The following is a 60948-nucleotide window of genomic DNA, read 5'->3' as shown; positions in this document are numbered from 1 at the left end:
TGCTTAGCTGCTCTATAGAGTCAAAAACAACTGTATAGCCCCCACTTTAAAGCTAGGTTAAGGAATCCAGTTGCTGGATTTAGGAGTATTCAAACAGATGAGGGAGACACTTGTCCTTTTGTATGTCAAAGGAGGCCAAAGGAAATTGTCTTTGAATTTCACCATGAACTCAGAATTTCTGTCCTGGGGAGAGTAATAAGAGGGTCAGAACACCCCTTCCCTTTGCCAGAATGGTGTTCTGAGGTTCCTTATAGGTAGCCTGGGGAGGACAAGACTATGAAGGGTCACCATTCCTCCCTCATCAATCCTGAGTGAGCAATGGCAATTCGAGGGACAGGCCAAGGGCTGGAAGCAATCCGGGGCCAGGGTGGCAGCTCCGCAATGCCTTCAGGAACCAGGCTCCATCTGACTTTCTCCCCTGCCACCCTTACTTAGCTTTTGTCCTAATGGTTGCAAGATGGCTGCTTTACTGTCTGGTTTTGTGTCTGCACTTCAGGCACAAAGAGACAAGGGAGTGAAAGGCAAAAGGCAAGGCTCATGCCAGCTAAGCCTGCTCTTTTCTATTTTTTTAATTGCGGAAAAATAAACACAACATAAAATTTATCTTCGCCACTTTTAAGTGTATAGTTCAGTAGTAAGTGCATTCATATTGTTGTGCAATCAGTCTCCAGGCTCTTTTCAGCAAAATTGAAACTCTGTACCCATTAAACAATAACTCCCCATTCTCCCTCTCCCAGTCCCTGGCAACCACCATTCTACTTTCTGTCTCCATGAATTTGACTACATTAGTACCTCATATAAGTGGAATCATACAATATTTGTCTTTCTGTGGTTGGCTTTTTTCACTTAGCATAATGTCCTCAAGGTTCATCCATGTTCTATCATGTGTCAGAATTTCCTTCCTTTTTAAGGCTGAATAATATTCCATTTTATTGATGGACACTTGCATTGCTTCCACCTTTTGGCTATTGTGAATAATGCTGCTATGAATATGGATGTACAAATATCTCTGAGACACTAATTTCAATTCTTTTGGATACACCCAGAAGTAGAATTGTTGGATCCTATGGTAGTTCTATCTTTAGTTTTTTGAGGAACCACCATGATGTTTTAGATAGTGTCAACAATCTCCTTTAACAAAGGGCTTTCCCTGAAGCCCCACCCAGTGAATTTCACTTCCATCTCATTGGCCACATTAGATCATGTGACTGCCTCTAGCTACAAAGGGAGTCTGAGGAAGACTGTATTTTCAACTAGGCATAGAACAAACATTCCCTGACCTGAGGAGATTCCTGTGTGCTGGGATGGTCTAGCTGTTTGTGTCCAGGGCCAAATGTCTGAGTCGCAGCTGAGCCTGTCGTACAGACACTCTGCCTATCCCCTGCCCACAGTGTTTGCCCTTTCTGGGGGGTATCAGCACCCTATTAAGCCACTGCTTCCAGGAATGACAGCCAGTACTTATTTCCTTCCCTCCTGACTTGATCTCTCTAGCAATTATGATAAAAGTCTTCCCCCAGCCTCTGCCATAAACTATATACTATACAGTTTATGCTATAAACTACCCTGTGCTGTTCCTTCACTGTCCATCACGGCTGAATTGTGCCTTCCCTGCCAGACTGTAAGTCCTCTGGGACAGGACCTGTGTCACCACCTTGGGGCACAAAGCATAGGACTGACTCCTGGTGGAGGAAAGGAAAGCAAATTCCTCTAGATTAGTTCTAAGTCCTGCTGTGGGGCTCCTGGATCTCTCAGCTCAGGGGCACCTCTCCCTGGGATGCTTCTCCTCCAGGTCTTGAGGCCTATTCGGGGCTACTCATACTGAGAACTGTGAGGCCAGGCCCAGGCTGGACAGGGCTGGACAGAGCAGAGAGAAGCAGTGTGGATTGGAGGGGAGGCTGATGACCTCCAAGAACTCTGGACCAGATGGCCTGGCCTTGATCCCTCCACTCTCTGCCCCATCCCTAGGAGCAGTCACACAGACACAGCCATTATCAAACTTACATTCAGAAACACATGTGCACTTAGATGCAGAGAGTTACTCACAGGTGTTCACAAATACAGACACCCATGCCTCACTGCCACACACAAACACACTATAATTAAGTTTGAATTCAGCACTTACATGCAAGAGGGCAAATCTTGGTTCCTCCACTTGATGGTTGGATATCCTTAAGTAAGTTACCTAGCTCCTTGTGTCTTAATTTCCTTATTTGTGAAAATGAGGATAATAATAGCATTACCTCATTGCATTGCTGGAAAGATGAAATGAGATAAAATGGTAAAGAGCTTAAAACAGTGGCTGACACACAGAGGTGAGCATGTATTCATGCATATTTCCTAAGCCCTCTCTCATATTGCTGCTGACACTTGGTCGTGGGTCTGGCCATAAGACAAATTGGAGTCCCTTTATCTCTCTGAGCCTCAGTTTTCTCACCTGTAAAATGGGGATAATATTATCTACATGGTTCAGCTGTTGTGAGGATTTAAAGAGGCCCCACATGGAAAGCTCTTAGTCTCTACCCTGGCCCACAGAGGACTGCTACACTTTAGCTGTTGCTGTCTGTAACTAATGGAGAACAGGTCAGAGAATAGGTGCAGGCGCCGGATGTGCCAAGGCAGAGGCCTGATCCCCATCTCTCCCCAGGCTGGAGGTTCAAGCCTGACCCCCCCATCTCCTCCCAGGCTGGAACTGGTTCCTATAAAGACAGAGCCCCAGGTCATGGGGAGGGGGTTGGGGCGGTGTCAGAGCTGCTCCCCCTTTGGGGGCCTGGGGTAGCCACTAGCCTGGCATGGGGCTGGGGGCAGGGCTGGCCGGGTGGCCGGGGGCGGAAGGAAAAGGGGAAAACCAGCTAGGTGGAAATTACCCCGCGGTTGGCTCAGGCGCCCACGACACACTGTATTTATAGAGAGCTCCCAGCAGCTCTCAATGCCTCACAGTCGAATTAACCCTTTCCAGGCCACGGTACCAGCCTGGTGGCGGAGAACACTGGACTGGGGGTCAGACAGCCAGATCCGAGCTCCGGCTCTGCTGCCAGCGGCCTGGAGGGGGAGCTGGGGTGGTCACTGACCATTCACCTGTCCCCTTAGCAGAAAATAAACTTCGGATCTTGGGAGGGTGGGACAGGGTGGGAGATGGGCAGAGATCAGACCAGCGCCCCTTTACTAGGGCCCCCGCGTGGGTCTGGACCCGGGTCAGGGGCGGGTCTCGGCCGGGTGCCCTGCCCAGCGGGCGGGCTCAGGCCTCTGCCCCAAACCTTCGCCGCGGGGCCAATCCCGCCTCTGGGGCGCACCCGGGCCGCCTTTCCGGGCCTGCAGCTTCCTCCAGACCGCCCCGCCCCTCGGACTCCCGGGGCCGCCCCCGGACCCCTTTCGCGCCCGGCCTCGCGGCGGCGGCGGCGGCGGCGGCGGCGGCAGCGACTCGGCAGCGCTCCGCCGCGTCCCCGAGTCCCGGGAGTCAGGCGCGGCGCGGTGAGTGCTTGCGTGGCGGGCTCGGCGCGCGTCCGGGCGGCCTTTGTTTGCAGCCGAGCCCTGCCCCGGGCTGCCGGGCAGCGTGCCTGCTGCAGGGCTGCTAGAGCGGGCGGTGAGCCCTCTCTCTCGCAGGGCGCCCCCACCCCAGCCCTCTCCCTGGGCCCGGGCTGGCCTCCGCGCGGGGAGCACGGTGGACCCCGGCTCTGGGTCCCGGAGGCGGCAGGGGGCTACCAGAGTCCAGCCCCGTCCCCAACCTTGCCTCCCCTCCCTGGCCGGCGGGGCCCGGGGCAGTGTGGGACCTGCCCTCTCCCGGGAAGCCGCTGGAGGAGGCTGGGCGGGTAGCTGTGATCGCGGAGGCCCTGGGTGTGCAGGGGGAATAGAGGCAGATCTGTCATTGTGTTGATTCTGGAAAGCTTCACGAAGCCGCTAGCTGGAGCTAGGAGGGAAGTAGAGTCTCGCGGAGTCCCTGCAGAGGAAAACACCCTGACCTGACCACTAGTTCTGAGGAGGGAGAGGTGCCAGGGAGAGGAGGGCGAGGGGCTGGATCGGGGAGGGGGGTCCATTCTGCCTGGCCCAGAAGGATGAAGGAGTGGGTGACTGGAGGGCTTCCACGGGCAGCAGTGGGCACGAGGGGACAGATTCTGAGAAGGACAGGCAGGGACAGCTGGCCTGGGTGAAGGGATGCATAGTTGTTGGAGGGTGGGAGGCAGAGCACGAGGGAGCAGGGGTGGGGCCATTTGGGCTTGGGAAGTCTCAGGGTGGGTGGGGTAGGATGGAGAGGGGGTGGAGGAAAGGTAGGGACCCAGGGTGGGGACACACTAGAGGGGAGGGGATTGGATTGAATCCCAGTGTCCCAGGTCCTCTATTGCTGCTTAGCTAGTGAATTGGCAGGTTTGGGGGCCTAAGGCAGTGAAATGCCAGAAAAGGGGATTTCTTTCTCAGCCAAACCTGCCCTAATGAGAAATGCGTGATGGATGACTCAGATATGGGATCTATCATCGAGGAAAACGTTAAGCAAATAGGAAGGCAAAAACCATTGGGGAGTTGGGAGGGTTTGTTTGACTTAATTGAGAAAAACTATTTACCTTCAAATTGGATGTGGATAATTGTAAATGAGGCTGATTTCATCATTAAATGAAGGCCCTAGGTCCTTTTCTTACATGCTTGTCTCTAGCAGTTAGCTTCTATGTTAGAAAGTAATGAAGCTGTTCTGTTTTTAAGAGAGTTCTTTATTTAGTTCAGCCTCCTCTCTGACTCCCTCTTGCCTCCCAGAAGTCCCTAGGAAATCTGATGCTGTGCAGCCTTCCTTGTAGTTTGGGGCCCTGCACACAGGTGGGTGCTTTTGGAGGCTGAGAGAAATTGAAGTCTAAACTTGAATTTTAACTCTAAACACGTCCAATGGGTTGGGCTGATCTGAGCGGCAGGGCTCTGAGGCTGTGGGTATGAGTGGTGGCTCATATTTCCAGCTCTTTAGGAAATGGGAATATTTTGGGCGAGTATAGATTAAGCATTAACACTTACGTTAACCATTAAGCATGGAAATCTTTCTCCGCTGTATTACACATATCACAGTTTTTGCACTAAGGACTTTTGTATAGCAAAGGGACTCTTGAGGGAGTGAGCTTTGCACTAAGTGGCTTCAGTGATGCTTGTATTGGTCCCATGACTGACTTTGGAATTCTTTTCTCTCTTCAATGACATCACTGGTGGTTTCTCCTGCCTGCTTTCAGTGAGCTTTCCAATTCATTCCAGACTCCTGTGTTCCAAGAAATCAGGCAATCCAGCTTGTTAGAGATGGGAAGCCTACATTAAAGCAAGCCCAAGGATGAGAAGGGGTTCTGGGATTTGAGGACCGCTTTTCCTTCCTGTCCTCAGCCCTCTGCACCTCTGTCTGGGCACCCAATGGAAGCAGGTTGGCTGAATGTCTGAGATACCCAGATGACTGATAGCTGGGTCAGGTGCTTGAATGTTTGTGGAAAGGACAGTTATAGAAGTGTTGTCCCTTCTGTAGAGCCTGTGTCCTTATTCTGCTGAGGTGGACTTCTGAAAGTTCCGGTGGGAATTCCTCTATCCTTAAACTGTAACCTTCTATGGAGTCGTCAGTCTTCACTTTGGAGTAGGATTTGGGTTTGATGCTGAGCTGAGCAATACTGTTTGGGGTCAGAGACCGAGTGTGATCATAGAGCCGTAAGCTGGGATTCCACAGCACCCAAAGAGACTCCTAGAAAGTGTTGTAGAACAAGTGTCTGGCTTATTGCAGGCTGCTTCTTGGTTGGACATACAGGGCTTGTGCTATGTGAAGAAAAATGACCGAAATCCAAGCAGCCTCTGAGATTAACAGAGCCTGAACCCGTGGCCCTGAGTCACGGGGTCAGGTGAGGAGGAAGAAGGGCAGGCAGGATGATGTCACTGCCCATGAGCTTATCCTCTGAGTGGGTGGCCACTTCCATTGCGGTCCTTTTCCCACACCCCCAGGGCAGGAATGACAGGGAGGTCCACTGGCAAAAGAGGGAAGGCATAGTCAGGGCCTGGGGGAGGAGGGCAAAGAGGGTGGGAACCGGTCCATGTGATCTTTGAGAAATTTCTTTTGGTCTCGTTGGCTCAGAATGGATCAGACATCTGGGAGAGGGCCACGTGTGCTTTATGTAACCCTTGCCTGCCAACCCCAGTTCTGCCACCCCTGCAGTAAGAGATTCCGGATAGGCACATGGAGTTTTCAGGTTTGGGGGATGGAGCTGTGATGGATGCAGTCCTATGAGGTAGGGTATCATTAGCTCCATTGTATAGATGGGTAAACTGAGGCCCAGAAAGAAGTCCTGTGCCCAAAGACATGCATTTGGCAAATTTTGGGGCTGGGATGCTGTCTCCCTCCAGAACTGGCTCTTTCTGCCACTCTGGAGGCAGACACAGTCTTTACCCCTCATTCTGGAGCCTGATAAGATGTGCTAAGGGTCCCCACAGCAAGGCAGAGGATTCATCTGGGGAGCTGGGGAGAGGGCAGTCCTGACCTGGGTATCCCAGACTAGTTGTCCTTGCAGCCCAGTTGGAACCATTGCTGAGAGTTCTTACTCTTCGAGAGGCCTGGTCCTCAGCACACTCATGCCTTTCAGGAGTCCCTCTTACACCCTCCAGTTCTGACCAGTGCTCCCAGCCAGCTGCCCCCATTCTTCCTCGTTCTCTTTGTGGTCCAGAGAATGAATGCCTCCTCCACACCCCTAATGCCTTTGGGCCTTTGGCCTTCCTGAGGCTCAGGGAGGGTATGTTGGAGGGAACCCGCTGGGAGTGGGGTTTGAGAAACATCTTTTGTTGGGAGCCTTGGAGCAGGGAGAGATACTACCTCTGGGAGGCAGGGCTCCCAGCTCACCCTAAATCAGTGTAGGCTCCTAGGGACTGGGCCTCCCAGGGGGGAGACACTGGAATGTGTACTTATGGGGATGGCCCTCTACTGGGGGATGTGGTGGCAGCAGGGGCAGTAGGGGCTTGAGCCCACTGGGAGGAGGAAGGGAGAGAGGACCACCAGGGATGAGCCAGACACAGAGATGGAGCTGAATTGTGATTTGCTGCTTTGGAGCTTGGGTGCTGGTGGGGTCCTAGGAGCAAAGGGGGTCAGAGAAAGAGTACTGTTCCCAGGGACCTAGATGTATAGATGTATAGCCTGACAGAGGAGGCTCAGTGCAGAGGATCCCAGGAGGACTTTTCCCCATGCCCATGGCAATAATAACAAAAGTAGTAATAATTGTTACCACTGTTTGAGTGCTAGGGGCTTTAAGTCCTCTCTGTATGTTATTTTATTCTTACAGCAGTTCTGTGGGGTAGGGATTGTTACCAGCTTTTTAGGGATGTGGAATCAAATCTCAAAGAGGTTAAGTCATTTAAACTTGATCATGTGTCTAGCAAGGCTTCCGAGTTAGAATCTGAACCTAGGCCTGCCTGCTGTACCTGAGCTCAAACTGTACCCTGGGGCAGGCAAGGCAGTCTGATGATGCCATTTAACAAGTGAGGAATTGAGGCCCAGGGGCCACTTGTGAGCAGGCCCTTAGTCACCTCTCATGGTGATTGATGACTGAGCGTGACAGCCTACACTCGTTTCTCTAGGCTCAGATTCCCATCTCTATGATGGGCATGGAAGTGGGCACTGGACAGGTGAACTCCAAGGAGCCTTCAAGCTCTAAGGACTAGTGGCGCCTGCTACACTCATGAGGAGGAATCCATGGAGATCCAGAGGGGCTGGTGCGTAGGTAGAGAGGGGTCTGCAGCATTGTTTTGCCAGGGTGAACCTCTTTCAGGGTAGAAACCTAAAGAATGTGAAGGCAGGGAGGTATTTAGGTAGAACACATCTGGGGTAAGTGGACCCTTCCTTGAGTGAAGTCTGGAAAGGCTTCTGGAAGGGATGGGGTTTCCAGACATATCTAGGTAGGCACTTAACAGGACTCAGCAGAAGTTGAGTGAATGCAGATACATGTGTCACAGGCCTGCCAGGGCTTGACCTGGGATCCGCGCTCTGATTTGGTCTTATGCTCTCTCATGCCTTCCCCTCCTCTCTCCACTCCCCTCCTTTGAATCCTTTTTTTCTGGCCAGACCTCTTCTGAGCTGAGTGTAGCTTTCACTTTTTTTTCAGGGTTCTGTGTTTCTGATGGTGTGTGTGTGTGTGTGTGTGTGTGCCTCCCGTGTGCACCCATGTGCGTGTATAGCCTCTGCACACACTTCCAGTTCTGAGATGGTGTCACACTGCCTTGTCAAGTGGCTGTTGAACCCTGGAAGATGCAAACTCATTTTGTGCTGGCCCCTCAGCCAGAAGAGGGTGTGAGAGGCAGGCCAGTTGCTGTAGCAAAAATCACTATGTTCTCAGATCTACTGAGATGTTTATGTTCTCTCTGGTTTTGCCTCCTCTGGTTCTGATGCCCTGACTTCAGTGTGGAGAGGGTGCCTCGGTGGGGATGGTCTGGCTTGGGGAGGCCAGGGGCTCTGCTCTGTCCTGTTCTCCCTCTTCTTGGTCTTCCTATAAGCCATAAGGGAAGCAAGCTGTGGATGCCAGCCCCACTCTCCTGGGCTGGCGCTGATGACACACTGCTGTCTTGACTTACACAGAAATCACTTGGAGAGGAAGAATTGATTTCTTCTCTTGGGTGAGATCGCGGGGGTGGGGAGCAGTGCCCAGTGGACAGCCTTGAACCCCAAAGGCCCAAACTGACTCATTATCAGGAAAAAGGAAGGCCAACAGGATTCCCAGGGAACTCTGGAGATCCCCTCGACTCTTTCCCCAGACTCCATTTATAGAGCACCTATACTAACTAGGACTAACTAGGACAGTTTAGATAATTTTGCTCAGTTGAGTCCTATAATCATCCTATGAGGGTGGAGTTTAAATTCCTATTGCACAAATGAGCAAACGGAGACTCAGAGAGGATGTTTTCCCAAAGTTGCGTGGCTAGGAAGTGACAGAGTCTGGATTTGAACCTATATCTCCGACTCCAGAGTCATCTTCTAAAACACCAGGGCTCACTCCTTCCATGAAGCTTCTCGTGACTACACCAGCCCAGCATGTGATCGTGGTCATAGCACAGGGAGGAGGCCAGGACCTTCCTTTGATGGTTAAGGAGATGAAGACCCTGAGAGGCAATGGGCTTGCTCTAGGGAGCCTAGCAAGTCAGTGATAGAGCCTGGTCTGAAACCCACATAAATCTTTATGTTGCTGTTTTCCTTTTTCGTTTGTTAATACAAAAGAATTACATGCTCGTTGTCAAAGTTACAGAAGTACATCAACGAGAAGGTGGAAGTAGACCTTTACCTTCATTCCCATGCCCCAGAGTTGGGTTCACTATCATACTTCCAGACCCATTTTCTATATACAAACATTCATCCATCCATCTCTCTCTAAACACACAAGCATTCATTCATTCATTCATTGAACAGTGCTTTGAACACTCATTATGTGCCAAGCCTTTGGTAGAACTAAGCATCCAATAGTAAATAAAGCAGACGTGGTTCCTGCCCAGGGAGGTCCCAGTATGACACGAGATAAACAAACTGCAACGCGGAACAGGGGCATCCTTAGAGTGGCAGACCTCCAACCCAGCTTTTCTGCCAAGGTGACCCTCGGGATGTCATCCAGGAAGAAGGAACTGTGTTTGCAAAAACCCTGTGAGGTAGGGAAGAGGGTCTCATTGTAAGAGACCCTGATGAGAGGTCAGTGGGAGGAGGTGAGGCTGGGGAGGTGGGCAGGGCTGGACCAGGCAGGGCCCTGCATGCCGTGGAGGAGCTGATTTGATATTGAAAGTGATGACATGATGCACTTCTGTTTTTACAGCAGTTTTTTCTGGTCGCTGTCTAGAGTCTAGATGGGAGTATAGTACTGGGTTGGGGGACAAGAGAGAAAGCGGGGGACCGGTGAGGAGGCTTTTGTCGTCATGCGGGCAAGAGATGATGACGACTTGGCAGACCAGAGAGAGAAGCAGAGGTGGAGGGGAATAGAGAGAGTAAAGATATATCGGGTTGCCAAACTTTTTCTGTAAAGGGCCGGAAAGTAAATAGTTTAGGCTTTGTGACTGTTGTGACTACTCAGTTCTACTGTTGTAGTGGAAAAGCAGCCACAGACAATATGTGAATGAATGAAGTGTGGCTGTGTGCCAATGAAACTTTATTTATGGATACTGAAATTTGAATTTCATGTGATTTCTATGTGTCATGAAATAGTCTTCTTCTTTTGATTTTCTAACCATTTAAAAAGGTAAACCTTGTCTTAACTGGTGAACTGAACAAAAGCACGTGGTGAGCTGGATTTGGTGCTGGGGCTGTAGTTTGCAGACCCTTGAGATATATTTTGAGGTCAGGGATGGCTGTTCTTGGCGATGGATTGTAAGGGTGTGAGAAATCAGGTTTCTGGCTTGATCAGAGGGGGTGGAAGATGGTGCCTTTACGAAGTGGGAAGGGCTGGGGAGGAACAGGTTTGGGGGAGAAATCAAGAGTTTGAAGAGGGACATGTTAAGAGGGAGATGCCTGTGAGTCATTGGAACACAGATATTTAGGAGACAGTTGGGTTTAAGTTTGGAGCTCAAATGAGAGGTGTGGACTTGGAGAAGTAAATCTGGGGAGTTGCCAGCATATAAATGATATTTAAAGCCATGGGAGTGGATGAAATCATCTAGGAAAAAATAGTAGAGAGAATTAAGGAGAGGGCCTAGGAGCAAGTTCCAGGGGCTTCAGTGCCAGAGAAGGAAGGGCCTGCACTGAAATATAGGAGATGGAGCGAGAGGTAGGTGACTAGATCTTGGACCATGGGACCATTTATTAATATAGAAATTAGGTCATATAACTCACAATATTCTTTATTCACATGACCTATGTCATGGGCTTATTTCCATGTAAGTACACCTTCTTTTGAAAGGCGGTATGCTATTCCATTATATACATGCACCATAATTAATGTACCAGTTCCCTGTTGTTTTCCATTTTTGCTGCTGCCTGGCTGTCTTTGAGAATGGAGCTAGTGTTTCTGTAAACCAGTCCCTGCCAACTATGGCCCCTGGGCCCAATCTTTTGCTGCTTGTTTTTGTATAGCCCAGAAGCTAAGAATGGTTTTTACATTTCTAATGGTTGAAAAAAAATCATGTGATTCATGAAAATTATATGCAATTCAGTTCCGAGTGTCCATAAATAAAGTTCTATTGGAACACAGCTCTGCTCACGCATTTATGCACTGTCTCTGGCTGCTTTCCTGCTGTAAGGGCAGAGTCGAGCACTTGTGACAGATATGGGAGGGCCTGCAAAGCCTAAAACATTTGCTATCTGGACCTTCACAGAAGAAATTATGCTGACCCCTGCCTGACTCGATTCTGCATCCAGAACCAGCAGTAGGTCCATACACAGGCTGAGCAGGGTATTTTGAGCATCTCAAAATGGGAGGACACGATCTAGAGAAAAAATTCTTTGATGCCCGAAATTCTGCCATCAGCTCTTATTTTGAGTAAACCATTGCCCTTTTAAAACATCATCCTTTAAAATTCAAACCTCCTCTGCAAGGTTAACATTACATATGCATCAATTAATCAAAGGTTGGGCCTACCTATGGCAACAATATTACTCCTCTACTTAAAACCCTTTCTTTCTTATCACCTACAAGCTAAATCCAAACATGACCTCCTGTTCCAGCCCTGGCTTGCCCTTTAGCTTCTCCTCCTCCTGTGACCACCATCTTACATCTCCTGTCTGCCCACATGGAAGGGCCTGCATTCCTCCAGCCTCCCATGCTGCTTCCTTCCTCACTGCCTGTGCCTGGGTTTCTCCCAGTGCCTGGAATGGCCTTTCCCAGCCTGACCACCTGGGGAGCTTCAGGTCAATTTTAAGGGCTCACCTTTAGGGTTATCGTGTCTCTGAGGTACCTCCAAGTGGTCCTCACTGTATCTTAAGTAGTACATTATACTGAACTACAGTGATTTCTGTGCACTCCCCTATTGTAATGCAGGCTCCTTGAGGACAGAGACAGTTTAGTCCTCTCTCTGTCCCCATTGCCTGCCTAACAGGCACTCAGTGAAGAGTTAAGTGAATAGCTAAATACACGAATGAACGTATATTCAAGGACTCCTTCGGTTGTAGATAATAGGAACCTGGCTCAAACTGGCTTAAGGGAAAAAAAAAGATTACTCATGTATCTGGGCAGTCTGGTGAAGCTTTGCTTCAGGCATAGGGGCTGAAATGTTGTTTTCGGGGCTCAGTATCCCTCCTGCCTTCACCTCTGCCTCTGTATTTGTTTGGATCGATTCTTTAGGTTATTGCTAGCTGATAGATTCATTGCCAACAGCCCCAGACCACATCCTTCTTAGCAACCTCAGCAAGAAAAGAGTGTTTTCTGAGAGCGCCAGCAGCAAAGCCCTGGGAGGTCTCTGATTGGGTGTGGCTTGGCTCACAGGCTCATTCCCAAGCAAATCACTGAGTGGGGGCAGGGCGGGCATTCTCCAGTAAGCTGGGTCTGGTCACACGCCGAGGCCTGAGGCTGGGGATCAGCCCCACCAGCACCAAATGGACTGGGTTCCCTGCAGGGAAGCGGAGCCCTGTTATCACAAGGAGCCAGCCTAGAACGAGAGGGGGGCACTCTCGCAGAAACGATGAGGAACAAAATAAGAGCATCAAGACTGACTAGTGAAGGTAGAGAAGGTCTGCGCAGCATCTGTTTTGCTTCTGTATCAAGGAAAGAAGGGACAGAAGCTGTTAAGGAGGAACCCAAGTTCAGGCCAGAAGGGGAGGTGATAATCTGCTTTAAATGGATTTGTCTTCTGGCCCCTAGGATTGCTGAGTGAATTTGGAGATAAGATCTCTGAGAAGCTATCAGGGATATTTCAGGACAACTGGGGTAGACAGTGGGGGCGGGGGGAGGGGGAAGGTGTGGGTCGCAGCATTCCAGTTTCCCACTGTGTACAGAATCAATCCAGGGTCCCTAACCGACCCCTGAGCACCTCCCTTGCCTCATCTCCTGACTGCCTCTCCTCGGAGTCCCCGTCTTCCCAGAATATGCTGTGGGTGCTTGCTGCTCCGTGACTTTGCCTGTGCCAGACAGCTGAAATGTCTCCTCCTCTAGGAGGTCCAACTAAACCTCCCCACTCCTCCATGAAGTGCTTGACCCTCCATTCCCGTAATACCTGCCATAAACCTGCATCATGTTTGTTGTGTGAATGGATAAATGAATGCTGGAAGACCTAAAATGGGCAAATAACCAGTTTTATGGGGAATAAGGTAGATTATGGGAAAAACAGATTGGTGACCTTAATCCCTGACAAAACCCTGGAACTAATTGTCAATTGAGCACTTGAGGAAGAGTCCATTTTCTTCAAATGAGCCTTTTTTCTGGTTCTTCTCCACTTGAGTGGTCCCCTGCCAGAAGCAGTGACACTTTGGGGATGAGAAAGATGGGCAGCTGGGTGAGTGGCAGCACAAGTAGGAAAACTTGTGACCCCAAAGCCCTGAATAGTGGATGGACGTTGATCCTGGGGCAGACCCTAGGGCTGTACGGCTTTCCTGTTCCTGTCCTCTCCCTGAGGACCTTGATGACACAAGAAACAAAGTGGGGAGAGGAGGGCAACCTTTTTAGATAAATTCATTTGTTCTCTTCTTCATCCACCAAAAAATTATTGAGCACCTTCTATGCACCAGGTACTGTCAAAACAGTACTTCAGAAATGGCATCGTTACATAACATCGTGGCATGGTTACATAACACTGTGACTGCACTTAATGCCACCAAACTGTACACTTAAAAATGGTTAAAATGGGAATTCCCTGGGGGTCAAGTTGTTAGGACTACACGCTTTCACTGCCGAGGGCCCAGGTTCGATCCCTGGTTGGGGAACTAAGATCCCACAAGCCATGGGGTGAGGCAAAAAAGAAGAAAAAAAGGTTCAAATGGTAAACTTCATGTTGTGTGTACTTTGCCATAATTAAAAAATATATATCATGGCAGCTGGAGTGAGGGACTCAGCTTAACTGAATGAAATGTAATAGTAACAAATGAAATATCCTATAAAGCTGCACCCCTTCCCTGAATTTTTCAGAAGAGGATGGCAGAGATGTGGGTCTGCAGCAATTTGAGCAAATGACTTCTGGGTGTTGGCCACAGATTTGACAGTCTATTATTCTGGGTTGTTTTGGTGAAAAATGTGGCATGGCTGCCCAACATGACCTCTACCAGGGAGAGGAAGATCCAATACTTGCAGGGCTGTTATAAGGGAGGGGGCAGACTTGTTCTGCATGGTCCAAGGGGTCGAATGAGGAACGATATGGGCTGACAGACTTTGGCTCAGTAAAAGGTAGAGCTTTCCACCAATGAGAGCTGCTCAAAAGCCAGTGGATTTCTTTGGGAGGTAGTGGGTGCCCATCCCTAGAGGGAGCAAACAGAGGTTGTGGGAGTGGCCAGAGAAAGGTTCCCCGTTTTGCGACCTGATCATTAACTTCTGCATCTTCTTCAGAATTTGTTTGGTGGCGGGGGGGGGGGGGCTCTTCTTATTCCATGAGCTCCCTCAGTGATCCCAACTTTGGATTCCATGAATAGCTCCCCCGTCCTGTTCTGAGTTCCAGCTCTGTGTGTCCAGGAATCCATCAAACATTTTGTCACGGATAATCCATTCCAAGCCCAGTCAGAATTGTTCTTCCCCCTCATTTCCAGGTCTCCCCATCTTCTGTGTGTGACACACGCACCCATCGGTTGAAGCCTTCAGTACATCTTTGGCTCTTCCAGCCCCTCGCGTGCAAACAATCCCTAAGACCAGTCATGTCTACCCTTGAAATATCTCCTAAGCTGTGCCCAGGTATCATTAAGTGACTCTGATGAGATAGCGTTCAGTTCATGTTTTGAAACACCTATTCTAGATGTGGTTTCCTTTTGCTGCTCTGAGCAGTAGCAATTTTCACGGGGTGGGAAGAGGGGGAAGAGAAGGCGGGAGAGGAAGGGAGGGATGAGTCCCTAAATTAGTCACTTCAGATGCTGTAAGAAAGACCCAAAATAACGGTGACGCTAGAACAGATGCTTATCCTCACCCAAGTGACAGTCCGGGTATGTCCAGTGCTGATACTGCAGCCGCTCAGGGGCCTTCTGTCCTGCAGTTCTGCAGTCCCCAGGGTGTTGCCTTTGGCAGTATGGTCCTAGATAGCTCACCACATCTGTGTTCCAGCCAGTGGGAAGGGGGAGGAGAAGAGAGAGGGTATGCTCCTTCTCTTTAAAGGCATGCCCCAGAAGTTGTACACATCAGTTCCTCCCACATCCTATTAACCAGAAAATGATCACATGGGCATACCCTGCTGCAAGGCAGGCTGGGATCTGTAGTCTTTAGCCAAGAGGCCCTGTGCCTAACAAAATATTCTACAGAAGAGGAGGAGAACAGATGTAAGGGGAACACTAGTGGTTTCTACCACAGTCATTTTGTACATTTCAGTGTGACCTGCATGGCAGTTAATTGGCTGGACCTTAAGGATAGAGTACATGAAGGCTTAACGTACTAATGAAGTTCCATTAGCATCCAGTAAAGCGTTTTTTCTTTTACAGATGGGAACATGGAGCTCAGAGAGGGGAAGTCACCTATTAAGACTGCACAGCAAAGTGTCAGAAGTGGGACTGGAACCCAAACTTTGGGCTTGCTTTTTACTGTTTCAAAGAGATCTGGCTGAGAGGCAGATAAGCAGTGCCAGGAAGACAGGTCTCTTGGGGCTGGGGAGAGACCACCTTTCCCAGCCTGTCTACCTGCGGAGCTGCTCATCATTTGTCAGCACTCGCCTTTAGGGTTATCACATCTCAGAGGTGCCTCCAAATCGCCCTCACTGTATCTGAAACAGCACTCTGTAGGGAACTGAGGTGATTTCTGTGCACTTCCCTATTGATGCAAGACAGACGCAGCTTAGTCCTCTGTTCCCAGTGCCTGCCTACCAGGCACTTGGTGAATAGTTAAGTGAATAACGAAATACACAAATGAATGTATATTCAAGGACTCCTTCAATTGCAGGTAATAGAAACTTAGCTCAAACTGGCCTGAGGGGGGCGGAAAATGATTGGCTCAAGTATCTGGGCAGTGTAGGTGTACAGCTTGCTTCAGGCATAGCTGGATCCAGGGGCTTAACTGTTGTTTTCAGAAGCTGTGCTTCTGTCCTATGCCGGCTAGCAAAGATTGACACCGGTTATGTGGCTTGACCCTTCTTGTCCTCTCCGTGGGAAATGTTATCCAAGCAGCCCCTGCAGGAATTGGGAAGAGGCAGGGGGTTAAGAGAATATGGGGTGCTATTGGTGGTCATGGTAGGGGCAAGGAGTTCCTCTTGGATATCCCCAGGTCCAGGGCATCTTGGTAAAGAGCCCAGCCTCAGCCCTTGATCTTTGGTTTTGGCTTTATGGGGGTACATCTTGGGTCATCTCTTGGGAGCTTCCCTGTGGCTCCACCTCTGCTGAGGTTGGATGCACTTACTGTACCCTCAGGCCAAGGGTGGCCTGGCCCCCTCACTCCTGCTCCTCTGGGAAAGCCAAGGCACCCTGGGGTCTTTCCTGGCAGGGTTCCGTGGAGTTCCCGCATTCGGCGGGGTGGGGTGGGGTGGGGAGGAAGAACCGTCTGCTGACTCACTGGGAGGGGCAGTACATTGCTGACTCCAGGGCAGGTCCTGCCTGGGGATGACAATTCCCCTTTGTAGAAAAGGTGGGCAGCGTGGTATGAATGCAGCGTGAGGTCTGTGTGTCTCCATGGGGCTCTGCGTACTAGGCAGCCCATCTGTCCCACTGGTCACAGGCCATGCTCTCATTCCCTGGCAACATCTTGTCTCTGAGATGTGTTTCTCCCTCCTGCCTTCAGCTCTGGGAGCCCAGCTATCGGGGTGGGAGTCTCTTGGTGTCCTCGGTTCTGGTGTGTCAAGGGCTTCTCCCCAGGGAAAGCACGAGAGTGGGAACTTCCCTGAGTCCAGAGTCTAGGAAGGGAGTTGAAGGGAGCAAATCCAATGCCCTGCGAACCTCTCATCCTCCCTCTGAAGGGAAGGACAGCTCGGCCCTTGGGGAACCTGATAGGTCTGGTCGGAAGAGAGGTGCTCCCTGACCTCCCCACATTCGTGGAGGTGGCAGGCAGTCCCAAGCGACCCTGGCAAGTACAACCCAGTGGCAGGAATTAGCTTGATGGATGAAGGAGAAGTCATAAGAAAGGTCTTGAGTACCAGGCAGAGGCGTGTGGGCTTACTCCCGCGGTAAATAGGGAACCATGAGAGGTGCCTGTGGGGGAAGGATGTGAGCAGATTCCTACCTCAGGTCCTAAGAGGAGACATGTAAAATGTGGGGTTGTCAGGGATGGACTGGAGGGTCCCAGGAGGATCACAGGAGTGCTGGCCGCACAGGTGAGGGTGGGAAACGGTGGGCATGGGCAGCAGTGGGAAGGGTGAGGGAGGCCCAGGAAGGACAGGCCTTGGTTCTGTCTGGGGGTGAAAGAAAGGAAGGGAGACTCGGAATCTGGGAGTTTCTTAACCTTAGTCCCTGTGATTCCTTCAGTGGGCAGGCAAGCATGGCAGGCCGCTGCCTGCCAGCACTTCCTCTGGGCCGTGGTGGCCCTTGTAGGCAGGATGTGGTGCCCGCCAAGGGTGACTTTATGAATGGAGCGTGAAGGCTGCTGACTCAGCAGGTGGCAAGGCTTTGAGGCCGCCAGGTTTGGACCGGAAGTGTCTGGGAAGGAAGTGGCTGCTCAGGGCTTCCCTGCCGCGGACAGCTGGGGGTGGAGGATGTACTGGGCAGGATGCACCCGGCTTGGCTAAGGGACTCCCTCAGCTCAGCTGCTGGGTGTGTGTGTGTGGGGGGGGGTGGGGAGTGGGGTGCTAGGCTGGGACTGGGAGGGTTGAGGCTGGGTGCCTCTGACTGGAATTGATGATAATGGCTGTTGATGACATTTGCTCCCTGAAAGGGCAGAGAGGTGTGTCAGGAGGTGGGGAACTCGAACCGTTCTCATCTGTGCTCTCTGGCAAATTACATCACACTAACGAAGCCCCCTCCCTTATCTGGGCTTTAATTGTTTTCTTCTTGCAGAATGGGACCAAGTCAGGCAGCCCGGCTCCCTGGGTGGTTTTGGAGAATGTGAAACCTTTTATATTTTTGTGAAATCGTATTGGATATCATGAATCGACCCTGGTGACGTCGTTTGGTCAGGAGGTGGCGCGAACAATCAGGCAGCAGCTGTGGGACACAGGGAGCAGGCGGACAGCTTGGTGGGGCTGGGGGCGGGCAGAAGGGCAGCCAGGACCAGGAGCGGGGCTGGACCCGGGGAGGTCTGGGCCTCCCTGGCTCAGGTCTGACGTGTAGTCACAGAAATACCTCACTCAGTCCTGACTCCGCTTGGGGGGTCAGCCCCAGTCCAGGCCTCGTCCATTTCTGATCGGTCTTGGGCACTCACTACACACAGGTTAAACTAGCCAGTGTCCTTTCCCTTCAGCCCCGTACTCATATACCAGGCTGCCTTCTAGAAGTCTCACCTGGAAGTTCCTGCACAAACACTGCTCACTGTACGTGCCCTACAACGAACCCTTCCACATTCTCTGTCTCCGTGAGTGTCCCACCTGGTCACTGGGCTCAAAACCATGGACACCCTGACTGCTCCCTCTCTCTCTCCCCTGTCCTACCATGCTGTCGCTTTCTCCCAGACCTGCTTTGTCTCGTCTGTCCAGCTTTTCTCATTTATCCTGCACAGCTGTCAGAGTAATCTTTAGGAACCGCAGCTCTGACCATATCCTTTCCTCTATTCCAGAACCTTCAGTGGCTCCCAGCTGCCTTTAGGATAAACTTTCAACCTCTTAGCCAATCTCTAAGTCTTATTCTCCCCTACCAGCTGTTGTCTTGAGCCAAACCAGTCCGTGTACATCCTTGGCCTGAGCAGACAGACTTGCCTTTACTAGCTGCCTTACCTCTCCCTCCTTTTGTTTGCATACCAACATCTTAGAAGGGGTGGGTCCCAGCTGCCCACTGCCCTGCTCCCCTGATCCAGCCTCCCCAGTGACTCACTTCCCTCCTGCCAGCATCTCTCAAAATATCCCTCAGCAGGGAGCCTTGTGCGGGTATAGGAGGGAGGACCTCCGAGCGGGCAGTTGCAGCCTTCCACCAAGCTGGTCTAGGGGAGATGAGGTGAGAGAGGGCCTGGGGAGGACGTTTTGAGACAAAGGGCTCACTTCCTCTTCCTCACAGGCAGGGGCAGCCTTCCACCACGGAGAGCCCAGCTGTCAGCTGCCTCACGGGAAGATGCTGTGTGGACCGGGCAGCACGGGTATGCGTGTGGCCACTGCCCTGGGAGTGCTGTGGTTCTGCCTCGCAGGTGAGGGGAGCAGAGTGGGGCCTGGAAGTGGGGGAGGAGGGGACCATTCCCACCAAGCCTCTCTGTCTAGCAGGGCTGGGGAGGTTTTGGCTAACCTCCTCCCAATCTCCTCTCTGCCCTGCCCACCTCATTCCTACCTCTGGGATCCAACAGGCAACTTACTTTACATTTTTTAGACTCTGTTTTCTCTTCTGTAAAATGGTAATGTGAGCACTAAATGTGATAACGCTGTTTCTCGAACAAACTGTATGTGTGCTTCCTCCCCAGGGCCTTTGCACATACTGTTCCCTCTGCCTGAAACTTTGTGCCCCCGAATGTCTGCATGACTTGATCCCTTATTTCATTCAAGCCTTTGCTCAAATGCCACCTTCCCCAGGCTTTCCTGGCTACCTTGTATAAAATAGTTCATCTTCCCTCCCTTTCCCTGACCTTACTTCATGCTTCTTCCCAACATTTATCTCCACCTGACATATTATATGTTTGCTTGCTGATTGCCTGCTCTGCTCAAAGAGCAGGATGTGTCTCCAGGGCCAAGATGGATGCCAGCCACATAGCAGGTGTGTAAATCTTCCCACACAGTTCTTGGCACAGAGTTAGCATTCAATAATGGCAGCTACTTTAATAACAACATCATCATAATTCAAATCCTAATCAGTTTCTGCTCTAAGGGAGAGTTTGCCTTCTCCCGCCAAGGGGTAGACAAAGTTGAGTGTCTGGTGCCATCTGGTGGTCGGAAAGAGGAAGCACCGCTTTACCCAGAGCTATTGATCCTTTGATTTCTTCAGACAAAGGGGTTTGTCTGGGTGATTCCTCCGGTTTCATCCCCCAAATGCCCGATACAAGGGGCACCCTGTTGGTCTCCAACTGGAGAGCTGGCCTGTGGCACCTGGCATTGTGGCAAGAGATCCAATGCCCACTTAAGACCTTTAGAGATCACTACACACTGCAAAGATGATGATACCCACTACCTGTATGTTATTCATGATGAAAATACTAACTATAAAATGCTATTTTTCTAAGTGTGAGAAACCTTTAATGAGTGCAGTATTCAGTTAGCTTTGTTTCGAGACTGTTTGATCTTCACACTTTTTTTTTTGTTTTTTTGCGGTACGCGGGCCTCTCCCATTGCGGAGCACAGGCTCCGGATGCGCAGGCTCAGTGGCCATGGCTCACAGGCCTAGCCACTCCGCGGCATGTGGGATCTTCCCGGACCGGGGCACGAACCCGTGTCCCCTGCATCGGCAGGCGGACTCTCAACCACTGCGCCACCAGGGAAGCCCTATCTTCACACTTTTTGAGTGTGCCTGCTTTGCTGGTGCCCAAAGCACACAATCTAACCATTACCCAAGAATGGCAGTGCCAGGCCAGGGGACACATCTCACCACAAGAAAAGCTATCAGGAACCCCTACTTAATTTTCCAGGGCTCTAAAAGAAGAGCTGGACTGGAGGCAGAGGTGACTGGGTGGGAGGCTGCAGGGCAGGGGTAGGAGCAAGGGAACCTGACCCACCGGGCTTTTCTCTGGTTATGTCATACTCTTTTTTCATTCCCTTTCAATCTCAGCTTAATATCTCCTTATGGAGAAAGTGGCTCACCACCATATTTAAATGCATGGGTATTCTTTCTTTCTTGCATAAAAACTAATCATGTGTATTTAGGAAAAGAAAAATGAAAAAGCACTTGTGATTCTTTCTCATCCAGAGAAAACCACTAATAACATTTTGGTGCATACTTTTTTAAGACTCCCTTTTTACAATTTATAAAGATAATATATATTTGGGAAATGCAACCAGCACAGACAGGTGTAAAATACCTGCCAGAGTTTTGAAAAGCTACCTCCTTGCTTTCTATCCATTGGCTTGCTTTCTTCCTTCATACCCCAATCATATACTAATAAGAATTTGTGTGCTAGTTTGTCCCTCTCTCCCGCTAAGACGTAAGCTCTGTAGGGGTGTTACCTTGGTGTTGTTCTCCGTGGCATTCCTAACTCTTACCCCTGGCATAGTGGGTGCTTACTATATTCCTGCTGATTGAATTAGAACCAAAGGTAATAAACTCTTAGGCCTTAAAAAAAAAAAGGGAGTGGACAGGGCCTGAAGTTAACCCGGAAGGGGAGGGGGACTAGGGAGGCCCGGAGTGTCCCGGCCCCTCCTCACCGTCCCACCCCACCAACCGCATCCCCAGGCGCCGCAGTGGAAGTCCGGATCCCTGAAGACCCCGTGGTGGCCCTCGTGGGCACTGACGCCACCCTGCGCTGCTCCTTCTTGCCTGAGCCCGGCTTCAGCGTGGCGCAGCTCAACCTCATCTGGCAGCTGACAGACACCAAACAGCTGGTGCACAGCTTCGCCGAGGGCCGCGACCAGGGCAGCGCCTATGCCAATCGCACTGCGCTCTTCCCAGACCTGCTGGCTCAGGGCAACGCGTCCCTGAGGCTGCAGCGCGTGCGCGTGGCTGATGAGGGCAGCTTCACCTGCTTTCTGAATATCCGGGACTTTGGCAGCGGCAGCGCTGCGGTCAGCCTGCAGGTGGCAGGTGAGAGCCGCGAAGGGGGTGTGTGTGCCCTCCCTTTGGCACACCCCTCATACTTCCCGCAACCCCTTTACCCACTGACCCAGGGCTGACCCGTGACCTCACAGCCCCAGGCACCTTTCCCCTCCACTGTGTCCCGCTGCCCTTGCCTTACGTTGACCTCTGCCCTCTACCCTCTGCTCCCCTCCAGCCCCCTACTCAAAGCCCAGCATGACCCTGGATCCCAACAAGGACCTGAGGCCCGGGGACACGGTGACCATCACGTGCTCCAGCTACCGGGGCTACCCCAAGGCCGAAGTGTTCTGGCAGGATGGGCAGGGTGCGCCCTTGACCGGCAACGTAACCACGTCGCAGACGGCTAAGGAGCAGGGCTTGTTCGACGTGCGCAGTGTCCTGAGGGTGGTGTTGGGCACTAATGGCACCTACAGCTGCCTGGTGCGCAACCCCGTGCTGCAGCAGGACACTCATGGCTCTGTCACCATTACACCGCATAGAAACCCCACAGGTTTTTGTTTTGTTTTCTTAAATGTCCCCCTGGGGGTGGTGGTGGTCCTGTGTGCAGGGGTCACGGTATCTGAATCTAGCTCCATACCTTCAGTCTCTCGGAACAGTGAGATGCCTAATAACAATAACGGAAAAGATAAACAGGGTGCATAGGCGGCAATCTAACCGTGGTGGGAGTGGGTGAGGGTGATGATTACAGGTCCTCTCAGCTCTCTGGGTCCCCTGATTCCAGGGCTCTGGAAACCTCTGGAGAGAATGGAGAAGCATTCAGATCTCAGAAGAGAGTGGAAGGATAGGAGAGGGAAATGGATCCTGGTGGAAAGGGGAGTTTTGCTAGGGCTGGAGGCTGCTCTAGGCCGGGTCCCCCCCTCCCCCACTCCCCCCGGGGATGGACCTTTTCAGGCCAAGGCCAAACTGCTGTGATTCTTGTCAGAAGATTAGGGAGACTCCACGTCTTGAAGTGCTGAGACTTAATCTGTTTTTAGGTCTGGGGAGAAAATGGGAAGATGGAAAGGGACCTGGGGGTTGATGGAGGAGCAGGATGCTGGGGGGTGGTAGCCCAGAGTGTCGGCGCCCCTCCTCACTGCCTGCCGCTCCAACCTCGCCCTCAGGTGCTGTGGAAGTCCAGGTTCCCGAAGACCCCGTGGTAGCCCTCGTGGGCACTGACGCCACCCTGCGCTGCTCCTTCTTGCCCGAGCCCGGCTTCAGCCTGGCACAGCTCAACCTCATCTGGCAGCTGACAGACACCAAACAGCTGGTGCACAGCTTCGCCGAGGGCCGCGACCAGGGCAGCGCCTATGCCAATCGCACTGCGCTCTTCCCAGACCTGCTGGCTCAGGGCAACGCGTCCCTGAGGCTGCAGCGCGTGCGCGTGGCTGATGAGGGCAGCTTCACCTGCTTCGTGAGCATCCGGGACTTCGGCAGCGCCGCGGTCAGCCTGCAGGTGGCAGGTGAGAGCCGCGAAGGGGAGGGGGTCCCCTCCCTTTGGCACACTCCTCATACTTCCCGCAGCCCCTTTACCCACTGACCCAGGGCTGACCCGTGTCCTCACAGCCCCAGGCACCTTTCCCCTCCACTGTGTCCCGCTGCCCTTGCCTTACGTTGACCTCTGCCCTCTACCCTCTGCTCTCTTCCAGCCCCCTACTCAAAGCCCAGCATGACCCTGGAGCCCAACAAGGACCTGCGGCCCGGGGACACGGTGACCATCACGTGCTCCAGCTACCGGGGCTACCCCGAGGCCGAAGTGCTCTGGCAGGATGGGCAGGGTGCGCCCTTGACCGGCAATGTAACCACGTCTCAGATGGCTAACGAGCAGGGCTTGTTCGACGTGCGCAGTGTCCTGAGGGTGGTGTTGGGTGCTAATGGCACCTACAGCTGCCTGGTGCGCAACCCCGTGCTGCAGCAGGACGCTCATGGCTCTGTCACCATCACAGGTAGGGGCAGACGAACAGCTGGGGAGGGATAGAGGGGGCCGTTGCCTTTTATCTGGACCCTGAGCTGGAATTTAGGTAGGCTTGGGTGGTCAGAAGACTTAAAACATTTTCATACATTTCAGGTGTTTCAGACTCTACTCCAAGAAGTCCTTAAGGGACTTGCTTTATCGAGCTGATAGGAATCATTTGTAGTGTTTGCCCTTCTAAGAGTGTCTTAGGTGGTACTTGTGCTTCTTGTGCAGGGAACTGAGCACCTGCCTGGATCTGGAGGTATGGGCGGGAGTTCTGCAGCAGCCACGAGGCATGGCTCTGGAGTGCTTTCCTACGGGAACCTCTCCAAGTGCTGGGAAGGTGTTGCTACATCACCATCTGATGCTGGGCACCATCTGACTGCAAGGCCCTGAGAGACGGCTGGGCCTCTCCAGGTGGCCATACCCCTCACCCCATCAATGTCAGCTCTCCTGATGGAGTTGAGCGGGACCCAGGCAGCCTTTGAAACAGCCGGCTCTCTCTGCTGCCCCCATGTGGTCAAACACTAGATCAACGCCGCCCCTGTGGCAGTTGCCACCATCTCTGGTTTTGGGGTCCTAGCCCAGACACACTTCCCTTCCTTTAGTGCCCACCTGAGTGGCACTCAGGTGAAGCGGGCTCAGGCCCACACTCAGGCCAGGAGAGGCAGTCTTAATCCTTGTTTGGACCTCATTCTGGCTCCTCTGTCCCTCCTCATGGGCCAACTAAGCTTTCCCAGGGGTCTCCCTGCATTCTCTGGGGTCAGGACAGCACGTTCTGTCCATCTGGTTCTCCTATTTTCTCTTCTATGACTTCCACCCGACCCACAGCCCATGCAAGTCCTAACCCCCCTGGTGGCCAGTTTCTGCATAAGCCTCTGGACTCACAGACTTATTCTATCTTCCTGTTGCCCCCACTTACATGGACATTACGTGGCCTTTACTTCTGCAAGCTCAGAGTCAGTGCCCATCACACTTGCCTTCTAGAAATTCAGGCTCATTCCTCCTTCTCTTTTAGGGTTTTCCTTCTGGCAAGGCTGTGTTCCCTCTGCCCACCCCCTCCCCAAGATTGATCCCACCCTCTTTCTGGAGACCCTCAGGTCTGTGCTTTCCGTGGAGGAGTCACTGCCCTGGGCTGTTGGATGTCCCGAGGGGTCTCTTTGACCTTTTAGAGAACAGTATATGGTCTGATGTATCCACAGGAGAGAATCAGAAATATTAGATAGAGCAGGATTGACAGAGAAGGTGAAGCTTTCAGAGAAGGGGGGCGGTGGTCAGAATGGGCTGGAGTTTCAGGAGAAGTCTCTAGGGACAGGTGGGAGTTGAGGGGACCTTGAAGGATTGGTGAACTCTGTGATAATTTGCACACTGAGCTGAACTGGATATTCGCCACACCGTGTAGAAAGGGCTTGTGAATATAAATGTGGTTGTACTCATGTACCTGAAGATGCAGGTCTGAGCCCTACTCTGTCCTTGACCGGTGGGATGAGGGCAAGGCTGACCTGTGCTCCAGGCACCAACAACAGCCTAGAGGTGGACATAGCAAGAGCCCCTCCTCCTGGGTACTTCTGTGGCTCTGCTCCATGCTTTGTTGCAGGAGCCCCACCCTGGGATCCCCAGGGGTTTCTTCAATGTGCTTCGTGGACTGGCCTCTCATGTCAGCTGCCATCCTCCTTTCCTGCACACTGGGGACATTTACCCCACCTAAGAGAAAAATCTTTATTGAAAATCTCAGTAGCTGACATTTAAAGTGCTTTCATTTCACAGATGAGGAAACTGGAATCCAGAGAGAAGAGAGAACTTTCCCAAGGCCACAGGCTAGCACAGTGGCTCTGACTCTTTCGGTGATTAGACACCTCTCTGAAAATTGGATGCATGATAATATATGCAGTCACTTGCATTTAAGTTTTGAGGGTTTGTGGCCCCTCTAAACTCAAACATGGGGGTCTGTGGACCTTGGCTCCGGCAGCCTGCCGTGAGCAGATGAACCGGAACCAGAATCCAACTTTTAGCCTCTCAGCCTAATTTTCTCTCCTCCCCACCACCCAGCCTCCTGTTTTTGTGAGAGCAAAACTGGCCTACTTTGGAGCCCTTGGCCTGTATTTTGCTTCAGGCAGCTTTGAGCCTTGTTAAACACTCTGGGATTGAGACTTTCAGTCTTCCAGCCTGGTCTCTCCCGCTCGTGGGGGTGCTGTATGTGGAGGGGGCTTTATGGAGCAAACACTGGACGTGGAACCTGGAGATGCAGGTCTGAGCCCCGCTCTGTCCTTGACTGGTGGGCTGAGGGCAAGTCTGACCTGCGCTCCAGGCACCAACACCAGCCTGAGGGTGGCCATAGCAAGAGCCCCTCCTCCTGGGTACTTCCGTGACTCTGCTTTCCTGCAGGGGCCTCACCCTGGGATTCCCAGAGGTCTCTTCCATGAGCTTCAGGGACTGACCCTCCAGGCCCCTCGTATCAGCTCCTGTCCTCCTCCCCTGCTCCTGCTCACCAGGGTGATGGGTCCCTTTGCTGCCAATGTCCAGAGCGGCAGCGTTGCCAGCCACGCCCGTTGAAAGTGACATTGGCTGCAAATCCCTGCATCTGTGCCACGGTCTCTACTGCCCAAGGGTTCATGGCGCTGCTGTCTGCTCTGACAGCACCTTCTGCAGGAGCTGCCTTCCCCCTGGCTTTTGTTAGATTTGTCGTCTCCAGGGCCTCTGCTCAGGACCCCGCGTGGGTCCTGGGACTGGGCTGGAGGATGGTGTGCTCAGAACAGCTGCTGGCCCTGACCCAGGCGAGGGTGGCTCAACTCCTTCCCTCTGCCCTCAGCGTTTCACAGAAACATTCCCCTGGCAAGTCTCTTCCTCTTGGGTAAACCCAGAGCCTTCACTCTGGCACCCTCAGTGTCCGCCCTCATCTTTACACGGGAATCTGCAAACATCTTCTGTCAAGGGCTGGATAATGTATATTTTAGGTTTTGTGGGCCACATACCGTCTTTGTTGCTACTGCTGCTGCTGCCTCTCCTTTTGTTGGTAACCCTTTACAAATGTAAAACTATTCATTAACTCAAGGGTTGTACAAAAACAGGCCACAGGCCAGATTTGGCCCACGGGCTGTAGTTTGCCAACTCCTGATCTATAACATGGGGGGGTATCACCAGGTGGGACTGGGGTAATCAGGGAGGGCCTCCCGAGGAGGAATCGTAAGCTAGATGGGGAGTTAGGGAGCAGTTTTTAGGTAGAGGAAACTGACAGCCATGGTGAGGGGGCTGGAAGGAGCCTCTGCAGAGAATGGTTAGGATACCAGTTTGGCTGGAGCAGTGGAATTACAAAGAAGAAGACTGAAGCACTATTCTCATGTCAGTAGGGAGCCATGGAAGGTTCTTGAGCATCATCAACCACAGACTCTTCAGCCCACCCAGGTTGAGGCATGTCCACGGCAGCCACGGCCGTCAGGGTTTAGAGGGTGTATGGTTGGGCAGGGAAGGGGCCCGGGAACTTAAGTAAGCTCTCTTCATGGTGTCGGGGCCCAGTGAGGGTAGGAGCCCCTGTTCACACCTTGGAGGCAGAGGGGCTGTCCTCAGGGCCACTGGGGGCCAGGCATGACAGTCTCTCTCCATTCTCCCCATCTCCCCTCCCAGGGCAGCCCATGACATTCCCCCCTGAGGCCCTGTGGGTGACCGTGGGGCTCTCTGTCTGTCTCGTCGCACTGTTGGTAGCCCTGGCCTTCGTGTGCTGGAGAAAGATCAAACAGAGCTGTGAGGAAGAGAATGCAGGTGAGTGAGAGAGGGGGGTGTGCGTGTGTGTGTCTCTGGGTATGTTAGTGTGTCTGTGACATCAACATGAGTGTCACTTTCCAGTGACAGAATGAGTGTGGGTGTGCAAATGCAGCTAGACTGTGTGTGTGTGTGATCTTGAGGCCGAACATGTGTTGTAAACAGGTGTGAGCCTGCCTGTGAGTGTGCAGACATGGCAGGATGAGTGTGGATATGAGTGTGACTGGGAGTGAGTGGTGGATGTGTGACAAGGGGATGGATGTGTCTGTGCAAACAAGCGTGACTGTGAGAGCCTATGTCACATGGGAGTGTCTGTGAGTGAAAGCACATGGAACTCGCGTAGCACAAGCGTGAATGCTTCGTGGGTTTGCGTGTCACCGTGAGAGGGTGTGTCTGCCTCCAGGTGGGGCAGAGTCTGAAGCAGCTGCTGTTTGCTTGGGCTGGGGGGTCAGTAGGAGTTGACTTTGGTGATTGGTAGGTGGTGAGTCGACATTGATAGGTAGGTGGTTTGACCTTGATAGGTAGGTGGTTTGACCTTGATAGGTAAGTTGACTCTAGTGAGTGTTGGGTGAGTGAGTGGACATTGGTGAGTGGGTGAGTTGACCCTGGTGGGTGGTATGTGGCTGAACATGAAGGTAGATGGTGAGGGGTGGGAGATGACTGGGTGTCAGGAAGGAGAGCATATATGAACGGAGAGGAGACTGGTCAGTTGGAACAGGTGGGTGGCTGCCTGTGTGGCAGGTGGCTGGGCAGGCTGCGGAAGGATGAGGAACCATAGACGGGTGGGTATGCACGTTGGAGGTGGTGGTTGACTGGGTTGGTGGGCGAGTGGACGGTGGGTGATGGGGCTGGTGGATGGTGGAGGGGCAAGTAGGTGGTCCTTGGCCAGGTGAGCGGCGGGCTCCAGGCTGGGGTCCCTTTCGTCCTGCCACAGCACTCTGCTCTGTGCCGGTCTCTGACCCTGTGTCCAGCATTTGGACCACAGACCAGGCCTGCTCAGCCCCATTTACCTGCTCCCGTGCTCCCGGGAGCAGAAGTTCAATGATGAAAGTGGGGCTGAGGAAGTTTTGGTTCACTCTTCCAGGCGCTGAGGACCAGGATGGGGATGGAGAAGGATCTAAGACGGGTAAGTCTGAGCTAAGAGCTGGCACTGAACAGGGGAGAGGACTCCAGCGTCTGGAGGGACCACGTTCACTTGAAGGTTTGAATGAAGTGTGTCCCGGGCACTGAGGCCTCCCAACCTAGGTGCGTCTGTCTTTGCTCAGTGTTAGACCTCAGGCAGGTCTCCCGGTGCTGCTTCGTGTCTCCTGCCTCTGCCTTTACCCGCCTACCAGGCTACTCAACCCTGAGGGACCTGCACTGTGGAGGCTGGTGGCTTCCTAGGGGTAGAGTGAGGGCTCAGGAGACAGGGCAGCCTGGGTTTTAGTTCCAGCTCCAGCTCATATAAGCTGAGTGGCCTTGAGCAAGTCACTTTGCCTCTCTGGGTCTCAGTCTCCTCCTAACTGCTCCCTTCATAGGTTCTGTGGGTTAAATTCAATGAGATCATGTATCTAAAGGGCCTAGTGTCATACCTGGTGCCTGTAAGGGCTCCATACTTTGCAGGCCTGTTATTAGGACGGTATTATCCGCCTGACACAGTCCCACTCTGCTTAGAGGCTGTGTGACTTTGGTCAAAGTGCTTTGTTCCTCTGGGCTTCAGTTTCTCATCTGTAAAATGTCGTCCTGCCCTGATGGCCCCAGAGGGCCATTTTGAAGCTATCTCGAGTGACTTTGCAAAGGGCATGGCACGAGCCTGGAGCCCAGCGGGGGCTGGAGGCCTCACTGCCTTCTCTTCCCTGGGCTTCTTAGCTGGGGGAGGCAGGTTCCCACTGAGCCATTTGGGATGGTGCCAGTTGACACAGCTTCCCCCCAACACCCGCAGAAGGAAGGGCAGGAAATGGACCCCTGGGGACTGCTGTAAATTATGTCAATTAATTCTCTGCCTTTGGTGTCCCCGGGTGTGGCCAGTGTGGAGACAGCCCTGGGATCAGGCCTCATTTTTCATGCTCGGAGGCAGGTATAATTGGCAGAAGGGAGGGAGTGGGGAGAAGAGGGAGGCTTAGAGAGCACTGGGTCCCAGTTCTGCACGATTCCAGGCCCACCAGGGGACACTTGCAGCCTCTTCAGTGCCTCACTTCACCCTATTTGTAGAGCCGGCTCAGCGTACTCTCACATCTCCAGCTCTTAGGAGGGCCGGGGAGTTGTTCCCATTATAGAGATGCAGAAAACTGAGGCCCGGGGGAGGAGTGACAAGCCAGAGTGGAGCTGGGACTTGGGATAGCAGCGGAGGGCCCCTTTTCTGGTGCTGTGATGTTGCCCTCACCCTCTCGACTCTCCCTCCTGCCTTCTCCCAGTTCTTCTAGCCTTTATTTCTTCCTTGGCTCCTATGCCTCTGCCCAACACCCTACCCCACCACTTTTCACGGTGCCCCCCTCACTGTGTACTCCTTCCTTTTTTTTGCAGCCCTGCGGCCTCTGAAACACTCTGAAAGCAAAGAAGGTAAAGACACGTGGTGTTTGAGATTGTGTATCTGTGTGTTTGTGAGCCTGTGTGTAGGAGGCTGGGGAGGGTTGTTGTTGTTGGGGGTGATTATCACCCTTCACTGCTGCCCTGAGGCTCCCTCCCCAGAAGAGCAGCCTCGATTCCCCCCTGTTGAAATGGCAGAGAAACCAAGGTCCCCGCTGCTCTCACAGGACGCAAATATGATAGAGGCTTAACCAGGACAGGAGTCGAGGTTGTCTTAAGGCCCCTGGTGCCCTGGAACCAACTTCCACTTACCTGGTTTCTGTCTTCTTCCACTCAAAGCTTCCAGCCCCAGGTCCGGAGTAGCTGCTGCAGCTCCCACAGCCCCTCCAGAAGTAAGGGGGAAAGAGGAGAGGGAGGGGACATTTTCTTCTAGGGCTTGACTAGAAATAGCTCCCGTCACTCCCGTTTATATCCATTTGTCAGAACCTAGTCACATGACTCCTAACTCAAGTGAGGCTAGGAAATGTGGTTTTCAGCTAGACAGCCACGTTCCTGGTCCATAGTCAGTGGTTAGTAAGTGTTAGCAATCATTATTATTTAGATTACTGTAACATCAGCAGTTACATTAGCAAGTGGTTGGTTGGAGGTTAGTTTGAGATTCTTCCTTATTAAAAGTAACCAAGAGCCACATCTACGTATGTGTGTTTGTGTATAAATATATGTGTATCTGTGTGTGTGTGTGTGTGTCTGTGTGCATGTGTATTTTGAACAAACTATTCCTTTATGCAGACTTGTCATTAAATGAGTGGCTTCCAGTTAGAAAATCAAAGGTCTTGGGACCTTAATTTTTGGCCAGAGGTTATGGAGCCTTAAATAATTTTCAGATTGCCTTGTCATCCCTGTTAGGAAATAAACTTTCACCAAGTCCCTGGAGGCTCATCCCTGCATTGAGCTTTTCTTTGGGAAGAAAGGAAGGAAGGACATAGGCCCTGTGCTCAGGAAACTCCCAGAGGTGGGGGGCAGTGGGGCCCTCAGAAACCTGTGCAGAATTCATGATAAAAGCTGGGTGAGGGGTCTTCAGAAAGGCAGCCTCATGCAGAAGACAGAGCCCCCTAGGGGAGACCTCGCTTTAAGTCTCTGCCCATAACCTTCCAGGGGGGTTCCTGTCACACCTCCCTTACGAGATGCCAAGGTGCCAAATGCAGAAGTGCTCTGTAAAGCAAGCCCTTCAGAATGCTGTAGAACGTTCCATGGCGGGAGTGGAGGCCTGTGTTGGGGTCTGGAGGGATGGAGATAAATTATCCGCCTCCCCGTTGTCCTGAACCAAATGAGGCATAGAAGGATCGAGCAGATGGAGATCAAAACGTCAGCCTGGCTGTGTGGAGCAGGGGGCCGCCTGACCCTGCTCCCCAGTGTGGCAGCCTGGCCCCCTGGTCTCTGGCCAGGCTGGACAAGCACAGAGACAGTCCCCAGAAGGGAGAGCTACTCTTCCAGGGACAGATGGAGCCCAAAGGATGGGAGAGGGAGGGGCAGGGTCACACAGGCCCCGGTCCGTCTTCTAAACTCTCCGTGCAGGTCAGGGAGTGGAGTGAGGCCAGGGGTGTGAATCTATGGGGTGAAGAAGATGGATCAAAGGACAGGGAGGGTGTGGGGGCAGAGTTGGGAAGGGAAGAGTGTGCCAGACAGAGGGCAGGGTTGTGTGCAGGGTGGGTGAACCCCTGGGGATTGAGAAAGAGGCTGGCCAGGACTGGGCAGTCTCCCCCAGGCACCCTCGTGGTCTGTCTGATGCCCAGCTGCTGTGTGTGTGTGTGTGTGTGTGTGTGTGTGTCTGAGCCTCGAGGGCAGTGCTCGATGCAGGGGGCTGCGAGTCAGACTGCTGGGCCCTGTCACACATACTCTTCCCCTTGAGTATGTGACCACATCCCTGGGGTTCTGGCACGCTCCCGACAGTAGAACTCCTGCATTTAATGCTCTCCCCGCTTTTTCTCCTTCCCATCATGAAATGCAGATGATGGACCAGAAATAGCCTGACCATGAGGACCAGGGAGCTGCTGCCCTGCCCCGGGGCTCCCACCTCCGGCTGCACTGGGGCCTCAGTGTGAGCCCTGGGCAGGGGGCTTCTCTGCCCTTAAAGGATGGCTTCTACTCTAGCGGGTCTACTCGTTCTGCAAAGGACACGATACATAGACCACCCCGCAGCCTTATTTCTCCGACGGACATGATTCCTAAGTCATCCTGCTGCCTTATTTCTCCAGTGACACGATACATAAATCATCCTGCCGCCTTATTTCTCCAATGGATATGCTACATGGACCAGCTGGCTGCCTTTTTTCTTCAAAGATGTGATACACAGTCACCGATTATCACTTCTCAGCCTTTTCTCCCACCTGCCCGTAATTCTGTCTCCTCTGACAGGGCCACTGCAGCCTTAGCATTTCCTCGAGTCTAGAAGCTTCTCCTTCTGCTCTGTCCCTAAAGTTGGCCATTCCCCTGTCCTGCTAAGTGAAGACAGGGCCCCTCCCCCAGGCATGCAGGTGCACGTGCTGGAACACGTGAGGACCTCCCCTGGCCCCGTCTCTTCCGTGGCGCCCTGGGCTGTGCCCTGTGAGCCCCACCTTCTGCCCGCCCTCCCCACGGGAAGCACGTGCTGGTCACACTGGGTCTCTGGGCGGCTGTGTGGGCCCCCTTGGGGTCAGCTTCTGTCCCTCTGCTTTTCCTGACTTCCCTTTCGTTTATCCACTCAAGTAATGTTCACTGAGCATCTGTGGGGTGTCAGCGCTATGTTAGGTGCTGGGGACCCCACGTGAGAAGACAAGCCTCTCCCTAAGGAGCTTGCCCTTCAGCTGGGAAACCCGTGAGGAAAGAGTGGTTGTGAGGGGCTCCTGCCTGGCTCGCTACTGTACTCCTGTTCTGTACCGCATTTCCCTGGATACCTCACTCCCATCCCATCCCTAATCCTTACCCAGAACAGAGGGTGGGGGCAGAAACCTGGAGAGAGGGGCAAAGCCTCTCACCACGACTGGAGAATCTGATGGTTTCCAAAGTGTCTTTCCAGGCATGAGCAGGGGGGCAGGCAGCCAAGGCCTGACAGACCCCGGGAAGCTGAGAGCCGCAGCACAGGGGAAGCCTGGGGCCTCTCCTCGCTGGCTAGAGCTTGGGGGCAGGGACAGCCCCCTCTCCCACCATGGTGCTATTCTGGGGCTGGGCAGCCACTTCCTGGCTTGTCTCTGGCCGGTCCCCAGCCTCCAGTGGAGTAAACTTCTGATGATCTGATGTCCTCCTGTTGACATCCCTCCCTTCACCAGGAATGAAAGATGTGGGGATTTCTAATTTAAATATGGGACTCTGAGGGACTTTGTTAACTGGTGGTGTATTTTGGGAAAAATAAACGCCTTTGTAGAAAGCTTTTTCTCTGCAAAATGTGTGGCAGTAGGGCGGGCAGCGGGACTTGGCAGGAAGGGTTCCCTTCTGGACGTTTGAAGCCAGAGTAGGGATACCTGGATCTCCTTTCTGTCACTGTCCTTAAGTCACGGGGTCTCCATGACCCCCTCTCTAGCCTCAGTTTCCCCCTTGGTAAAGTGATGTTGGCTGTCCAGAAAGCCAGGCCCTTTGGTCACTTTTGGGGGCTCCACCCCGAATAGCTTTATCTCAGAAGACTAATAGCTTTGTCTCAGAAGACTCAGACCTCAGGCTTGTTTAAGGGCTAATGCCCCCATTTCATGGATGGGGAAGCTGAGACCCAATAAGAAGCTGACACAGGAAAGGAGCTCTGTGTGCTGCTCTTGGCTGACCCAGTGGAATGGGCACCAGGCCCGAGTCAGAGGTCCAGGTCTAGGACCTAGTTCTACCCTGTGATCCTGAGCATTTAGCTTCTCTGGGCCTTAGTTTTCTTATATGAAAAATGGGCCTGAGGTTTTCCCCACCTTCTGGCTCCAAAGACTGGGAAGGGGGGTTGAATGCGGCAGGCAAACAGTTTCCAGAGAACCGGGTTCAGGGACCTGGGAGCCTGCAGAGTGCACAGTGCTCATTTGACCCGGGTGCCAGGGTCTCAGAACTGGCCAGCCAGTCAGTCCCCGAGTTCTGCAGGCCCTGGGGCAGCTGGAGGGGACCGGGCTGGGGGTCAGGACACTTGACATTTTTTCTCCAGCTCTGTTACTATCTTGTGACCAAGTCCTTCATCCCTCTAAGCCTTCATTTCCTTATCTATTAAGAAGGGGCGACGCGTCCTCTTCTGAAAAGTATGTGGCATTCTTTACAAACTGGGGTGCTTCTTCTAAAGTCGATGACCCTGGGGGTGAGACCTTGCTAGAAGTCCCACCCCTGGTCCTCTGGGTGGGTTTTAGAATCAAAAGCCTTGTGCTGAGGCTCTGCCTTTGCCCCTTATCTCCCCCTGTGCCCTTGAGCGTGTTCTCACCTCACCAGGCATCAACCCCACTTGTAAGGTGGGGACAATAGTAGTTCTTTTTTCATAGGATAGTTGCGAGGGTTGGACAAAGCAGGAAGAAGACACTACAAACTGTAAAGTGCTGGGCACGCGTGACGGCTTATCTTTCCCTCCCCGCAGTCGGGCTGCACACTCTTGCTCCCTCCGTGATTTTGTAGATGGAGCACAGTGACCCAGAGCAAGCTGTCTGAACCTCAGTTTGCCCATCAGTAAAACAGGCACGGTAACCGGTGCTTTTTCTCTCTGACAGGGCGGCTCAGACATGATGCTGTATCAAATACTCAAGGGAGGGATCCGGCAGGTGTGGGACTTCCCTGGGGGCTGGAGAGTGAGGAAGGTGGCCACTAAGTCCCCTGGTGACTGGTGCCCCAGAGAGCAGTACTTTTAGCTGCCTTCCTGGGCAAAACTCCAACTCCTGCGTTTTAATGGAGAAATAATTCTCACAGTGTGACAAGCTGTAGCCTGCAGGTGTCACATCCATATTAAAGAGGGGACAGAGCAAGGGTTCATTTTCCTGGCTTGAGGTGTGACCAGAAATCACCTCCAGGACCATATGTAACCAAGGCTGTGAAGACCAATTAGTGGCCCTGACTACTCAGGAGGAGGGGACTGGGTGTGTGTGTGGGGGGTGCCCTACCTTTCTCTACCTGCCTGCTTCCTCTTCAGAGCACTCTGCTTCCACTCACAGGCAGGGACGGCACCTTCCATGAGGCCTGTTCAGGGACAGGCACCTGACCTTGCTCATCCCGGGAGATGGTTGCCAAGTGGGATGCTGCTGGTACCTGTGGGCCAATGAGCAGAGACCCTGGCAGATTCTGAGCTGGGCAATGGCCAAAGATCTTGATGCAAAGCCCAAGTCTTAAACTGAGACATGAAGCCAAAGTTTGCTCCGAGGAGTCCAAAACCCAGGCCTCCAAGTGCAGGGCACTCACAGAGGGGCAGGAGCGGAGCTGCCGTGAAGTGAGCAGCCGGAACGTAGAGAGCGTGGGGGGCAGAAGCTTCAAACACCACAAACGCAAACAATACAGAAATGTATAGAGTGGTTGTGTTTACCTCCAGTCCCCCCACTCAGAGGGAAGCACTGCTAAGGGTTCGAGAGCCGTCCAGACTTTTCTCCAGGCGTACACATTTTTAAAAATGAAATCGTACATACAGTTTTGCAACTTTTTTTCTGTTTTCTTTACCATTTTCTCAAGTCAGTTCTCTTTCTTCCCTTTTTTTTTTTTTTGCGGTACGCGGGCCTCTCACTGCTGTGGCCTCTCCCGTGGCGGAGCACAGGCTCTGGACGCGCAGGCTCAGCGGCCATGGCTCACGGGCCCAGCCGCTCCGCGGCATGTGGGATCTTCCCGGACCGGGGCACGAACCCGTGTCCCCTGCATCGGCAGGCGGACTCTCAACCACTGTGCCACCAGGGAAGCCCCTGGGTTGCCTTTGTAGCCAGTCCCTGTGGCAGCAAGAACTTGTAAATGAAGAACACTTAGGGCCACTAGCAAAATGGATTCTAGACAGGGCAAAAATGGTGCTGGGAACTGCCGCCCCAGCCAGGCTCTCAGGGACTCCGCCACGGAGCCCGACTCAGCAGCAGACAGGGCCTGTGGGCCTCTCTTTCTCCCCCACCCGCCCTGCACCACCTTCCCCTTCATCACCTACCTTGTGGTGGCCCTGCCTCAGTTCCCCAGGAGCTAGCGGTCTTCGTGGTTCTGGGACCCCAGCCTTGGAGGTGAGTGCGTCTGCCTCCTGCTGGGTGGGGTGGGAGCAGCCGTCTGAGTGTGCGCTGGGCCTTGGGCTGAGCCCTGCATCCTGTACCCACCACACCTGACCACAGGAATGGGGCCACATTCATCAGCATCTCACTAGATGCAGGTGCCTCAGGGCAAGTTAAATTCCCTGCACTTGTGTCTGAGGGTGTTCATGACCTGGCCATTTGGCTCCACCAGCTCCAGGTAATTATGGTGACACTATTTCACCACTAATGAGGTGGTGCTCTTTAGAGCACAGGAAGCACTGGGTCTCATGGGGCATGCACATCCCAGCCCTCAGAGACAGAGGATCTGCGACCTTTGTCCCCAGCCTGTCCCCAGCACCTGAGAAGCAAAAGAACCCCCTCCCCTCCACTTCCCTCAGCTCATATGATTTCTTCACCCCTAGTGCCCTCCTCTGGACATGTTTCATTGTTGTCCCTTTCAGATGGAGGCCCTGCCATGGATCAAAATGTTTCAGCTTACAGTAGATCAGCCTCTCACCTCCTTGATCCTTGAGCTCCTAGCGATACAGCTCCAGATCACAGTTGTCCAATGATTCTCAACCCTGGCTGCACCCGAGAATCACCTAAGAAAGTTTTATTAAGAGTAGTGCCTGGGCCCCACCCCTAGAAGTTCTGATGCAGCTGTTTGAGATCATTGCTAAATAGTTGATGTGCGTACCCCAGGGGCTCCGGCCTAGCTTACAAGTTAATGAGAAATAGGATTCAGAGAGACAGCCCTGAGCCGAGGCTTTGGAGACCAGGCACATGAGACAAGCCAGCTGTTCTCAGTGATGACTGAATCAGACCCAAGGGTATTTGTTTTCTCACTAAAGGAATCACAGACAATACAGGTGCAAGAAAGGTTAAAGGAAGCGATCTTGTTTAGTGTGGAGAAGAGAGGGGCCCTATTCCCTGTGTTGTGGGGCCCAGAGGAGAGCAGGAACCCTGAGTTCCTACCCTTGGTCAGACCAGGCACCCAGGCTCCAGGGAAGTGAGAAAAGATGGGGTGTCAGGGATGATGACTCAGCCCCCTTCACCTGAGGACAGGAGGCTCCCTCCTCTTCCTCCCACTGCCTCCCCTTCTCCCTCCCTTGTCGCCCCCCAGGCCTCCAGATGTGCACAGTCACATGGCAGGTTCTGGCTCCCTCCCTCCCTCCAGCACCACGAAGGGAAGGACCATCTGTCCTGCTCGCTGCAGCCCAGCAGTCTGTGCGCGTGTGCCAGGCTCAAGGAAGCGCCCTTCACGCTCTTCCTGTTTTCTTTCCTCCCTGCCTCAAACTTGCTTCTGCCCCAGGATATTCTGTGGCCTCCATGGTTCTGCAGACCTGCTCTATCCAGAGTGACAAGAGTATAGCATCTTTCCTCCTCCACTGCCTTCCACTACCCTCCTGCAAGGTCTCTGGCCTCTAGTCCTTCCTCAGTCTTAAAACTTACCTATCTGGAGTCTACCTGTCTAGTTGCGTGATTCACAGACTGTCAGACTCCCAGGGTCCTAGTCTGCACCCTACCCCATTCCCTTCCTGCCTCTTGTGTTTCAATATCCTCTCCTAAGCAGTTCCTGCAGAATGTGACCCCATTCTCAGGGCGCTGGGAGTAAGGACCACCATGTGTCTCTGCCAGCCACTGAGCTGACATTTTGCCTTATTTGCTAAGATAATTCAGTGTAATTTGTTGCTAATGAATGAACGCATTACTTCTTGTTCCTATAGCTTTCATAATTACTTTGAAGTCCACGTGCTCACTGGTGACAGCTTCAGCAAACATTCTGAGAACCTGAAGCTGGCCAGGTTGCAGAGCCAGCTCAGCCTCCTTGGGTGACCACGCTGAGGGCTTTGGTGACCGGGGAGTCACGGCCAGGGTGCTGATTTCCTTGGTATCTCCATCCAGGCTGCCCTTCTGAGCGTCCGCCCGTCCACTGCAGCTGGAACGATCTGGGTCAGCCCTACAAGACAATGTGCTGGCGGCCAGGGACTCCAGATCTGGGGCATTTGTGGAGTGGGCTTGGCAATACTGGGAGAGGAGCCCATTGTGCTCTGTCTGGAGGACGGGTGATGAGGGAGAAGGGGACAGAGGTGATTGACGAAGCGGAAGAAGTTGTATGCATCATATTCAGTCCTGTTTATAAAAGCCTTTGCTCAAGCTCTTCCTCCACTGGGTCTGCCCTCTCTCTTCTCTGCCTATGGAAATCCTATGTACTCCCTCCTGTGTATCCCCCTGGATCCCTGACTGCATCTCGGTGTTTCACAGCCATAATAAAGCACTGGCTCCTTCACTGCTCTCTGGGAGTTCATATCCTCCCTAGAGCAGTTCTGGATTTCCCTCACCCAGCCCAGAGCACAGAGCAGCCCCTGTCCTCTGGTACATTGCTGGCAGGGAAGTACCCAAACCACATTAATCCAGTCTCTGAATGGAATTCAGACTGAGGCTGAAGTTTATTTCTGCACCATCCCCGAAAAAAGGATTTCCCAGCAAATGAATAATGTAAATGAGGTTGCCAACGGGTGCTTAACCTATTTAAAGGAATAATCTATTTAAAAAATCTCTTAGACAGCACCTATTTACCCAGAAACAATTGATATGGTAATTGCGAGTCATTCTCTTTTTTTATTTACCAGAGAAGCTTCCCTAAGCTTCATGTTCACCCACTCCCACGGTCTGTGTGGGGAACGGTACCGGTTAACCCTTGGGGTGCTGGGTACTCTGTGTCCTTGCAGGTCACAACTGCAAACTGAGGTCAAGAGCAGTAGCCCCCTACCCTGGTTGACTGAGATGAAGAGAGATCGCCCAAAGGACAGAGGCTTCATGGCTGTCACCTCACCTGCACTTCTGTGATGTGAATGAATAGGTCTGAACAGATGGCCTCAGGCTCAGCCCAGACCAACAGAGAGGGGATAGGCAGTCAGACAGGGTGTGGCGGGGGTGGAGGGGTGCGGGAGGACTGAGATGCGCATGGGGAGGATTGCTCATTGCTCAGCTGAAGATGGCAGTAGAAGGAGCTCCAGGCTCAAGGGGGAGGCAGCCGTGGCCCCCTGGGTACCAGCACTGCAGATCAATGTAATCCCTTGGCCTGCAGATCAATTCTGCTTTCTCAGGGTTTAATTGGCTTGTTGGCTTTGGCTTGCGGAAGAGAAAGAGGCTCTTACCCAAGGAGAGGAGCTGTGTCAGAGGCAGCCACGGCACCTCCATCCCTGCCCCACCCCCACAGAGGGATCATGGGGCAGGAGACACCACGCTTACCCCTTGCCCAGGTCCCTGAGCTGGGTCCTCCCTGCCCACTGGAGTGGGACGAGGCTAGACTGAGATGCCTGGGCTGAGGGGCTCCTGGGGATGGTTGTCTGGCTCTGTGCACCTGCTCTGGCTCTGTTGCTCCTGGTCTGATGTGGCTCTGGATGGGTATGTGCATGGGGAGAAGGGAGTAGATGCAGGAGTCGGGGGGAGGAGAGTGAAGGGTACCTGGGTACCTCAGCCTGCCCAGGAAGGGACCTCCCACCTCTTTCCCCTGTACCACTGAGTCAGAGAAGGGGAGCAGTTGCCCAGCAACTCAGAGCAGCATTCAGAGGAGGGCTCTTGCCCCAGCTCAGCGCTGGGTCCATAGGACTCTGTGATATTACCTTCTGGGGTTCAATCTGAGGACAGGAACATGGCATCAGAGCACCCACCTTCACAAGGCGGGGAGGGCAGCCCAACAACGTGGGCTTCTCCTCTTTGCAGGCCCCACAGGGCCAGCCCCTCTGAGGGAGTAGATGTTTCATTGGTGGTGGTGGCAGTGGCGGCTGAGACCTCACAAGCCATCTCTCCTCCCAGCCTCAGCAGCCTCTTCTCTGATCTTGTGGTTTTCCTAATAAACACATTTAAAATATTTATGAAGGCAACGTCAGTGAAGCAACACAACATTACTCTAAAATGATTTTCTTCTTCTAACAGGTAGCTTTGGCATGAGCGCTGATTGCTAAGCTCCTAAAGGCAGACCCCTCAGGGTGAAGCCCCAGGGTTGGCACTCACGGCTCTCCCTGAATGAGCTAAGCGGTGGTGGTCCCTCCGCTCTCTTGGGGGGCCAGGCCCGGTGGCAGATGAGGAGGTAGGATGGTTTGATAGGGCTCAGGGGCTGGACTCTGGAGGAAGGAGTCGACTGGATGAGGCTCTGGGACAACTCCCGATAGGGGAAGAGCCTGAAAACTGGAAGTGTCTCTGGAACCATGGACAGCCCCTCCAAGCTTTGCTCCTGGGGAGATGAGAAGCCCAGGGGCTGGGAGCTAGGACTCCTGGGTCCATGCCCCACTTTGTTGATAGGAAGGGCTCTGCTCTAGAAGGAAGTGATGGATGCCATGGGTTGGTAGGGAGGGGCCTGGGCTGCTTTGCCCACTGAAGAGTTGGTGGCTGAGCTCAGCTACTCCTCAGCAGTCCTGGGAAGACAGGATATGATAGCAATACCTTGTATACACAGGTTGGGGTGGCATTCGGGATTTGCAGCTGGCCCCAGATTCTTCTGTCTGGCCTTTGAAAGTCCAAGGAGTCCCCACCTGCCCTCCTTGCACAGACCCCTGCGCTGTCCTCTCATGTCAGCTAGATGCACCTTGTCCAACCCCCTCTGGTGCAGGCAGATGGGGAAATGGATGCCCCTTCTCACACCTCCACCCCTCCCCAGGCTGGAAGGAAAACCCCTGTCTATATCTATCTGGAATGCAGATGGAGGGAGGCCGTGATGGCAAAATCTGGGGAGGAGGGTTCTATCCTCACCCAGCTCAACCCCAGAAAAGCCTCTTTCTAACAAGAACTGTTTTCATCACCATAGCCTAAAGCCTGGAGCTGCTCTAATTATGTGTCAGGCTGGAATCTGACAGGAAGCATTTTAATTATTAATTTGAAGTGTGCCTAGTGTCAGAATGGAGGAAGGCTGGTTCCTTAAGCTCACTCATGCCCAGCCCTGTCTGCTGGGACCTCATTAGTGACACCCCAGGCCTCCCAGACCTCCCTCCTCAGGCAGAGCCTCTTTCCTGCCACGGTGCAGGATCTGCATCTCCCACTCCTCTGCCCTTCCTAACCCCCTACTTTGCACAGCGCTCTCTTGTTTTCCTTATTTCCCTAAACGCTTCGGCATGGAGTCTACCCTTCCCACTGTACAGATGGAAGAGATTGAGGCCCAGGGAGGGCATGGGGTCTGCCTGATGTCGCAGCACACAACAGCCACAGGCAGGACAGAACCTCTGCATTTTCTAGTTTGGACTCTTTAGTTCTTGCCTGCCAGTGGAGGTGGTCTTCTGCAGGGCTCTCTTTCTCTATCGTCCCATCTTCATGTTCACGTCATCTAAGGTGGCATGCAGAGTCTTCTTTGATGCGTTGCACGCATCTGACACTTTTAAGGAACAGTTTGCTTGCTCCATTTACACCCAGGCATGGGCATGCCCTTCTGGGTTCTGGGGCCAGACTGCTTGCCCTGTGCCAGGTGAGGTCGGGGTAAGGGCCTGCCATAGACTGAGGACATCATTTGGCCTGTTTCCTTTTCTGCCTTGTCAAGGGAGATTCAGCTTCTGCTTATTGGTTGTTTTCTAGATTTGACCCTCCGCATTCGCCTGTGGATCAGGGCCTGTCCCTTCTGTCACGTGCCATTGTTTCTGCATTTCTGAATTCAGGGCCATGAAGCCCCAGACTGGACAGCAGCCCTGGAGCTGAAAAATGTACTGTTTCATGTGTGTCCAGCTGCTGGCTTGCTTCTGTATCTGAAGATTCCTTTTGTTTTTCCTCTGAGCCCCGGGAGTTTTGCAAGGTTGAGGTGGCGTTCCTATCCCAGGCTTCCCTCCTTGTGTTGCTAGATTCCCAGGTAGCCTGGCTCCACCCTGGCTGATCCCAGTCCTTCCCAGGCCATGCCTGCCTCAGTCCACATCCAAGGCTTAATGCTTAGGAAGTTGTTCTCAGCTGATGGCCTCTGGTTCACTTCTCTATGAAGCCTTCCTTTATGTTTGATCCCGTGCTGTAGCTGGATAGAGAGGCCATGATCCCCTAGGGAGGTTTGATCTAGGAGGACCTGTGGGGTCCAGAGTAGGAAGAAGGAACCTTGGAGGAATTGGGGGAGGCTTACCAGAGATGGTGACATTTGAACTGAGACTTGAAGGATAATTGGTATTTTACTCTTGGTTGGGTGTAGGAAACAGAAGCTACTGTATTTTAAGCAGAAAGAGGTTGAACTCAGCGTCCTGGGTGTTTACAAAATCATTGGAAGGGCTGAAGGAGCAGGCTTGAGGCTGGGTCTCCAGGAATGACTCCCAGAATACTACAGAACTGACCAGCTAGGAGGCTGCTACCTTGGCCACTTTAGAAAGGCATTGTGGTAGGCTGAATAATGCACCCCCCCAATATCCCCATCCTAATTTCTGGAACCTGTGAATATTATCTTACAATGGTAAAGGAGACTTTGCAGATGTAAGTTAAGAATCTTGATCTCACCAAAGTGGGTATAGAAGGATCATATCTCAACATAATAAAAGCCATTTACAACAAACCCACAACCAACATAATACTCAACAGTGAAAAGCTGAAAGCCTTCCTACTAAATTCAGGAACAAGACAAGGATGCCCACTCTCACCACTTCTATTCAACATAGTATTGGAAGTTCTAGCCAGAGCAATCAGACAGGATAAAGAAATAAAAGGTATCTAGATCAGAAGGGAAGAAGTAAAACTGTCACTATTTGCAGATGATATAATACTCTATATAGAGAACAGTTTCCACACAAAAACCATTAGAACTAATCAATGAATTCAGCAAGGTAGCAGGATGTAAGATTAATATACAGAAATCTTTTGCATTTCTTTACACTAATAATGAAATATCAGAAAGAAAAGTAAGGAAACAATCTCATTTAAAATTGCATTAAAAAAATACCTAGGAATAAACCTAGGAATAAACTTAACCAAGGAGGTGAAAGACCTATATGCTGAAAACTATAAAACATTGATAAAGGAAATTGAAGATGACTCAAAGAAATGGAAAGATATCCATTTGCTCTTGGGTTGGAAGATTTAATATTAAAATGGCCATACTACCCAAAGCCATCTACAAATTTAATGCAAGCCCTATCAAAATACCCATGACATTTTTCACAGAAGTAGAACAAATAATCCTAAAATTTATATGAAACCACAAAAGGCCCAGAATTGCCAAAGTAATCCTGAAGGAAAAGAACAAAGCTGAAGGCACTGCTTCAGACTATGCTACAAAGCAATAGTAATCAAAACAGCATGGTACTGGCACAAAAACATATAGCTCAGTGGAACAGAATAGAGAGCCCAGAAATAAACACATGCACCTATCTATGGTCAATAACCTATGGCAAACGAGGCAAGAATATACAATGGAGAAAAGACAGTCTCTTCAACAAGTGGTGTTGGGAAAGCCAGACAGCCTCATGTTAATCAATGAAATTAGAACACTCCCTCACACTGTATACCAAAATAAACTCAAAATGGTCTAAAGACCTAAATATAAGACATGACACCTTAAAACTCCTAGAAAAGAATATAGGCCAAACATTCTCTGACATAAATGGTAGCAATATTTTCTTAGGCCAGTCTCCCAAGGCAAAAGAGATAAAATCAAAGATAAACCAACAGGGCCTAACAAAACTTAAAGGCTTTTGCACAGCAAAGGAAACCATCAACAAAGTGGAAAAACAACCTATGGAATGGGAGAAAATATCTGCAAATAATGTGACTGATACAGGGTTAATATCCAAAATATACAAACAGCACATGCAACTTAATATTGAAAAAACAAACAACCCAATCAAAAAATGGACAGAAGACAAATAGACATTTTTCCAATGAAGACATATAGATGGCGAAGAGGCGCTTGAAAAGATGTTCAACATTGCTAATTTTTAGAGAAATGCAAATCAAAACCACAAGGAGATATCACCTCACACCTGTCAGAATGACTCTCATCAAAAAATCTGCAAATAACAAATGTTGGCAAGGATGTGGAGAAAAGGGAACCCTCGTAAACTCTTGGTGGGAATGCAAATTGGTACAGCCACTATGGAAAACAGTATGGAGTTTTCTTAAAAAACTAAAAATAGAGCTAACATATGATCCAGCAATCCTACTCCTGGCTATACATCTGGAAAAAACAAAAACTCTAATTTGAAAAGATACATGCACCCCAATGTTCATAGCAGCACTATTTACAATAGCCAAGACATGGAAACAACCCAAGTGCCCATCAACAGACAACTGGCTTAAGAAGTTGTGGTGTGTGTGTGTGTGTATATATATATATATATATATATATATACACACACACGTATATGTATATAGTGGAGTATTACTCAACCATAAAAAGAATGAAATATTGCCATTTGCAGTAACATGGATAGACCTAGAGAATATTATACTTAGTGAAGTAAGTCAGAGAAAGACAAATACTATATGATATCACTTATATGTGGAATCTAAAAATATCAGTAATACAAATGAACCTATATACAAAACAGAAACAGACTCACAGACATAGAAAACAAACTTACGGCTACCAAAGGGGAGAGGGAGGGAGGGAGGGACAAATTAGGAGGATGGGATTAACAGATGCAAACAACTATACATGAAATAGATAAGCAACAAGATTTACTGTATAGCACAGGGAATTATATTGAACATCTTGTAATAACCTGTAATGGAATACAATCTGAAAAAAAACACACCTGAATCACTTTGCCATACACCTGAAACTAACACAATATTATAAATTAACTATACTTCTCTTATGTATTTATTTTTGGCCTTGCCACGCGGCTTGTGGGATCTTAGTTCCCTGACCAGGGATCAAACTCTTGCCCCCTGCAGTGGAAGCTCGGAGTCCTAACCACTGGACCGCCAGGGAATTCCCAGCTATACTTCACTTTAAAAAAAAAAGGAATCTCGAGATGGGGAGATTATCCTGGATTATCCAGGTGGGCCCCATATAACCCACGAGGGAGGTTACATAAGAGGGAGGCGGGAGGGCAGAGCCAGAAAACAAAGAAAGAAAAAGAAAGAAATTGGATGACAGAAGCAAGAGCTGACTTGAAAATGGAGGAAGGGGCCCTGACGCAAGGAATGCAAGCATCCTCTAGAAACTGGAAAAGGTAAGGAAATGGATTCTCCTCTAGAGCCTCCAGGTGGGACCCAGGCCTGCCGACCTTGATTTTAGTCCAGTGAGATTGATTTTGGACTTCTGACCTCCAGCTTTAAGAGAACAGATTTGTGTTGTTTTAAGCCTCTAAGTTCGTGGCACCTGGTTATGGCAGCAAAAAGAATATGGGATGTAGGGGAGGAATCACTGGAAGTACTGGGTTCGGGACCTTGCTGCCGTAGCCGGGCCGGGGAGCAGGGATCGTGCTATTGCCTCCTCACACCCATGAGTCGGAAGACTCAACCCTGAACTGCTGCTGCCTTTCCACACCCAGGCTTGCTGGCCTCAAACAGCCCAAAGCAGCCATAGATAGCCTCCAGATCTGCCATCCCAGTCTTGTCAAAGTGCCTCTAACTTCTGGAATGCAGCATTCACACACAGCTTCAGCTGTAAGAGGGCCTGGGAAGTGTCCTTTCTACCTCTCCAGTCACAGCAGTCTAGCAAGGCCACTAGGAAGGGGTAGGACTGGGATGCCAAGTGTTAATCAGACATAAACACAACAGGGGAATAACGAATGATTAAAATGAGTCATGTGTGTTAAAACCTGTCTGGGGACACACCCTGAAAGCCTCACCCTGGCTCATGCGCGGCTGCCTCTGTGCTTGAATGAGGCTAAGCTATTTGCCCCAAGTCCCACAGCCAGCAGGTGATAAAGCAGGGATTAAACCCAACTTTGTTCAGTTCTACAGCTGGAGCTTCTAGGCCCTACAGAGGGGGAAGCAGGGTCAGTCCCACGAAGGCAAATGGACTTGAGAACACAGAGGCAAGAGGGAAGCAGGCACATCAGGGACTTCCAGCAGCTCATCTGCCTTGAACGAAAGGTATGTGGATGGGAGTGGCAAGGAGGGCAGGGACCAGCAGACACCAAGCTAGGAGGGTCTTAAATGTCCTGCTTTGTTTATTTGTTTGTTTGTTCTTGTTGTCATCTGGCCATGTGGCATGTGGGATCTTAGTTCCCTAACCAGGGATCGAACCAGTGCCCCCTGCAGTGGAAGCACGGAGTCTTAACCACTGAACCACCAGGGAAGTCCCTTAAATGTCCTGCTTTGTGATCCTAAAGGCCACGAGGAACCACTGACATTTTTTTCTCTTTTCTTTCTTTCATAGGAGGTTTTGAGGCAGGAGAGTGACAAGTTGTTTCGCATTTTGTATGTGAAGTACGGTTTACACTAGAGATCAGGGAGCTGAGTCAGGGAGAGCAGACTGAGCCCTGACCCTGCTCACACACGGAGCCCCTCCCTTGCCCTGACTGATCCTATCCTTGGCCTCTCCCTGAGCCCTAATTCTTAATGTAGACTCAGCCTGTCCAGCACCTGAGCCTTTCTCTTACCCAACCATCCCAGGAATGCCACTGATCACAGGGGCAATCAGGTGAAAGAGTGATTCACTCAACGCAGGCATTCTCTATCGCTTTGTCTGCAGCCCAGAGCTCACATCTTAAAAAAGTAGAGAAGCGTCAGCTTCCTCGTGAAGGATAACTGGACAGTGCTTGCCTTGCACCTGTGAATCAAGGAGGACCAGGTGGAGTAGGGGTGGGGGAGGAGAGGAAGGTGTCCTAGGACATTGAGCTCCCTTTTCCATAATGAAGGGGGCTCTCATTACAAACCTGGAGCCTCCTAGCAACCAGATGGGGGTGGGGGAGCACGTAATGAAAACCTGGAGCTACGTGTGCTCTGCTGGGCCTCCAGGAGAGAGATCTGACCCCAGGCCCTCCCACAGTCACATCCCAGCGGGGTTTTACTTAGGAGAGGGATAAGGAGACCTGGTAAGCAGGGCTAGCCAAGTCCATCCCTCACTGATATCCTCTGGGCTTTCAGAATGTACAAGCCTTATGGGGAAAAGGCACTTGATTAAGCAAAAATTCACTGAAGTGACATCTCACAGTGTCCCATCCAACACTTGAACGATGGCAATTACCTAGTGAATGAGTCGTCTCGGTGGCTGGTGCTCCAGTGGATTGATGGAATAGCTACAAGGGCTATTTGAAGATTCCTTTATTAAAAAGTATGAGTTCATCCCTCGGTCTTGCAATGATGCCTCTAGATTAAAAAAACAAAGCAAAACAAAACTGAGTGGATGCTTCCGCACTTCCAGAAGAGGTCAGCGCCTTAAGGAGGAGCAGGGTCAGGCAAAGTGCCCTTCTTGCCCCTTCGCTCCCCCAAGACCCAGAATGACATCCCCTCCTTCTGGGAAGACTTTGGGACTCATGGCCCCCACTGTGGATCTGGAGAGGGGTTTAAGTCCTGAGAGCAAAGGAGGGCTATTGAGGGCCTGAGTGAGAGGCATGTTCATTCAACGTACATTCACTGAGAACCTACTATGTGCCAACCCTGTGCCAGCTCCTGGAAGCACAGCGATTGTTCCTGCCCTCAAGGGGCTTGTGATCCACTGGAGGAGAAGCTGTGTGGGGAAAATCAACCTCAGTTTAGTAATGAGGGTGGAAGGAAGGTGTATGTTTAAGACATGCAGGGGCAGAAGGAAGGCAATGGCTCAGAGAAAGATGAATTGGGGGCAGGCTGAGGAATCAGCCTGCCTGCAGGAGGCACTGTAGATGCATGAGGGCCACTGCTGACTGTTTCCGTGTGGAATACCAGCCCAGCATTGTCAGATCTACTGATTTTTTTTTTCTTTTCTTTTCTTTTTTTTTCTTTTGGCCACGCTGTGCGGCTTGTGGGACCTTAGTTCCCTGACCGAGTGTAGCACCTGAGCCCCAGGTGGAAGCGTGGAGTCCTAACCAGTGGACCAACAGGGAATTCCCTACTAGTTTTTTTTTTAAGACAGTTTTTTAGAACAAAATTGAGGGGATTCTTTTCCCAAGAAACCTGAAATCTGTTTTTATGTAACCTCCTCTTTGAAACAAAACTATGTGTGGGAAGCAAACAAGTGTGCAGGCCACCAATTTGCAACCTCTGGATGCAACAAAGAGAAACACCCAGGGAACTGGAGGGTGAGTAGGGTCAGCGTGGCCTGAGAGGGATGTCACTGGGCTAGAGAAGTTCTCAGAACGCCCCCCTCCCCAGGGCAGGAGGACCACCTGCAGCTCCTGGACAAGCTCCCAGTCTCTGGCCTGAGCACAAAGAACCCTTCTATGAGGAAGCCAGTGGGAAGGGCATGGATTCGACCTTCCTTTGAGAAATGCAGGACCCTGTGGGAGACCCACATGCTGAGTGGGCAAGACTGGACTCCATGTCTGGGGCCCACCCTGAATGGCCTCTCCTCTTACCTTCATCAGGCCTGGAGTGAAACCCATCCTGAGAGAGTGGCACTCCATTCTCAGGCACCAGGGACACTGCAGTGTGCCCCGCCCATGAAAGCAGTGGTAGGCTGAGTGCCCTGGGCCTTGTCAGGCTGGTCTCCTGCCTCATGCTCCTGGCTCCTCTGCCAGGGACTTCCTGCCCACCCCCTTGGGGGCACAGGCTGTCCCCAGCCATCCTCACCCCAACACTGGGCTCATCACTCCTGGGACTCACCCTCTCTTGTTGGTTTTATGGATTTAACTCTCCACACTTACCCTGGGTCCCTGGGGCAAATGTGCCACCCCCTCAACACTCTCCTCCCAGGGAGTGGTCAGTCTTGGGGGCAAAGGGGAGAGATGGTGCCAGTGTTCTGCCCCTCTCCCTGCACTCCGGGGTCACCAGTGAACTCTTTTCCTTCCCCACCTCTCCAAAGTGGACGTAACCATCACTACCTCCTCTGGGAAGCCTCTCACAGTCTACTACTTGGCTCAGGGAAAATTCTCCATCCCTACCAAGATCTCCTGGAAAAGTCCTACCACTGGCCACAAGGAAACCACACAAAAATCAGGGCCCCCAGGCCTCTTTCCACAATTCCTCCACAGGCTGTGCCTTGTAGTGACCCCTGCCCTGTCTTACCTTCTTGGAGGTGGAGGCTGGGTCAGGTAGAGTGAAGGGCAGGTGAGCTGGTGTCTGCGGTGCTTCTAAGATGGCAGCAGCAGCGGTGGGAAGGGAAGGGCTCCCTGCTGGTGCTGCAGCAGGGATTGATGTCCACAGGGGGAAGCTTCCACCCTCTGCAGGGATCAGGGAGGGAGCAGCCTGAACAGGGAACTGAGAGCCGCAGGCAGGTGTGTGAGCTTGAGCGTTCCTGGCAGGGAGTCAGATATGATCAGGCACAGTGCCTGGGTGTGGACAGCACGGGCCTGAGGTTACCCGCCTCGGTCTCCTTGGCTGACATGGCTGGGGACAGGAAAGTGGGAGAGCTGGGTGGTGATGGTGGCTACGCAAACTTCTGTAGTCAGGGTTCAGGGCAGGAAGGTGGGCAGAGTCAGCTCTCATCAGGATCTTGGCTAGCTCACCTCTAATGGGGCCAGTGAGGTCCCAGCATCCCCCCACCCCACCCCCACCCCCTGCCCCATGGAGGAAAGAAAGGTTCAGTGAGAATGCGTTGCAGGAGGGGTGTTTAATCTAGTTGTGAGATACTCTGGGGAGTTAGCATATGTATTTTACTTACCATTGTGCTAATCATGTGATGTTCTTACCTATTCATTACAGTGGGTCTCTATCACGATACTCTCTTCTGGATAATGCATTACCGAGCTCCCTTCTCCCAGTCTCAGACTAGACAGGAAACCTTGATTCCTCCTCCCACGGTCAAGAAAATGGAGTGGCTCTGAAGAGGCTGTGGGACTCTCAAGTCCCTCGCTGCAGGTGCTCTCATCTTTCCCATCTTGCACCAACACGCACCCTCTGCTTCAGCTAGGCTTTTCTCTGCTGTCCCCCGAATGGCCACCCCAGCCATCTTTGTAAAGTTACACCTACCCCAGATGTCCTTCATTCCCACTTCCAAGTGTCCAAGTTCTACTCCATTGCAAATGAATTCCATTTCAAATCCTCCTCCTTCCAGCATCCTTTCCTAGATATTCCAACCCCTAACTAATGCCAGCTCAGCCCAGACCAGAAAAGGGCTGGAAATTTCTTGGGCTGAGGACAGCCTAGTCTTCCTGGCTCTGCTGGAGACATGAGAAGGGGAAGAGGACAATTTGAACCTGGGGCTGTTTTCTGCTGATTCCTAGTCCATGCCCCAGACCCACAGGGAACCAAGGGCAGGTTCTAGGAGTCTTGTTCCCAAGGGCCTGAGCCCTGGTGAGCGCTGGTTAGTTGTGCCGAGGGAAATCCATGCTCTGGCAACATCTCTACTTGCGGGGGTTCCTGGTACCCTGAAGCTAGGAGTGTGGGAAGCATGGGGAAGTCTAGATCCAGATCCTGTTTCTGCATTTAGGAGCTGGCTGTTTTGGGAAGGATACTACACCTCTCTGGGTCTCAGTTTTCTCATTTGTAAAATGGCAAGAGTCTCAGCTACGTGCAGGGTTCCTGTAAAGTAGGTAAGATAATTTATGTAAAGCGACCAATGCATCAAATAATAGGCATTCCATAAATAGTAGCTCTTATATAGTGTAAGTAATAACAGCAATGGTAAATCCCCAGCTCCACCAATTTCCTACTGTGCAACTTTGAACAAATTCCTTATTTGTTCATCAGCTCCCTCACCTGTAAAATAAGGATCCTGGTTCATCTGTTTATTTAATAAATAATTATTGAGCAACCTATTATGTGCCAGGCACAACTAAATCTGTCATTTAGTGTTAGTTAAGAGATGCAGCACAGTGCCCAGCATGTACTAGGTGGTTGATAAATGTCAGTTTTCTTACACTAGCCGCCGCTGGAGGATGGGAGGTAGGTGGGACAGAGAAAGGGAACTCAGGAGGGGCAGAGATGGAAGGTTGGGCCTGCACTGAATGCCCAGCTTCCTCCCCTGCCCTTTTTTCCTTCTCTTGACAGAGCCTCGCTTTGTCTCTAAAGGCGGGGGATGGTGCTGGGGCCTCTTTCTGCCCCTTGGTTTCATCAGACTACTTCTGTAGACTAGATCATCTGTCCCTTGCCTGTAAAATGGAGACAGTGTCTTATTCTCAGACATTGGGGCACTGCGATGTGCCCGCCCCATTCAAGTGGCATCAGGCTGAGGACCCCTGCCCCCACAAGGACATGTCCCAGAGCTGTCTCCTCACTAAGCTGGTCTCCCGCCTCAAGCTTCAAGTTCCTTTCTCAGGGATCACAGGCTGGACCCAAGGCCTGTGGGCTTCTCAGCACTGAAACCCCATACCCTTCCGTTTTGACATTGCCCAACCCCCAGACACACCAGACCAGACCCTCACAGAGCGTTGTGTGTATGTGTGTGACAAGCAAAATGAGATCTGGTATGTAGGAAGTCTGCAATAAAAGCTGATTGAATGAATGCACAATGGATCCCCTCTGCAAATGGGGCTCATTCATTCATTCAACAAACATTTATTGAACTCATAATCCGTTTGGTTCCAGGCTCTGTGTCAAGGGCTGTGACATTCAGATTAACAGCAGCCAAGCTCTCCAAAGACTGAATGGCATTCACAGGTTTCCTGCTCCTAACAGCCCCAGGCCCACCTGGCTCTTAGAGCACCAGGCCCCTCCCTCACCCCCAGAGACCAGAGCACTGACTCCACCACTGATTTTGACTGCAGCAGATGTTCCAGTGCTGAGTCATTGACTTCGAGGTCGAATCCCGGTGCCATGACCCATCCTGTGCCCTTAGGCAAATTATTTAACTTCTCAGAGCCTCAGTTGCCTCATCTGGAAAACAGGCATAAATAAAAGTGCTTATCTCATATTTGCTGTGAGGAATAAATGAGATGAGGCACACGTTTAGAGCAACACCCAGTGCATAGCACGTGCTCGATGAACGTGAGCTCTTACTACGACTCTTGTCTCACTCTTGTGTCACAGCGCTTACCTCCCTCTGTCTCCTCCACAGCACCGGCCAGCACAAGCCCGAGCACGCAGGAGGTGGTCAGTGAAATAAGACCTCTTGGAAACAGGGAGATCTGATGGGACATTCTGGGTAAGGAAACCCAGAAACCAGCAAAGGCGTGGAGGTGGGGAAGAGCCGAGAGGGACTGTGCTTGGAGGAGCAGGAAGATGGAGGGAAGGTCTCAGGGATGGCAGCGTCTGCTCAGGGATGGGAAGCTCGCTACTCAGAAGCAGCAGGTTCGGTGGCTCAACGACTCTGACCGTCCTAGTTCTTTCCCTAGGTGGCCACGCTCTGCACTTCAAGTCATAAGAAAGCCACGGGGATCACGCTCCACTGTCAGCGAGGCCTAGACTGGATGTGGCATAATTATGAAGGAAGACCAGTAATCTGGGGGGCCTTCAGAACAAATACCCACTTTCCCGTCTTCCAGGACACCCTCGCACCTTTGCCCTATTTGGGGCAAGTAGTCAGGTGGTGGAGCAGGGAACAGGTCTGGCTAACTGATGGATGTTAGCCACGACCACACGCAGTCACAGAGAGCCAGAGTGGGGGCTGGAGAGGGGGCTACCAGGAAAGGACAATGCCTTACCCAGGGCTCTGTCAGAGATCCCTGGCTCTGGGTCTGTTTCTTCCTTGGTGAAATGGATACTATTCTGTAGGTTTCTCTCCCCTGTGGTAAAGATGAAAGACGGTAAGGCTAAAACCAATCTTGCCCTTGGAAAAGAAAATCCAGGGTTGGAGGTAGAACTGGATGTCTTCCTTCAGAGCTAGGTGTGCCCATACTTGGGGTGGGGTGGGGGGCTGCCCTGGATTGCTCCCTCCTCACTGTCAGGTAGGGCAGAACCCAGCTGGCCCTGGGCCCCTGGCATTCATCCTGTGAGCCAGGGTCCCATCATTGATCAGCCCCAACTGCCTGAGAACTTCCTGGGGCTGATAGAGGAGCTCAGACCCCTGGCTCTCAGGCCTGGGCTGGGGAGAGCTAGCCACGCTCCACCACACCCCTGGATTTCCACCCTGGAGGCTGCACCTTGGCTCACATCTTTAGGGCTCTGACTTTAACCCCTAGCCCGAGGGGAGATTCCAACACTGCAAAGCATGCACCCTAGGCCTGGCCCATCTCATCCTGATAGCATCCCCAGCATCTGCTCGACTGGCCTGCACAATCTCTAGCTCCTGCACTGCTGTGGCTGGACAGCGCCTCCTCTGGCCCCTCAGGCAGGGGCAGTAGGTGCTGCCAGGTTGCCGGTCAGGCCCTCCTGGGCCCCCATGTGCAGCAGGGGGGTCCCCAAGGAGTGGTGTCCTTACCTCCCTGATCTGAGCAAGGGGCAGTGGAGCAAGCTGCCGCGATCTCCGGAACTCAAGCTGCTGTGGGGGACAAAGTGAAGCAGTGACCCAGGGACAGCTCCCATTCGACGGGAGTGGCTTCTTTGCCCACTCCACTCAGGACTCCCCACCTGGAAAACACTGGAATCTGGGTTGGGTTGCACTGACCACAATGCACGTCCAGTGCCTTGGTGCTTACCAACTGCTTTCACATTCCCCATTTTGTCACATTCCCCATAGCCCCCAATGAGGTAGGCGAAGACTACCAGACCTATTTTATAGACGAGGTAGATAGGCTCAGAGAGGCAAATGGATTCGCTCAAGGTCACACTGCTGCTAGAGAGCAGAGCCAGGTATAACCTGGAAACCACATGCTCATGGTGGGCAGAGTGGCACAGGCTCTGTGACTTTGGGCCAGTTACTTAACCTCTCTGAACCTCAGTCTTCTCATGTGAAAAATAGGGATAGTGATAGTTCCTATCTTGTTGGGTTATTGTGAAGATTAAATGAGATAATGCTGTAAAACGACCTCGGCATAGTAGTCGCATAGGGACCTACTCAATGAATGTGAGCAATGACTGTGGTTATTATCCCAAGAATACTCAGACGCTGTCCCTGTGTAGGCCACGGCCCAGATGAAGCCCTGTTGTTACCTCTAGGCTCCCATCTTGTCTCTGTTGGTGTCATTCAAGACCTGCTAAGCTGGGCTCAGGGTCCCAGTGTGGAGAAGCAGGGACAGAGTAGGGCCACTGGACTCCTCTCCAGGGCTGCCTGCCTGGTGAAGGGGGCCGGGAGCCTGTCTATGGCTCTGATTCACAGCCCCACGGCGGTGGCTGCCTGCTTTCTCATGTGGACCTCAGGTCTGCTCAGGGCCAAGCAGGGGCTGACTGAGATTCTGCCCTGAGTCTTTGATCCCTAGAGGTCAAGGCTGAGCACGGGAGCTGAAAGGATCAGGAGTGGTCTAGGCTCTCCAAACAAATCTCGGCCCAGTTCAGCCTGGCCCTCCAGGGTCTGTGGAAGCCCAGCTTCCCAGCATGGAGGCCCGCACATGGGAAGAGCTTGTTCCTTCTCTGTGTGCTGGGCAACCCTGAGACGGGAGGAGGGTGGGATTGTATATATCCAGGTAAGTTTGCCTTGGGGAAGCAGAGGCAAAAGTCAGCCTCAGAGTAAAAGGCACGGGGGTGTGAGTGATCCTGGGCCCAGCTGGAGTGACGCCACCCCCAGGCCCTCGGTCCTGCAGTCTCCTGCGAATTACACCCACCGTTAGCCCTGGGCTTGGACACTGCTGCTTGAGAGCCTGCCTCCTACTCACGAATCCCCTTCAGGACAGGGCCCAGGCCGGCGGCCGGACTCCACCCCCGTGCTCTGGGGTCTGCAAGACGAGTCCCAGGTAAGGCCTTCCCCACCTCACCTACACACTTTTGGACACCCTCTTCAGGAGCCCTGCCATGAGAAGGTAGGGAGGGTAGTTCTGGCCACACTTCCTGAGACCTAAGAGGTGAGTAGGCATCTCTGTGTCTAAGATGAGCTCTGTGAAAGCTTTGGGGCCTGTGGGGCCGGATCCTTAGCATTTTAAAATTTTATTATGACTGCGTTTGTTTAAATATATATATATTTATAGCTCTATGTGCCCACCGCCCCCCGGCTCCCTCCCCGGCCCCTAGTTTTTCCCCTTGGCTTTCTGTCTGGTGGCCATGTAGGGCAGCACCGTCTGAGTGCTCTTGTCTGACACCGTTTGGGTGCTGCTGTTTCTTGTGACCCTTCGGGTCTGCTCGGGGGCCAAGGTGGGGTCTGAGCGGCGGCCAGTCAGTGGAGAGCGCCTCGGCTTGTAGGGAGCCGGGGAGGGCTTGAGGGGGCCCGCGTGGGCCTCTGTGTGGGGAGGCTCCGGGGACAGGCCCACCTCCTCCTCGCCGTCCCCCTCCTCGTCGTCACAGCATAGAGCATGGTAGAGCACTTTGTCGCTGAATCGCACCCTCTCCCGTGTGCCCGGGGTCCGCTGGGGCAGCTGGCCCTTCACAGGGCCAGCGCTGAAGGCCTCCTCGCTGGAGGAGTCCGGGGTCTCCACCCGGGGCCCGTTGGGGATGGGCACGCTGCCATTCATGAGCCGGTAGTCAGGGCCAGCCCCTGGCCGGGTCGACTCGGGGCCGTCCACGGAGTCTGAGGGGGTGGAGATGTCCAGGAAGGAGCAGAACTCCCAGCTATCCGAGAGGATGTCAGCTGTCATAAAGTCCAGGTGGCCCAGGTCAAAGGGGCCGCCCACGCCCACCTTGTCGCTGCTGGAGGTGCTGCTAACGGTGGCTGTGGTCCAGTCATCCGGCTCCAGCTCGAAGTCAAAGTCCGAGGTTAGCTTATCGATCTGGCTCACCACCTGGCCGGGGAAGGGGAGAGGAGCGAGTGAGAGGGGCCAGGCAGCGGCCAGCACCACCTAGGTGTGAGTGTGCCCCGTCCCACCCTACTACACCCCCCGGCTGATGACCCTATGGGACACGACTGGACTTGAGGTCACCGCTTTGTTTGCCCTGTTGAGGGCCCAAACTGGACAGGGTGAACAGAGCTGGTTCCGGCCATTCCCCTGGTTCCACTCCTCAGTGCCTTTGGGGGAAGGGGGATGCCTTCCAGCCCTGCACCCCGTCCATTCACACGTCCCTCTGCCCCAAAGCCAGCTGCTCTTCTGGGGGCAGCCCTGGTGCTCAGAGCTTGATCTTCCTTTGGTTGACAGGGGGCCATTTAAAAAGAGCTGAGAGACGCCAGCAAGGCCACTGAGTGGTAGGATGAGCAGCCCACCCACCCTTGGAGAGGAAATGATACATGGTAACTGCAAAGAAGGCTCTGCCCAGGCTTTCTGAAGCATCCTGGACCAGCCCCTGCAGTGGGTCAGCGAGCGCCCCCCATGGGTCTCTACCACCCCATCCCTACATAGCCCTGGAGCCTCCTCCATCCTCCCCTTCCCTGCCTCTTGATGAGTGAAGATCAGTCCTGGTTTGATGGGGAAGGGATAAAGCAAGCATTATTTGGTAAGCGATAAGAAAACCATCCATCCTGGGCCCAGAACTGCTGGTTAAGTGCCCGCAGGGGCTACAGAGGTCACTGCACCCACCTGCCCCGCAAGAGTTGAAGCCCCGTTTCATGCAGGAGGCCCTGCCTCAGGACAACCCTTGCCTAGGCCACTGTCAGCACAGACATCAGCAATGAAGACAGTGAGGCAGAAAGAGAGACCCAGTCAGACATAGGGAGAGGACAGAGCAAGGGGAGGAGAGGAGATTCAGGCCAAAATCCAAACCAGTACAACAACAACAAAAGCAAAGCGGAGGGACCAAGAGACCCACAGACAAAGACATAGGCAGTGAGTCATCAGGCCCAGGAGCTAGCTCCCAGCCCTCTCCAGTGCTCTTTCCCTGGAGTCAGAGAGGTCAGTTAATTCATTAACTAATGAAGTCCCTAATTCAACAAACGTTTACTGAAGATGACTGCTGTCCGGGGATGTGCTAGGTGTTCAGCAAGGAGTCCGGGTGGTGAGTGCCTCAAAGTGCAAGTGGAAAGCAAGGGCAAAGATGATGGGTCAGGAGGAGTCTGGCTCGGTGAGACGTCTACTGCGTCAGGAGTTGGGAGCTCTGACGCTGGCAACCTGGTCGGTCCTTTTCCCTCTCTAGGTCTCAGTTTCTCAATCTGTAAATGGGCAGTTGGGTGACTAGTTTATCTCCAAACTTCCTTCCATCTCTGAGATTCTAGGACTCTTGTATTTAGAGGAGTGACTTGAGAAACTGTTTTGGGGTGTCAATGCCTAGGGATGCCCACTTCCCACAGCCCCCGACCAGGGATGGAAGGAACACTCAGCTGAGGCCTATGGAAGAGCTGGGGGAGTCAAGACACCTGGGCTCCTGATTCGGCTTAGACATCAAATGTTCTGTGTCTTTGAGTAACTCACATAACCTCTCTGGACTTCAATTTCACTCACCACCAAGTGGGTATGATAATCTCAGGCCTGCCAACCTCACCAGAGCTTCCTGAGGAACAACGAGAAGGCAGTAAAAGGGCTTTGTGGGGGCTCTGGTGATAAAAGTGATATCATCTCCCATCTCTGAGCACCTACTGTGTGTCAGGCTTTCCACCCACGAGATCATCATCTCCTGAATTTAGGGATGATGGACCAGAGGCACCAGTCACGGGGGACCTGAGATTCCCGCCTCTGCCGGCCCTGCAACACCGCACACGGCTGAGGTGCTGCCACGATTTCTGGGCTTGGACAGGCAATGGGGATAGGGCTCTACCCTCCGGTCTGACCACCCCAGTCCCCCACCCTAGAATGACTCCCCCACTTCAGAGAAGCTCGCATCCCCCTTAAACCCTTGCTTAACCCAAGCCCCACCTGAGAGCTGGTGGGAGCCCTGGCCTAGAGTAGGGGCTCTCAAACCCGGGTGCGCATCAACTCCCCAGAGTTTCCGATTCAGTAGGTCCCAGTGGGGCTCAAGAGGTGCATGTCTAACAAGCTTCCAGGTGATGCTGCTGCTGCCGCTGTTGGTACCAGGAACAGACTTTGAGGACCACTGGCCTAGGGGACTGGGGATTTAAGCTGGTGAAAAATAGCTCCCCAGGGCATGGCCGCCCTGGGGAGAGGCCCTGTGCCCCTGGGACAACCACACGCTCTAATTAGACTCCGCTGCCGAGAGTCTGCTGCTGTCTGAGGGTGGGAGGATGATGGTAGGAATCTGGAGTTACATGACTCGGCTGTGAACTCACAGGGTTGCCTGTAGCCAGGCCAGGCCCCGAAGCTGGGCTCCTAATCCCCTGTGAGGAAGATGCAGGGTCCACGGGGCAGGAGCCCTAGAGCCTCAGGCCTGGACACTCTTCCCGCCCAAGAAGCCCTTGCCGGCCACCTGCTCAGGAGGCCTTCACGTTCAGGCCCTTCCCCTTCTCCATTAGAATGCCCCTCTCTGTTTCCATCCTGGGAGAGTGGAGGGAAGGAAGGGAGGGAGGTCTGGACTCAAGTCCCAAGTCTGCCCCATCTTGGCTAAGAGACTTGAGAGGCAGGTGATTTCCCTCTCCATGTCTCATTTCCTCCCCTGTAAAATAGGAGGACACACCTCTACTTGCCAAACGTTGGGGATTCAACAGATAGGAATGTGCTTTAAACTGCAGAGTCTGCACAGCCAAGCACTTAAGAATCTGGGCTCTGCATCCGGGCCTGGGGACCCAGATTGTATGCAGGGCCCGGGTCAGTCCACAAACCCTGCTGCCCGTCCCTGGTGCCTCATTTCATGGGGCCGGTTAGGAGGGCAGGAATAGGGTAGGCCCCAGGCTACCTACCTCTCTGCTTTGGCTGTCTTGAAATCTATGATTTCTCTCTGAGATTTAATAATCATTTTGCCTACATGTAATTTGGGATTGTCTTGGAGTGCAGGGAAATAATTATATACACAAAAGGAAAGAGACGGGGAGAGAGAGAATGGAACCACAGAAATCACAGAACCATAGAACCTTGAAGCCAGGAGGGACTGGAGACACTGCTGAGACCACTCTTCCCATTGTGCTTGCTGACGGGGACTAGAAGGGGCTGAGCTGAGACTAGAAGTCAGGGGTCAAGGATGGGAATCACCTGCTCTACAGGGAGCAAGAGTGAGCACTAGAGAGGAAGGGCAGGGCTAAGGGCTGTGGCAAAACCTGCTGGGGGCCTCAGGCCCTGTCCCAAGGGTGTCTACAACCTCTGTCCTGGCCACAGCCTCAGCTGCACCCCCCGCCCCGAACACTGCACCCATCCAGTCTCCCCACTGACAGCCGCTTCCTGTCCAGCTCCTGCTGCACCCAGGGAACTTCCTAATCAACCTGCAGGAACACATCACCTCTCTGCTTCCAGCACTTCACTGTTCCCCAAACTCCTGAGCCTCCCAAACACAACCCCACAGCAAATCTGGTCACAGGCCCTGTTCTCTCCAGCAAGCAGCCTCCTCCCTGCCAGGCCTGCCCCCTCACCTGCCCAATTCACTCCACCGAGCTCACTTGTGCCTCTGGGCCGCACCTGGAATGCCTTCTTTCTTTCCCACTCGTTCCCTCTCACTTCCATAAGGAAGTCTTCCCTGACCCCCAGTTGAGGACAGGTTCCCTGTGAAAGGCCCTGAAAGTACCCTGCACCTCTCCTTATTTTCCAGTAGTTATCACTGCTACCGTTTTGTGTGCAGATGTTATAAGGTCGTTGATGTCTCTCTCCTCACTAGACAGGAAGCCCCATGAAGGGCAGGACAGGATCTGTCTTGCCCACCATTGCATCCCAAGTTTGGCACAGGGATTAGCACATTCTTTACAAATATAGCTTTTCAATGAGTGGATGAGTTGAGACAGAGGGCTTAATAAAACCACTTGGGGCTTCTTTTTCGAGAGAAAGTTCCATGGGCCTGGACACTCCAACACTGCCCGCCCTAGCCCGCCCTCCAGCCGTGGGTGAGACCCCTCTCCAAAGAAAGCACGTCTGTGTTCCCTAAGGCCCCAGGACTGAGGACCCGGGAGCCCCAGAACCTGTTTATCTCCTCCCCCTTCACCTCTGGCCCCTTCAACTCCCTTGACAAGCTGCTACCTCCTTCCCTCCCTCCCAGCTCCCTGGGCAGCTGGTTACATAACTGGGGATTCTGCATTATTTATGACCACTGATTATTTTTTAATTCTTGATTACGTTATTTATTGTCTTCCTGGAGGGCTGTGGAGCTGGGGAAGGGGTGGCGGGGAGCGAGTTGACCGTGCGTGATTCATGATTTTCATCCTGCAAGTTGGCATAATTGGTCGGGGAGTTTCTTGAATCTGTCTGGAGGAGGAGAACGCAAAGGGAAAAGGGAGGAAAGGAAGGCGAGAAAAAACAAAATAATAGGAAAAACTCCGCACAATTCTTGCTGAGCTGCGGGTGACGGAGCTGACCCACTTTGGCACAGCTCTGTGGTCCCTAGCCTCTCCGGCTCCAGCTGCTTCCTGGCGGGGACACATTTATCTCATGCCTGAACGGCCCTTGGCTTTCCTTGCCGCCTCACATGCAGCGCCTTGCCGAGGTGACCGCACAGTCACCACCGGGCCTGCTCCCCATGAAAATTGGGTGGAGGGATCCTCCACCACCGCCCCTGGCTGTGAAATGTTTGTGCCCACCCCTCCATCCTCCTGAGGTGTTCGGACCTAGGTGGGCAACTGTGCCCTTAAGTTATGTCCTACTCAAGAGTCAGTGATGATGTGAGAGACACCGGCCGATCAACACAAGAGACGGTTTTGAGTCTCCATGCTGAGCGATATCTTGGGGAGGGGACAACCAAGGAGGAACCTGCTCAAGGTAAGCTCAAAGGCCAAAGGCAAGCCCCTTATCCCTGGCCTTGGGGGCTCCCAGTTGATAGGAAACAGGGAGAGCAGCGGGGAGGCAGACTCCCACCCCGAAACACAACCAGGAGATTCCTGGAGAGCGTGTGGGATTCTCACTGAGGACAAAATCCAAATTCCACACTGTAGCCTG

At 52.4% G+C, this 60948-nt stretch overlaps 2 protein-coding genes across 3 annotated transcripts in view; one reads left to right on the top strand and one right to left on the bottom strand.

Annotated features, from left to right (window-relative positions):
* Positions 1 to 3390: 3390 nt before the first annotated feature.
* Positions 3391 to 33392, top strand: CD276 (CD276 molecule). Of its 2 annotated transcripts, none has more exons than XM_030875028.2 (10): positions 3391 to 3468; positions 19139 to 19265; positions 21449 to 21796; positions 21984 to 22298; positions 22909 to 23247; positions 23434 to 23730; positions 27360 to 27494; positions 28579 to 28620; positions 29997 to 30032; positions 32008 to 33392. In XM_030875028.2, exons 2-10 carry the CDS (start codon positions 19193 to 19195, stop codon positions 32028 to 32030), a joined length of 1608 nt encoding a protein of 535 aa, XP_030730888.1. In that variant the 5' UTR covers positions 3391 to 3468; positions 19139 to 19192; the 3' UTR covers positions 32031 to 33392. The 2 variants fall into 2 exon arrangements, with proteins under 2 accessions (XP_030730888.1, XP_060149996.1); XM_060294013.1 differs by lacking the exon at positions 3391 to 3468 and adding an exon at positions 17820 to 18112.
* Positions 33393 to 50765: 17373 nt separating this feature from the next.
* INSYN1 (inhibitory synaptic factor 1) overlaps positions 50766 to 60948 on the bottom strand; it is a 16323-nt gene continuing 6140 nt past the window's right edge. Inside the window, exon 3 of the mRNA XM_030875030.2 lies at positions 50766 to 55839. Coding sequence (XP_030730890.1) covers positions 55132 to 55839 — 708 coding nt within the window. The 3' untranslated portion in view covers positions 50766 to 55131. The remainder of the gene's footprint in view (positions 55840 to 60948) is intronic.

The sequence above is a fragment of the Globicephala melas genome, chromosome 2 (assembly GCF_963455315.2).
Source record: "Globicephala melas chromosome 2, mGloMel1.2, whole genome shotgun sequence".
Taxonomy (NCBI): domain Eukaryota; kingdom Metazoa; phylum Chordata; class Mammalia; order Artiodactyla; family Delphinidae; genus Globicephala; species Globicephala melas.
Note: the sequence above shows the minus strand (reverse complement) of the source record. Positions and strands in the feature narration are given on the sequence as shown.

What these genes read in the sequence shown, in the direction of transcription:
- CD276 (XM_030875028.2), top strand. Translation starts at nt 19,193, where the DNA reads ATGCTGTGTGGACCGGGCAGCACGGGTATGCGTGTGGCCACTGCCCTG. An exon ending in GGTCAGCCTGCAGGTGGCAG is followed by an intron (nt 23,248 to 23,433) that starts GTGAGAGCCGCG and finishes GCTCTCTTCCAG; the next exon opens with CCCCCTACTCAAAGCCCAGC. An exon ending in CTGTGAGGAAGAGAATGCAG is followed by an intron (nt 27,495 to 28,578) that starts GTGAGTGAGAGA and finishes TCACTCTTCCAG; the next exon opens with GCGCTGAGGACCAGGATGGG.